Source organism: Ixodes scapularis, unplaced genomic scaffold (assembly GCF_016920785.2).
Source record: "Ixodes scapularis isolate PalLabHiFi unplaced genomic scaffold, ASM1692078v2 PGA_scaffold5__190_contigs__length_132052651, whole genome shotgun sequence".
NCBI classification, from domain to species: domain Eukaryota; kingdom Metazoa; phylum Arthropoda; class Arachnida; order Ixodida; family Ixodidae; genus Ixodes; species Ixodes scapularis.
In genome coordinates, this window is record NW_024609880.1 from 35,776,658 (window position 1) to 35,845,033 (window position 68,376).

The window sequence follows — 68,376 nt, forward strand, 5'->3', positions numbered from 1 at the left end:
CTTGCTTTGCAGTCAAGGTTGGTAATGTCATTTTAAAAATAATTTTAAAAGAAGGGGTCCTAAAATACTTCCTTGCGGTACGCCGGCATTTAGGTTTCTAGACTGAGAGTGCTGTCCTCCTATTACGACACTTTAAGAACGGAACTCTAGTTATCTCTCAAAAATGTTTTGAGCTTTTCGCCTTCTACCCTATTGCTGTAGTTTAAGTAATACCATTTTATAATTAGTAATTAGTAATATAATCAAAAGCCTCTGAGAAGTAAACAAATATTCCTTATGTAAGGAGCTTACTCTCAATGTTATTTAGAATTCTCTCTTTTTGGTTTAGTAACGCTAACTCAGTTCAGCATCCGTTCCGAAACCCGTACTGATGGGGAGCAAGCGCAGGGTGTTTTTCGCAGAAGCTGTAGAGTCATTTGTGGGTCATTTTTTCTAATCATTTTAAATATATCACCAAAATAGTAACCGGTCTATAGTTGCCGAGGTCATTTCTATCTCCCACCTTATAAATTACCGAAACCTTGGCTCTTGCATTTTGCGTGGGAAAACTCCAGTTTTAGGGGATACGTTAAAGCTATGAGTTAAAATAAAAACAATCGCCTCTTTGACATGTTTAACCGGTTTCATCTGATTGTCATTGATATCACAACTTCTACTATGTTTTAAGCACTTGAAAATTGAAATAACTTCCACCTCGTCGGTAGGTTCAAAGAAATATGGTGTCAGAAATACCTTTCCCATATCTTAAGACTTCAGCTGTGTGAACATTATGCAGTAAATCTAAAAAAAATAGCCATTAAATGCGTTTGCAGGAGCTTTACTATTTTTAATTTCAACATTAATTTGGAGTTCAGTTATTTGTTCAAATTCACGGCCTTAGTGCCAGTATAGGGTTTATCTCTCTTTCTCTGTTCTTTTAGCTCCTTATCATGCTGAGCCGTCTGGCTTATCACCGTATCCTACTTGTCCGACAGATCTTGAATAAAATGCTCGATCCCATCCACTTTTTTTTTTTAAATCTAGCAGAGTGTCGAATTTTTTGTTCATGGTCGCGAGTCATGACTAAGGAGGAATCCAGGTCGGAATCCTTTTTTTGTTTACTGCTCTGTCCGCTTCGCTGCGAGGATAATCTAAGTGGCAATGCAGGCGAGTTGGTTCATCGTTACAAAATGGAATCAGCGCGCAAACAACGAAGACACAAGGAAGAGAAAGTGACAGGACAAGCGCTGGACTTCAACTGAACGTTTATTGAAAAAGAAACTAACGAGGAAAACAAACAAACCACCAAATCATCACCCCATCAAAACGTGCTCAAAAAAGCTACCTCTCTCTTAAGTAAAAAAATCGATGTTTGGCTGACGCATTGGTCACCTTCCTTTCCCATCTCAAAAGCTTCGAGCAGCTCGCGTGCTGTCTTATCGGCCCCTCTTCCCAAAATCGAGATGCGATCAAATATCGGCTCGCACGAGCAAGTGCTGCAGTGTAAAGGCAAGTGACCGCCCGAGGTTGATCGCAGCGAAAGCGCGTGTTCACGTGCTCGGTCATTAACACATCGGCCAGTCTGGCCGATGTATGTATACTAGTTTATAGGATCCCGTTAAGCTGTGGTCGAGTATACATCGGCCAGACTGGCCGATGTGTTAATGACCGAGCACGTGAACATGCGCTTTCGCTGCGATCAACCTCGGGCGGTCACTTGCCTTTACACTGCAGCACTTGCTCGTGCGAGCCGATATTTGATCGCATCTCGATTTTGGGAAGAGGGGCCGATAAGACAGCACGCGAGCTGCTCGAAGCTTTTGAGATAGGAAAGGAAGGTGACCAATGCGTCAGCCAAACATCGATTTTTTTACTTAAGAGAGAGGTAGCTTTTTTGAGCACGTTTTGATGGGGTGATGATTTGGTGGTTTGTTTGTTTTCCTCGTTAGTTTCTTTTTCAATAAACGTTCAGTTGAAGTCCAGCGCTTGTCCTGTCACTTTCTCTTCCTTGTGTCTTCGTTGTTTGCGCGCTGATTCCATTTTGTAGAGGATAATCTCCAGGTATGACAACACAATGCCTTGAGCCAGCTGTCTCTTTTAGACTTAAAAGTGGATTCAGCAATTCCAGAGCATTCGCCCAAGTGACACGAAAACTCGCCGTCGGAACACTTCATAGTGCCGCGCGCAGCTGGCCAAGTAGGCAGCGCGCGCGTGGCCTAACGATTATTGTGCCTGACTTCCACGCGGAAAGCCAAGGTTCGGTTCCTGAGAGCGACGCATCTTTTGTTTATTCCTGCAATTTAGTGTTATATTAAATTCGAGAATCTTGGTGCGTGTTCGAGATCCGAATGTTGTACGCGTCGGACCCTCTACGCCGATCATTCCAGAAGCCCACGCGTGTACATAAGGGGCTTCGCGTGATGAGCCAGTCAGGTTCGCCTCAGCGTTCGATCCTGCTGCTACGCCGCCTTCGACGCCCGCAGCGCTCTGTTGTTATCTTTTTTATTTATCTATATAGATATATATACATATATATATATATATATTTTTTTTTTTGGGGGGGGGGGGGGGGCACAAATTTGCCTTATTTGCCCCATTAAACGTTTCAGTTCCCCCAGTTATTTTTTGTTTCACCTTGTCATTCGTGACATTCTGGTGGAGGTGGTAGGTACGAACCGAAATTTTTATCGGTTCGGTTCGAATTTGGGTTTACGGCTTTCGGTTCGGTTCCGGTTCAGTTCTGGAGAGCAAAAAATAACGGTTCAAACCGGTTCGAACCGGTTTGAACTGCTAAATTGAGAATATATTTTCCGCGTTGTTCTGGCAATAGACACTATTTACGCCGTGAAGCGAAGCGATTCGTCGGCAAACAGCCGTACCGACATAATGTGGAAACATTTAGGTTCGCTGGTTAAAAGCGCTTCGGCATCAAATAATATCGAAACACTGCAGCATAGAGGTATAAAGTTAACCAATCAAGAGTTGGCCAATGTGTTCAATTAATATTTTGTAGACATAGGTGTTAGCGCTGGTGTTAACGCTGGTGTAGCTAATGCTTGTAAACATGTTTGTCCCTATAATTGCAGTTCCATCTTTTTGAAGCCAACTGATAGTTCGGAAATTCTTAATGTGATTACACTCGTAAAAAACAGCGGGAGCTGTGATGCCGACGGCCGAGCGCTAGCGAAAGAGCACGTCGTCGTCGGGAGAGTCTGAATGTGTCCGCAAAGCTGCGGTCAGCTCCTTATCTGCTACACTCGGTACATCGAATATACGACCTAGAATGTTTGGGAGTGAGATAGGGCGATACTGACTATACTTCTTGTCATTAGTTGTGTGCAGTACGGGCAATGGCAGTGCCAGGAGACAAAGGGTGAGCATTAGGAAAGCGGGACGGGAGAGGAGGGTACTGGAGGGAAGGAAAGGGCAAGCACTAGGAACTTGGGAGGCAAAACGGGAAAGGGTTTCTCTCCTCTTCCCCAGCCTTGGTAGTGCTTGTCCTTCCTCCCCTCGCGTGGCATTGCCTTCGCATGTACTGCACGCAGCTAGTGACCGAAGTATAGGCGAAGTCATCCTGGTCTCCTTATCTTTTGCACTAAGAGTAAAAATAAACACGAATCTTCTAGATGTACAATGAAGCGTTCCTTCTCGGACATGCATGCAGCAATATAATCATGACTTAGTACTCCCTCCCTTTCATTGCTTATTCTGCTATGCGCTGCACAGTACTCTACGTTACTTTGGCCTGCGGGTAATGCTTTTTACATCAAACCAGCCCATATATATATTATATGGTCAAATATGAGCCTCTTACGATAAGGGATCGCAGCAGCAGTGCAGAAATTAACTTGATAGTTTACGAACAAACTTATTAATGCAAAAACATTAGCTATCCCATGGAGCAGAGTCGACGCCATCTGTAACCGCAAAAAGTGTGAAAGAAATGCCTATTTTCCCATTAGCTAAGCAAAACGGCTCCTGGATAGCCATTGGCGGTCACTTCACGAGACCGCGCGCTCGGCTGCCACTCTTATGTCAGGCATTGCCAGAAAAGGGGGGGGGGGGGGGGGGGGGAGGGGGCTGCGGCCGCTTCACGAAAGCATGCGCTCGGCCGCTGCCCTTGTGTCGGGCGTTGCCGCAGGGGAGGGGGGGGGGGGGGGCTTTCGGCTGCTTCTGAGGCGGCTTGCTAGAGCAGCATCTCAGCTGAGACTCGGTGAAAGAAGGCACTGCAGAGGTGCAAAGGTTGGGGCGCGGAAGCGTCTTGTGACGCAGCCAGGGTCCCGCTCAGCTCGTGCGCTGGCTTTGGCATCGCATTCTTTCCCCCCAGTCTCAGCTGAGACGCTGTTTCTAGCCAAGTCGGCCCTGCTCCTCTTGGCGCCGAGAAACATGGTGCCGCCTGAGGCATCTACATCGTCGGCGGCAGCAACCTCGGCAGTAGCAAAACATGGCCCTCCACGCCAGTACACCACAGATGAACTAAGGGAGCAGAAGAACGACATTCATACTTTCGCATTCATAACTCATAAAAAGTGCTTAGATGTCCTCCGAACTTTTTTTTTTTTGCCTTTTTGTTGTAGACTTGGGTGCCGGGTGGTCTAGTGCTGAAGTGAGTGCCAACGAGCTAAGGGGAAAGCTTGAGGCCAGTGGTGGCTTCTAGGTCGGGACCACCGTGAACTTGAAAGGTGCCCCGAAGCACTCACACCAGTCTTGACCGAGAATGCCGGCTCGGCTGGAGCTGGTCACACCAGGAGGAAGTCTTGAAAAGCAAAACTCTGTGAGCCGATGCCCTTTCACTTGTGAGTCCTGCTGCCTCCGGCGTGGCCCTGCATTCCAAATGCTTCTAAGGTCATCTCTTCACTCATTTCTTTGCACTCACGGGCCCAGTTCTTGAAAAGTGCTGGCACGTGAACATCCCATTACGTCTTTTACCCCAAAAGGAACCCCATCAGATGTTTAATGCCTATGTTACTACTTTTTTCCCTCTGTATGCATGTTTTATTATCTACCTAACAGCAACTTAATGCTTCTATCAGAGAGTGAGGAGTAACAATGAGAAGAACATTGAATAGTAATTGTGTGAACACCTTGTTATACCGTGTTTTCCATGGTGGTCCCGAATTATAATGAAAAAATGTATACTCGTGAAGTTCCTTTCACACACTTGCAACCGAGTAGGACCGACTGAGATAAAACGGGTTCTAAAGCCTCTTGCGATGGCTTAGGACCAGCTCTGCAGTAGTGCATCCAGTCCTAAGCCGTCACAAGTGGCTTAAAAACCGGTTTTGTCTCAGTCGGTCCTATACTCGGTTGCAAATGTGTGAATGGGTCTTGAGAGTATAACGTCACTTACCTGTTCAAGATGATTGGCTGTGTAGCCTAACATCTGTAAACTGTGTAAACATATCATAAGTAAAGGGACACTTTGTTGACATGACATCCCAGGGGGTATTTGATCTTGTAATGACGAACAGTTGATTTAGAAAACTGTAATTTCCTTACAGCAATAAATTGTCTCGGCAAATATAAGCACAGTGCCTGGTCGGACACAGGGAGCGTTAGATTAAAATTTCTCAACAAAGGCATGCATGATCAGTATGCACGGGTCGATTATATTTCAGTTTGTGTCTCAGTAGCAATTTACAACTCGAAACTGACGTGACTTAAAAAAAAAACAAAAAAACCTTATGGGTACGTAGATTTTATTTGAGGCGTAAGGTAATTCTACGTTCGTCGTGCCTCCAAGGGTTGTCCGTTCGACTTACGACCTTTACACGGACTAAAATAAAACGTATTGCGAATTCATCGGAATTTGAACTTACCCCGGAGCGTAGACGACGGGGCTGATCGGCAAACGATAGCGGTTCGTAATGCACAAGTCCCACTAGAGCGACGAACAAAAACAACCGACAACTTACAGCATGCACGCGAAGGTACGGAGCAACCTGGGGAGAAGTTACCGTTCCTCCCCCAAAGAATTACCGGAACAAGAACATTACATACGTGTGGCAAGCTTGCACTATCTTGGTGCTCGTGAAGTAAGCACGAGTGATTGCAAGGCAGTCAGAGAGAGACTAGTGCGTAAGAATGGAAACCCACATACGACAATGGTCGTCGGGGAGGACACTTACCTCTTTACCTAGCCTTATTCCTGTCATGAGCGATCCGTCGTGTCCTCATGGTTTCCGAAATTGCGTTAAAGGAGTGAGACGATATTGTCTCACGGATCGTCACCGCCCGGCATATCCAACTATAGTCACTGCAACGGCCACCTCCAAAACAGTGGCGTTTCGAGCGACGGCAGGCGAGTCGTGGTGAGTGAGGGAAGTACTGCTCGTGGAAGCAGTGTCTATGAGCAGTTCCGTAAATGAGGGAATCTAATAACGTTATTAGTATGGAAGCTGTACACCTCATCCACCATGGGTTACAAGTAGGGCTGGGGAATCGATCGGTTAACCTTCCAATTAATCGGTTATTCGGTTTTTTAATTGGTACTCAAAAGAAGTCCGTTCCCTGCCAGGTGCTATATGAGCAAGGTTCAATTTTCGCGCTCGCGAAGCGTCACGTGTTTGAGGATATACATTACAGTTTTGCCGAGACCAGATGAACAAGCCGGGCCCGCAATTGATCCCCGCGTGACCGCGAAACTTCATATGTTGAGGATCTATTACAAATCCTGCCCACGCAAGACAAACAAGTAGAAAAGCAAGCTGGGAAACTAACAACGCCATGGTTACTTGTTCCAGTATTCGGCACGTAAAAATGGACGAGTTCACGAGTATGAAAGGCAATCTCGCTGGAAAGTTTGGGTTTAAACTCCAGCGGTGAAGTTTTTAACTCGAAGGAAGTCCACTGCATCATCTGCAGAAAGCCGTTTTGGTACAGTGGAAGCGTAAGTTCGCTTCAGTATCGCCTACAGGTGGAGGACACATCTGCAGCAAGGACCATCCGCCAAAACGCAGACTACAATCAACGCCTTCTCATCGAGGTTCATTTGTCTTAAAAAAGAAGAAAACATCGCCCAAGCTCTGACTTCTTGTCTTCCTGTCGGAGAATGTGGACAAACATCTGTCTTAGGAGCTGGAGCAAAAATATGTGTCTTTGAATCGTTGAACTATATGTATCCTCAATTCTAAATGTCCTTTGCGCCATGTTACAGAGAATAAAACAAGTCTTGAAAGGCAAGACAACCGATTAATCGAATAATTAATCGATTAAAGGGTGGCGATTAATCGGGTTAAAATTTTTAATCGACACCCAGCCCTAGTTACAAGAAGTTCGATGGTGTGAAATGAATCTTAAACAAACTCACGCCAGCAAACGAACAAAACAAAAGGCACTGAATACTGCGCTTTTACACTGACTGCTTGACTTGCAAGTTATACAACATGTGATGTCAGCCCACAGGAGAATGCGGGAACATTTGAATTCTGGTTTTGGTGCAACCGTCATTTGCAGTTCTCTCAATAGAATATTTAAATGTATAAATAACAGCTGATCGGCCAGAGTAAAACGTGTGTATTTCAAAAAATTTGTTCAGTTGTGGCAGCTGACGGAACCGCCCTGAATCCATAACCCAGACAACTGAATTCTGCACCTCGCAAATATAACTGACTAATTTAAGCCGTGATTAGACAAATGCCCGAACTAGAAAGAGCGACCAAGTTCTTATCCGGAAGTGTCGTCAGCCTCCACTTGCCCGGTGCCGCGGTGCCCGGGACTCTACGGGTAGCGAGTCATGGCGCGCCGATCCGGCACCGGCACGTTATCCAAGGGTTACGCGCCGCACTCTGCTCCTTTATCAGACGCGGAGCTCTTTCTTCTTCTTAGTGTCCGTAGGGCGGACTTCAGACAACTTTATGGGTTCTCTGAATCGCGCGAAGGAGAGTCTAGCTATGCCTCCCTCAAATATCCGGCGAGCTAACATATCACCCCGAATAATTCCAGCCTGTAAACCGCCCCCTCCACGTTCACGTGACGTCATCACACTTGGATGGTGACGTCATCACACTTGGACGCTCAATGTCCTTCGACCGTTGTTCGGGCGAAGGTTGCTAGCCGAACGTTGCCGCATCACTCGTGTCGAGTCTGTGACTGCGCTCGTTCTCCCTAAGATGACGTCGAAATGCTAGTGCAGGGGCTTTGATGAATCTGGGTGGTGTTGGCCAAGCCCGATAGACACGCAGAGAAGGCGATACCTTTGTACAGACACCATCAGCTTTTACTGAAGGGGAGGAAATAAGAGCGAAAGAAACGTTATCATGAAGCCCTCTCTCCGCTGCCTAGGCCTGTGTCCGGCGACTCGTGGAGACTGCCAATTGACCATTCCACATTTGTTACATTCTATACTCTCGCTGATGAACATCCGTTTCCTTCATTTCTGCGCACATTAAACGCACGAGTGACAAAATAAATCGGAAAAAGTTAATAAACACTGTCGGTACGTGTTTCGAGCGGACAGAGGATGAAGGAGCGCCGACTGAATCATTACGAACATAGCCCGAAAAAAAAAAAAAAAAAGCACAATAGACAATTTAAGCTGCTTGGCGCAAAAGTTATACGTTCGAGGCGCCACGCGCGTTTCAGGCTGAAGTCGGCTGATGATCTCAGTCCGGGGAAAGATGGACGAGCGGGTCTTTTAAGCACCGGATGTTGCTTGGCGGCAACCCAAGAAGCGCACACACAGACGTCCGCAACGATCGTACGGGTCTTGACCTCACAACGCCTCTTTCTGACCTCCTCCTCGTCGGTACGCTTCCTTCTTCAAGACTCAGTGGTACGCGGCTCTTTGACGCAGAAGAGGTTGCATTCGAGAAAAGCGCTGCCGTGGACGAGAGTTCCTAAAAATGGTAAGAGCTACCGACATTCTGTAATGTCCACTGTACAGTTTCTCTGGCAAGTTGTGTAGAGCGTTCTGCGCGCTGCCTTCTTTGTATGGTGGACTGGGCCACGTCTACTGGGCATGAACGGTAGCTCTTTTCTGCGGAGTATACCAAACTCCGCTTACGCGTCCACACTTTAGTGGCTCAGCATTTTTCGTCCTAAGTGATAAGCGCTGGAAAGGTATGCCGGGGATTTACAGGCGAAAGAGCGAAACTAATTGCTATCGCGCAGTTCTCCAGCTCGGTGACCGGGGAAATCTATGGTTTGCAGGAATGTCTTCATGGACGACATAAATACATGAAATGGAAAGTCTACGATGATTATCGTAACCTCCTTGACTTCGTGGCGGTTTTAGTTTGCTTGACAGAAGGGCTCACCGCGAGTTTTTGTGTCTTTACGCTTGCGTCGATGTGTTTTTACGCTTGCGTCGATATGACCGAACGATTCTTCTTTGTTTAACATTTTCTAACGAGTTATTGTGAAAAGTTATGTTGGTTCAAAACGGACCATCTACCTTGTTGTTTTTATGTTAGTTTCCTGCGTTTGTATGTAAAATCTTGCTCGGATAAATGAAAAAAAAAAAATAGTGATCCGCTCGCATCGCGAAGAAAACATTCTGAGAAAAAAGATATCGAGCGCTAAAAGTTGTTGGGGCTGCCCCTATGATGTACAGTTCCCAACAGCATGAAGAACCCCCTCGTCAAGGCAGGCCGCTGGATGGAGAGCGGAAGAAAGGATTGAGGGGCCGTGGTTTCGGATGAGAATGAGCACGAACCTTTGTTTCACTTTTTTTTATGCCTCCTGTAGTGTAGCTGGCCTGTGTAGTTGTAACGCGTTGTTGGCCTGAGTGTGTAAGGCCAACGTGTACTTAGCACCGTACAATAAAAGGCCTCTGTGAAAGGTTTTTTTTTTATATCTTGGGAGACTGTACATATGCCTATTCGTGTTTCAACAAATCCCTCGTATGTTTAGGTGTACTACGTAAACCTCTACCATAAAACAAAAAAAAATTTTTTTTTTTGCTGCTTAATGCGACGAAGATATATTTGTTCTTAACGGCTTATTCCCTCGATACTGTGCAAAACCCCTAATTGCTAGCAGCGTTTGCTTCACTTGAGCGTCACCAGCAAGTGATAAACAAACTCTTGTATGAGAAGAGAGTAACGTTAAAAATTGCACGAATTCTAAAAGAAATGTCCCGATACGTTGACATCCTGCGTTGGCCGGTGGCGCGTTAGGTTGCTTTAAAATGAATTCGTTTCGAGACTCTCTGTCCTAAAACACCGCTTTGCACACTACTGGCCGTGCATTAGAAGTAAATGTTTTAATCTAAGGTTCTAATTATTTAGTAATTCTTGTAATTCTTTCTTCACTTTTCTTTTCGAGCGAGAGAATGAGAAACTTAATTCATTTTTATGCATCAATACTACTAGTCACCGTTAAAGTGGAGCCCGTCAATCTAGATTCTAGATCAAACTTTTCCGCCACCGTTAGCCATAAATTGAATGCCTGCCCTCCCACCGGTTTCGCACGTGGCACAGTGTCCTCGAATCATAAGGCACCCCATCGGAGTGTCGACCGGGCGCGGAGAAAAAGAATCCTCTCGGATTTCCCATTCTCCAATCTGTGCTCCGTTTAAGGTTCGGGTCTACTCAAGGATCCGGGAAATGTATGCGCATGCAGCAATACACTGCCCTTCAAACGCGGCCTGTTCGTTCTTTATGATTTAATTTAATTTAAGTAAATTTAAGTAAACCTCAGAAGTAGCCGAGTAACCTTTCTGTGGTCGGTTGACTGGTATAGAAATCACTTTTTGAGTGATTCCGTGAATTTCTTGGATAAGTGAATACATAAGAGAAATCCCAAAAGTCTCGCGTTGACCCCTATATTCTTATATTTTAATAAATATTCTTTATTTCTTAGTGAGACTGATTTTGATTTAATTAAAGCACATATTTAAATTAGAATAGCGAGTTAGGATAATTGTGTGATTTAAGAACTCGAGAGCGCCGTCCCTCTTGCTCCCACTGAGTACAGTGCAGAAAATCTTTCCCGCTGTTTGTCGGGAAGGAACGTCATATACACCTTCCGGAAGTGACCACCAGATGGTGACATATTACATACCTGTCGGCCGCCGCTATCTTTCAGTTATCAGTTATTGTACCACACAGACCGTTTGTCCTCTTCGTGTTATCTTAATTGTTATTCATAAAAATATTGGCAGCGAGCATTATCTCCAAGGTTCTACAATGCATGGAAGGCATTATACATCGAGCGATCATTTAAATTTATTTGGAATGCATTCAACAAACATTTCGGGGGAGTGATTTGAACGACAAATTGTTCCTTATTTGCCATCGCCGTCCTCCACAACAAGCACATGCACTAAGGAAAGCTTTGGAGTGTGGATACTGTAGTAAGAGCTAGACGTACTGCGTATTTACATTAGCCGAAGAAAAGTTAGATCATCGGGCTGCGAGCCAAGAGGTTCTGGATGTGATTCCTGGTAAGGGATTAGTATACATCTTAGTTTGTTTCTGAGTTATTTCATACATATTCGGGTCAATTTTATATGGTAAGCAAACCAGTTGTGCTGACAAGCCCTGCTAAGAGGATGCGAAGGAACGTTTAGACGTACGGACAAGGTTCTCGAAGTAGTAAATTCTTCTATGAAGCCGCGTTCCATGCTTTAATACTAGCGCAAATGTTTTCGTGCAGAAAGCCTGTCGAGTTTCCAGCAGCGTACTTCTGGGCGCCCTCCTCGTGCATGCCACCATCTGGGTTGTGTCCGCAGACACCTCCGGACCGCTTCCCTCGGCCATCGAGAGGGCAGAGAAGCACGTCAACGAGCTCTCCAAGATCCTGGTGGACTTGAAAAGTGCGAGCAAGTCTCTCATCGGGCGCGCCCGCTTGAGTTCGCGCGTGTACGTGCAAAGGCCAGCATTATATTCGTACTCCTATTCTCTATACTTGTAGACACCCGAAGCAAAACGCTACCTTCAACAAAAACACAAAGAAATAACTTAGATATTAAATAAGGAGACGTCGTGTGTGCCTTTAATCAGCCACCAGTGATTCGCCGGATTTGGTGTGATATAGTTTTTAATAGCCCGTGTAAGTAACTGTACTCTCGTTGTGAATGGAAACCCGGTTCTGCATGCTAAAAGAAACACAGCGTAAATAGAGTCACAGCTACTGGGCTGCATGATACCTTAAGCAGTATTTATACATGTTTGCCGTCTCAGGGACTCTGAAGTCGGCCTGCAGATCTCGGTCGAGGGTTTGCATGTCGGCCAAGATGTTCGGAATTTCATGGAGGCCTAAGGCGATAGGAAGTACGGTGTAACTAAGGAGCAGATGATATTTTCAATATCAAGATGGGGAGCTCCAGATGCCCTTCTTTGGACTCACACATAACCCCCGCCAAAACTGTCACCTATATGTCTTATGCGACCAATTTACTGCAGCATTTCCAATTTTAACACACACACACACAAAAACGGAATTGTTATGGCGAACTTAAATATTTCTCTGTGGCTTGCTGTTTGTAAGGTATGTCATCTTGTTGATTTTACGACTGTCTAGCAAAATCGAACAATTAGTCGCCAAATAGACAACCGCTTTCTGCTTAATACCTTTAATTTACATGATAGTTTCTCAAGCAATGCATTGTGTGGTCGACTGGAACATTACCCGAACGACTTTCAACGCTGTCCTGTCTTCAGAAAGCGTTCGTCCTCAAGACTGCAGCGATCTTCAAAGGGCCGGCCAGATTAACAGCGGCGTGTACGTCATCTTCCCAACTACTGACTCTTTTGGAGTCGCTGTGTACTGTGACATGGCGACTGAAGGCGGCGGGTGGACAGTGAGTGATTGCCCTTTCACAATCATTGAGCCCTCTACAGCGATTGCGGTTTATTTTCTTGGTTTTTTTTATGCTTCGAAACCGGCAATCAGAGGCACAAACAAGCAACATTGCTTGCCAAAGTCACAGAGTCACCTCTTTGGTGATTTTGTCGCCATACAATGTCATACAAATCTCACGCTACCTAAACATCTAACGCTTAACCTGCTTGCTCTGCTCTCTTCAACAATGCTGTCATTTGCTCACCAATATGTTGTTCTCTCGCCCGTTGATGAGTCCCTCCAATAAGTAACCTGTTTTAATTTGAGACCGTGCTTTAATGTCCGTGAACAGCGTTTCATGAATGTTCGACTTCTGAAACTAGTCAATCGGGTTCTAACATTCTGAATGTCGTAACTCTGAAGCCACTGGATAACAGGTCGAAGGCGAACATAGTGCTGAATACTCACATTATTTACAGAGTTTTCTTGTCTATCATTTTTTCTTAATTTTACGGAGGGTGTTTTGCGCATGTACGCCTGCGTGAGTAGCGCATTAGATTTTGTTTTGAACTTTGTAAAGCAAAGAGAAAGTACACAGACAAAAAAAAAAAAAGAATAGGCCATGGAAAAGTCGCACCGCAAAGCCGTATTGCATTCTCAGAACTCTGCGGTTACTTGGGATGGAGTGAACCCACACGTGCATAATAAATAAAAGCAGAAACAAACATGGCTCGCAGGCGCATGTAGGAATTCGAAGGATTCTTAGAGAAACAAGCGTAACTTTGAAAAATCATTTGACGTTTACGGTCTGCATTTCGGTGTGAAGAACTGCGTGGCTTGCAAGCTGCACTTAAGTACCTATATACTATACAACTGTACACTTCATGCGCGGGAAAATAAGCAATGCAGTAATAGCGAAATTGTAATGTCGTTAACTCCACCGTTCTGATTTTGTTAACAGGTTTTCTGTGGTGTTCTTTAAGTGTTCTAAAAACCTAGGGAATTTTATTTAAATAATGAAAAGGTCATTAATAACGGTCCGGGACATTTCATTTTAGCTTCATCGTGAGTCCCCACGTTTTTTTTTTTTTTTTCTAAACGTTAATAGTTTTAGAAATACCTCATACCATGATCATATGACCGTAAGCGATTGTAAAGCTTGCTTGGCCTCTTTGTGTAAGTGTACACTGGAAGGGTAAGTTAAGAGCAGACTTGAGAAGTAATTTGTCACAAGTAACTAATTACTTGTAATCGGTTACTTTCTATAGTAATTTTGTAATTGCCGCGTTACTTTTTGGCGGCAGTATTTTCTAATATAATTTCGGTACAAATAATGGTAACAATTTACTAATTGCTCGTTACTTTTTTTTAAATATGAACATACTACAGAAGGTGGAGCAACATGAGTGTGCGACTACCCGCTCGACAAAAGCCCAAAAACGAGCGCTCACACCCATGCATTTTTCAGCACTTCATGCAACTACACTCCGTTCATGCATAAGCTGACGGTGTGTCAAAGTAGTAAGCATGAGACTTCGTCTATGAGGCATTGCGCTCACCCTTGAAAGGCCCATTCCAGAAGGGAGCTTTCGTAGATTGGTTCATTACATCCGAATCACCTCGCGGAGGTAGGCACTGTTACTGAGCATGCTCACCGCTAGATTTTCTGCAGAATTCCTGGGTTACTTCCGGTCGTCAAAACCTGGCGGGGTGGCGGGTGTGGTTGCAACTTTCGCTGCTCTGTCAGCTTACAGGTGGACGAAGTGCACCTACATTATTTCTTTTAAATACAATATTTGATTTTAACAAGGACTGCGGCGTATGAGAAATGGCAATTAGGTTTACAGAACATTTGTTTTTAAATATCAATATTGTATCTAATGTTTTCTTGATAAGTGTACGGGAAAAATAACGTGATAGTAATTCGTAACGTAACGAGTGAAGTAGCCACTTATGGTACTTTTCAAAAAAGAAATAAAATTTTAATGGTAATTCATTACATTTGAAGCTCGGTTTTTTGTAATTGTAATCTATTACATATTTCAAGTAACGGGCACAAGTTTAAAGATTATATTACTGCAGCCAATACCAAAATATACTTAGGAATAAGACTTATTTACTATAACAATATCGAAATTGTACGTTTTGCGTGTGATATTTCTCGGGATTATTACAATTCATGGTGATATAACGTTTCTTATAGATGGCGGTCATTTGTCTACAAATGACCTACAGTCAATGTGAGCACTCTTTAGTTTCTAGGAATCAATATATTGGTCAGAAATTCAAGATTTTCCAAAAGTTGTCTTTGTACGTCCCCATGGAAAGAAATATGTGGGGCACGGGAATAAAAAAGTTCCTGAGTCTGATAACTACTAATTGAGAATGTGTAATTACCGTCTAGAATTCTTCCATGGAATGCTACAATTCATAAAATTGTTCGAATGAAAGGAAAAAAAAATTTGTGTGTTTTGCTGATAACTTTTGAAAGAGGGGACAAGTGGTAATATCCCTAGGCTAGATGGCGCATGCAGCCGTCCTATTGAAAGGGCTCAGCCCCAATGATTTTTACATCCATCCTGATCGTTCAGGATGAGGGGATAGATTATATGTAGGGTGGACAAGCGGATCTGACGCTGTACAACGAGCCGGAAAAATCGGCACCTCTACATAGAAATCTTAGACTTTCACTAAATGTGCCCAGAACAGGTAGGTTTTACCATGTGAAGTTTCAAGGCGTTGTTATCTTCCCGTAAAAATGAGAGCAACAAACCTGCCGAAGTCAACGTGAGGTGAGTTAGCAGACGGCCGAGTTACCGGCAACATAATAAAACCGGAGACACGGAAACAAAAAGGACGTACACACCACCGCCTCAGACACAACTAAAAGTTTGATTCACACAACCCACAGTCATTAAAAACACACGTGGTCACTACCTGTTTCATTTGTTCCCGGAAGTGCCTACAATGTCACACTCTCCAACAAAAGGCAGGACAAGTTTTCAAGCATGTTGAATTAACCTGAGACTGAGGTACAGAAGAAACATAAAAACGTAGAAGGGACAGTACATTCTTGAGACGTCGTCCTGTCTATTTTCGGTCCCTTCTACGTTTTATGTTTCTTCTCTATTCCAGTCTCAGGTTAATTCAACATGGTTAATATTCACCAGCTCGCCTGCACCCTTACGATTTTTTCTATGTTCTCAAGCTACATAATGGAGTTTAAGAACGTGTCCTTTCCTTTGTTGGAGAGTGTGACCTTGTAGGATGAAAGTGGGTGCAGAGGATTGGGTTCATTGTCACTTCCGGAAACAGATAAAACAGATAGTGACCGCGTGTGTTTTTTTATAAGAGGGGAAGGGGGGGGGGAGGGGGGTTATCAAACTTTTAGTTGTGTTTCAGACGGTTTTCAGTATGTCCTTTCATCTTCCGGGTCTCTTGTATTAATATGTTGCCAAATATTAACCAGCCCACCTGCGCCGTCAATCTATTTCAGTCTTCGAGTTACCGGTGCTATTAACTTGTGGTGCCATCTCATGATTGGCGCAGCGAGCAGATAACAGAGTGCGCCTATCAGGAGATGGCGCCACAAGTTAATTGCGTCGCTTACTCGGTCGTCTGCGAACGCTCTCGACGTCGACTTCAGCAAGTTTTTGCTTGTACGTTTCAGAAGAAAGAAAACTACGTTTCGACAATTCACACGGTAAAACTCACCTGCTCAGTGCACATTAGGTGAAAGTTTGAGTTTCCTATATGCAAGCTCCAATTTGGGAAATTTGTTTTACAGCGTCATTTCCGCTTTTGTAACCCTACACACAAAGCGGCTATGATGTACCGCCTAATAAAACGTTCACTGACTGACTGTTGAGGATGATACGACATGATTATTGACTATCTAGAAACTAGAAAGTAGCCCGAGTTATAAGCGTACAAATGAAGCCGGTGTGAAGGAGAAGACGATAGTCACGAAGCGTTTGTTCTTTAACAATCCACCAGACGATTCAGAAGAGGGGCCAGTTCGGCAACAGCGTCTACTATTTCTACCGCAATTGGACGGAGTACACTCAGGGATTTGGTGATCCGAACAAGGAATACTGGATTGGTAAGGGCACGGGCATTCCATCACAGTATGTTTTCTTTCATCTGCTTACAGAATCACGGCCCCCCCTCCCCCTTTCTAAAAAAAGAAAAAATTAAAGTTTTCTTTTTTTCTTGTTTCTTGCAAAATTAAACCATTCATCGCCGAAAGCTCACTTTTCCCCCGACTGTGGTAGTAGCGGTTTAGGCCAGATGCCAATCTTTTGGAACTTGCCGTTATCTTATTGAAAAATTACAAGCGATTTTCCGAAATTTTCAGGGGGAAAATGGTGGCCGACTAACCGCACGAATACATAAAGATTAACTACTTCAGCTAACGAGAACGGGCCCTATTTTTCTTTTTGAACGTTTACTAGCAACACTAAATTTAGCGTAAATTCAAGAGCAATTTGGTTGTCATGAGCGTGATGTCTTAACGTTTTTTTGTTTTTGTTTTTTTTTTCTGGTAAAGGAAACAACGTACTTCACGACTTGACTTCTCAAGAGAGGAAATACGTGCTCAGGATTGAACTGAAAAATCACACTGGTGAAACCATCGTCGTGGTCTATCCAACATTCAAGGTTGCCAACGAGGCTGAAGAGTACAAGCTCTCTCTCGCGGGTTTTACTGGGCCATCAGGTAAGGGCGTAAGGCTGATGTCTTTATGCTACGGGCAAAGACTTAAAACTTCAAGATACTTAGTTTATATTTCTGTTCCGAAAGCATTGTATATGAGGTGGCCTTGGTCTACTCTAGTTATACGCATTTTCATTTTTTTTTTGTCAAACAATTAACATCTGATCAGGGAATGCAAAAACAAAAACAGGCTGAACTGAATTTCGGATTTCGCAAAAATAAGACCGCAGAAGCGTTGAACGGGACACTACGAGCTCCAAAACATCACTCGTTATTCGATACCTCAAGGGGGGGCGGCGGAGAAAAGCTCACCGGAGAAAAGCTCACCGGAGAAAAGCTCACCGGAGAAAAGCTCACCGCAAAACCGGCAGATGCGGAGAAAAGCTCACCGGCCTTTCAGCAGATGCGGAGAAAAGCTCACCGTTATTTTTTTAGCTTAGCTTGATTCTGCGTCAAACTTGGCAGTTTAACACGGTTCGCATTCGTCACTTCATTAAAAATATGTCCTCGTTTTTGTAATAATCTTGAGGTTCATTGGGAATATTTACTAATTCCTCAGAAATTAGAAATCACCCATTCTGTAAATTAATGAAGCCGCAAGTATAAAATCAGAACATCGTACACCGGTAAAATAAGGCAACAATTTATTGACAGCTGAGGGTGCGCCGTCGGTAGCTCTGTCAGATAAAGAGGTTTGTTTTTTGCGAGCTAATATGAATAGCGGTGTGTGAATCGCTTGAGGTCGAAATATTGTGTGGTGCCTAATAGATAAGTAGATGTCTGTTAATGCAATCAGTGTCGGCTACGCTGTTTTCTTCTGTTAATTTCACTAACAAAACTTTAGTTGCGAGAACAGCTTCGTCGTGTCGTGTTCGTTGTCTTCACTCAGTCGTCGTCGTTTGAGCGGTTTTCATCATGTATATCGTTTACCAACTCGCCCAATTCGCTACCTACCTTACAAAAGACTAGTTCTTATATTGCTCACGAGTAACAACGGTGCCAGTGTGCACCTCTAAAGGTCATGGGTGGCTCACCGTAGAAGGCACTATCACACAAAGGGAACGCGTGGAAACACCAGCTCGAACGGCTAGAAAGCGTGCATGTCCGTGGAAGAAGCCTCGATATCCTATTGACTGTTTTATCCTGTTTTCAAATGTTAACAAACGCTTCAAAGAGAATTTCAGGCCCCGCGTTGTTGCGCAAGCACTTTTGAATTTTTGGCATTTACACCTCTGATTTTTAGGTTTTAGGCAGTCATCATTACGTTCTTTTTTTTAAATTTTTCCTGTTCTTCAAGTTCATAAAGATATTAGTTAGGCCTTTGTTGCCTAGAGAGTAAGCCACAAAAAACACTCGCCCGCAATTATTAATTTGGGAGCAATATACCCAATAAGCCTAACAAATATTACAAAAGAGGACATTTTATTTTTTACAAAGCTGACGAATTTTAATGATAATAAATTGATATATGTTACGCACGATCCAACAACCTCCATATAAAAAGAAGAAAAAATATCAGTGAGCTTTTCTCCGCATACGCTCAATGGCCGGTGAGCTTTTCTCCGCATCCGACGGTTTTGCGGTGAGCTTTTCTCCGGTGAGCTTATCTCCGGTGAGCTTTTCTCCGGTGAGCTTTTCTCCGGTGAGCTTTTCTCCGGGATTCCTCAAGGGGATGGCCTTATGTTTGGAAAAGAAGGGCGCGCGATCAAGCGAGGAATGTACCGTCACGACTCTCTTCCAACAGTTGAGAATAAAGGTAAGCAGCCTTCTCTCAACTCTTCGCTTTGGTTCACCTGCTCGAGGGTACGAAGCGAAGAGGAGAGGGAACGAAAATCGTGAAGTCACATATGTCTCGTGGGCCTCGTCGGCCGTGTTCTATTGCGCACTTCTTTTTCCAAGTAAATTGCCATCCGTTAGAAATATCGCTGCATAAGTGATGTTTTGGGGTTTCGCAGCGTCCCACCTATCGCTCTAACCTTGTTTTGTGAGCTTGAAAAATTTCGGTTAAGCACCCCTTTAAGATGTACGCGTTCTTGAAGAATGGAATCTCTGAATGTTGCGGTCGCAAATTCTCTACTTCGTAAACTCTCTGTATCACGCATATTACAGTTTGGTTTAGACACTGTTTGGTCGCCACCAAGTGCGTTACGCAGTTTTTATGCAGCCTTCTCCTACTACATGATGACGAGAGAACATCCTGCCACGCTGGCGCCATATTCGAGGACGCCCTTGAAATGCATATAACTGGAGTGAAGGTTTCGCGCTATTTACGGAATCAAATGTACATACTCTCTATGAGAAATGGGCGTTTATAACATTGTAAAAATATTTTTCTTTCAATCTCACAGTGGAAAAAAAATGATGGGCAAACAAATTAGGAAATTTATAGAAATCGCAAGTGTTCAGAAGATAGAACCCATTGTTGTTGTTTTCTCGTCGTATGCGATTACAAGGAAGCACAAGGCTGCACAACATGCTCGGCAGCAATCAAAGGTTAAGGGTGTACACCAGCCTTAACAGTCTTAAAAAAATACTGCAAAAGGAAGCAGACGAACTTGCTGTCCGTATAGTCAAAAAAAAAAAAAAAAGAAGAAGAATACGATACTCAGGCGAACGCTTGGATTCCCATACTCCGTTTCGCTTGAAATCCGACCTCAACGGACATTACGATTAGATAGAGCCAATCAAGCAGCGTCAAAAACGCATCGTCACGGCGCTCATCACCTTTGCGCGTCTGCTTTTCAGTGACTCAACCAATCACTCACAATGAATTCGACGCGATCCCCCGCATTTTCTTGTGCGCGATTGGTTTAGCCAATCCCACAAAAAACAATTGCCGTGACGATGCTCTTTATGTGCCGCATGATTTGACTCCAGGAGCCCTAAACTCGTCAGATACAAAGTTGTAGCCGAAAGTTCGCGGAGCTCGTTGATTGGGTGTCGACGAGAAAAACGCGAAGTCATTGTCGTGATTGTCCAATCGGCGCGCTCCGTCAACTTTGCCTCCAACTTTGTATTTGGCGAGTTTAGGGCCCCAGGGACCCTCAACTCGTCAAACACAAAGTTGGAGCCAAAAGTTCGCAAAGCGCCCCGATTGGACGTCGCCGAAAAAAGCGCGAAGTCATCGTCGTGTTGGGCCAATCGCTGCGCTCCCTCAACTTCGGCCCCAACTTTGTGTTCGACGAGTTTAGAGACCCAGGGCCCCTAAACTCGTGAAACACAAAGTTGGGGCCGAAGTTGACGGAGCGCACCGATTGGTCTATCACGACGATGACTTTGCGCTTTTTTCGCCAACGTCCAATCAGCGCGCTCTGCAAACTTTCGGCTCCAACTTTGGGTTTGACGAGTTTAGGGCCCCAGGAGTGCATATGAACCGCGACGATGCCTTTACGGCGCTGCTTTGATTGGCTCCAGGAGTAAATATGAACCCCGTGAAACCCGGGATATCTAAGCACTAAACCCCCATCTGTCCATCCGCAGGTTCGGACGCGCTCAGTTACGCGGACGGCGCGAGTTTCAGCACTTTCGACCGGGACCACGACGTGGACGCTCGAAACTGCGCCCAAGAGTACCGCGGGGGCTGGTGGTACGTCGGGTGCCACCAGAGCAACCTGAACGGCCTCAACTTGAACGGAGCCCACTCCAGCTATGGCGACGGCATCGAGTGGTCTGCTCTCCGGGAGGACCAGCAGCGATACTCTTACCCGGAGGTCACGATGAAGATCCGGGAAATCGACTTCCTTCCGGATATATATTTTTTTGCCCGGTCAGGGAGGACTTCCACCTCGGGGTAGTGCGATTCGTAATGCGGAGCCCAATTCCTCTGAAGTTTGACCAGCCCTACTGTGTGAAAGACCTTAGAAGTCGTTGCTTTTGCTGGGACGCAGCAACAGCTCGGATTGACGCTGCCTGTTGTCAATGCGGGCCACGTCTATGCACTCGAAGCCCCAATCGCACCGCTCGCACATTCTACAAAAGACAAGATGTTCCCTGCATACATGATGAGAGGATTATCTGCGAACGCTTCAAGATATCTTTGAAGCATGTTTGGTTCATACAGATGTACGCTTTGAACATGTTTGTAGTCGGTTCTTGTATGACCAATGTTAAAGAACTGTCATACAAGGGAACAAGAAGACACGTTGCAGGCAATAGAGAGTTTTAGGGAACCGTTTTTGTCATCCCATACGGTACGGGGAGGTCTCCGGTACGAACTGGCCATGCGCGCGTCTTCTGCGGACGCACATGCGCAGTTCTTACCGATGGACCCATTGTACCGTATTGGACGTAGAGAAACGGTTTCCTAAAACTTTCTTCTGTCTGCAGACTATCTTTTGTATGATGATTTAGCGAATGTAACCGCGGCTTAAGCGTCGTAGTGGTGAATACAACGTATTTTTTTAATTGTGTTTAAAAAAAAAGTGGGACAACCGTTTTTTTTTTAGTATTTTCGTAAAGTCACAAAGTAAGAATGTGGTATTGCCAGAAAATTGGAGTGACGATGTCATTCACATTTCATGCATTAAAAGCTCTGTTTCGAGCGAAACGATATTCTACACGTCTTACTCGTTGATGCGTTTTATGTCAATGAGTAAGTCGGTATTTTTTGTGTGCTCAATTTATTTAGCTAAAATTTGAGACGATGACTATGAATAAATTAAAAATAAGTATACTTACCTGCCGCTGAAAGAATAAAACGCATGTTTGGGGCAGACGACCAATCTTTCGTCTCGCAACAACATAAATGATTCCAAAGACATTCTTTGCAGTCCGAGCCGTCGGTAAAAAAGAGAAAGAGGGAGATAAAAAGACAAAGGGACGTGGGAAGAGAAAGTGAAGTAACTAAAACGCGTTTAAAAGTATAAGAAAGAAAAAAGGAGCGATTTGCCATAAAAACCAGGTTATCACGTGGAAGTGGAGAATGAACATGCAACTAAGTCAGTTCTGGCGCCAGAACTCACCTAGCTGGATATTCGTTCTTCACCGCCATCTTGCAACGCAGTTTTTACTGCAAATGATTCCTTCTTTTTTTCTTATAGTTATAAACACGTTTTATTTACTTTACCCTCCCTGTTCCTGCGTCCCTTTCTCCCTTTTTTTTTCTATCTTTCTTTCTTTTTCTTTTTTTTTTTGCTACCGACGGTTTGGATTGCAAAGAATGCTTTTGTAATCATTTACGTTGTTGCGAGATGAAATACTGGTTGTCCGTTTCAAATTTGTTTTATTCTTTCAGCGTCATTTATCATTAAACCAACACGCTCCTCAGTTCCCTTTGCAAATTAACTTCATGAGGCACTCATTCTTTAGCGTTTCCCGGTGTCCACAAAGAAGGGCGAACGGACGCGCAAGAGGTGAGTTCGGTAGCAATCACGGATTCGAACCTTTTTCGTATGTAGGTCTTTAACCGCAGTCGAGAAAGAAGCCAAAGGGGCATGGATGGAAACTTTCTTGCATCACCGTTCGCAGCAGTGCTGTGTGTCAAACAACTGAAGCAACAAAAGATACGACGAACCCTTCAATAAATCTCGATATGTTGACACATGAGACAACACAAGCTCATCGGTACACGTGCTTTTGTCACGGCTTGACGGCACTGAAAGGTCGAAACCGTCAACAGCTGTGGGGACATTCTACTACGTCATACCTCAGGTATTCAGTCACTACAACTCCTCGCGAAACTGCTGTTAAAAAATTTCCTTTGAGCGTAAACAACACGCATCAACCAATGAATTGTGCGGAACTGACGGAAGTGTTTGAAAGAGAGAGAGGGGGGGGGGGTGCCAAAGGAAATGCATCGCTCCCCCCCCCCTTTCCCCCGCTCCCCGCATTGTTTACTAGAAATATCTCAAATATGTCCGGGGTAGCGATCACTCCCCCCTCGCCTTCCCGCTCTCCCCTTTCCCTTCTCCCACAGGTTTGACGTCGGCTTCGCCATCTTGCTGCTGGGGTATGTGTAGGTTGTCTAATAGTTAAGCCTCGCTAAGGCGTGCCCACAGTTGCCAGCCTGGTGCCCCAGCAAAGCTTGTTACGCCAACGGTGCAGACTGCAACGTGGCCGCTTGCACACCTGTATGCACACTCGTGCAATGTCTCGTCGTTCTTAGAGTTTCAGGTGCCATGTATGCCGAAATCGAGAAACAGAACTAACGATTGAAAAGTAAAAAGGTGTCCCTTACAGGTAAGAACGGCAAGTAGTGTTCTAAGAATTCGAGGTTGATGCTTGGTGAAATGGATTGAAGTTATGAAATGCGGAAAATGTCTGAGTAGGAAATCGAAATATATAAATCTGCTAATAATACAAAGGAAGCGAGCTTGCATGTTTAGGGTTCTGTCGTGTCATTATGCCATTTTAGGGCGCAGCTCTTAGGCGCCCGTTTCCGGCTTGAGCGGCGTCGCCGTCGCCGTCGCCGTCGGCGTAACTTAGGTCACCCCAAGGTCACGTCCCTTAGCGAAAACTAATACGTTTGAAATATACCACATTCTAATTTGAGTGTACTTGAAATACAGTTCATAATTTTAAGTACACGAAAAGTAGACCGAAAATATAAACTTCTTTTTTTTCTACTTAGTACTAAAATATACTTCTAAAATCATTTTAAAATACCTTTACTTAAACTACATTTGAAGTTCCCTTCATGCGTTTTGAAATATGTAAATACTAAATTAATAGGCACAAAATACCCTTCACGTATATTTCTTGAAATATTTATTTAATTCATGCAAAATATACTCCAACCCTAAAAAAAATGGAGCAATTAAAAATACGTGCAGAATACTCTTAAAATACCTGAAAATCGTAAATACTGTTGTGTTATACTCGAAGTACCTTTTGACTTCAATACTTTGGTAGTTTGACTTAAACTACCAAAATATTGAAAAGCTCTCCTTCTAGAAGTTCACTTCAAGTAGATATGGAGTACACTGAAGCGCCTAAATACAACATTTGATTAGTTTGTCAACTGAATTGCGGAGCATCGCACTGATAAATCAGCCCAGTTTATGTTATTGTTTCCTTTTTTCTATCAAGGACACACCTGATCAGTTCCTTGCACACCAATCACAAACGGGGTTCGGGGACTGCAACTACAATATTTGCTGATGCTGGAAAGCTTCAGCAGGTGCTGTGACCAGATACGTTTGGAGTGGTTTTGTTAGCACAATGTTAGTTCACTGAACGTGTATACTCACCATTGTACGTGATGTGAATAGTGACTTTAATATAGTGATATTAACTACCATATTAAATAGTCAACTACTAAAATGGAAATGCAAAACAACTACTGTAAAATATTTATTTTTCGCGGGCTCAATATTTCGCGATTTAGGTCAAAGTTGGAGTTTTTTAATAATTCGCAAATTCTAATTTTCGCGACGCGCTGGGATCGCAATATAGATTTTAATGTCTTTACATTTTGCCGGAATTGTTCACGGGACCTATTTTTCGGAATTGTAGGCGATTCGCGAACTTTGCGAGAGTTATGTCCTCACGAAAATAAAGTCGTTTACAGTATTTTAAAATGAAGAAACTGCCTTGATTCGCTTCGTCCTGAGTGGTGCTACGCAGAGAAGCAATAACATGTATTTTATGAGCCGTTTGTGTGGATATTGTTTTAGGGACTGCGCCGAATTGTTATTTGTTGTACCAATGCTTTTTAGTAAGAGATATCGTCAACGACCTTCAAAACACTGTTTCCCCTTTGACAGACTCCCGAGGAGAAAATCGAATACTTGGAACCTTAGTAAGCGCAGAAATGGTCACCGAAAATATGATTACCTTCAATATGTAGGCTATATAAGGCTCTAGAGCAGTCAACGGGACTGTGAATGGGCTGTTCAGTGCGTCATGGTGTTTGTGTTTGTGTTTGTTTCTAATGTACCTTTGTGAGATGTACCTAGTAGTGCCTTCAAATACCACAGGGACACCATTTGCTGACAAAATCGAAAATAAAAAAAAAATTGTGTAACCGGTTTTTAATGCACAAATGGCATCTTGAGTGTGAAGCGATAATATTTTTGGTATATCTAAAATATTTTTTAATTCATATTTATAATGTATTTTGAATACGTTACGCGCGTATTTCGGATGCGGCCAAAATAATACAGAATAAATGCAAAATGAATATTCGTACTAAATATATTTCAACTACGTTTGAAGTACGGCCTCTCTTTGCTAAGGGGTGGTCCCCCAAGGTCACGTGACCCCCAAAGGTCACGTGACCCCTCCCAAGATCACGTGACCACCCCCAGGTCACGTGACCCCCGAGGTCACGTGACCCCCCTTAGCAAAGAGAGGCCGTACTTCAAACGTAGTTGAAATATATTTAGTACGAATATTCATTTTGCATTTATTCTGTATTATTTTGGCCGCATCCGAAATACGCGCGTAACGTATTCAAAATACATTATAAATATGAATTAAAAAATATTTTAGATATACCAAAAATATTATCGCTTCACACTCAAGATGCCATTTGTGCATTAAAAACCGGTTACACAATTTTTTTTTTATTTTCGATTTTGTCAGCAAATGGTGTCCCTGTGGTATTTGAAGGCACTACTAGGTACATCTCACAAAGGTACATTAGAAACAAACACAAACACAAACACCATGACGCACTGAACAGCCCATTCACAGTCCCGTTGACTGCTCTAGAGCCTTATATAGCCTACATATTGAAGGTAATCATATTTTCGGTGACCATTTCTGCGCTTACTAAGGTTCCAAGTATTCGATTTTCTCCTCGGGAGTCTGTCAAAGGGGAAACAGTGTTTTGAAGGTCGTTGACGATATCTCTTACTAAAAAGCATTGGTACAACAAATAACAATTCGGCGCAGTCCCTAAAACAATATCCACACAAACGGCTCATAAAATACATGTTATTGCTTCTCTGCGTAGCACCACTCAGGACGAAGCGAATCAAGGCAGTTTCTTCATTTTAAAATACTGTAAACGACTTTATTTTCGTGAGGACATAACTCTCGCAAAGTTCGCGAATCGCCTACAATTCCGAAAAATAGGTCCCGTGAACAATTCCGGCAAAATGTAAAGACATTAAAATCTATATTGCGATCCCAGCGCGTCGCGAAAATTAGAATTTGCGAATTATTAAAAAACTCCAACTTTGACCTAAATCGCGAAATATTGAGCCCGCGAAAAATAAATATTTTACAGTAGTTGTTTTGCATTTCCATTTTAGTAGTTGACTATTTAATATGGTAGTTAATATCACTATATTAAAGTCACTATTCACATCACGTACAATGGTGAGTATACACGTTCAGTGAACTAACATTGTGCTAACAAAACCACTCCAAACGTATCTGGTCACAGCACCTGCTGAAGCTTTCCAGCATCAGCAAATATTGTAGTTGCAGTCCCCGAACCCCGTTTGTGATTGGTGTGCAAGGAACTGATCAGGTGTGTCCTTGATAGAAAAAAGGAAACAATAACATAAACTGGGCTGATTTATCAGTGCGATGCTCCGCAATTCAGTTGACAAACTAATCAAATGTTGTATTTAGGCGCTTCAGTGTACTCCATATCTACTTGAAGTGAACTTCTAGAAGGAGAGCTTTTCAATATTTTGGTAGTTTAAGTCAAACTACCAAAGTATTGAAGTCAAAAGGTACTTCGAGTATAACACAACAGTATTTACGATTTTCAGGTATTTTAAGAGTATTCTGCACGTATTTTTAATTGCTCCATTTTTTTTAGGGTTGGAGTATATTTTGCATGAATTAAATAAATATTTCAAGAAATATACGTGAAGGGTATTTTGTGCCTATTAATTTAGTATTTACATATTTCAAAACGCATGAAGGGAACTTCAAATGTAGTTTAAGTAAAGGTATTTTAAAATGATTTTAGAAGTATATTTTAGTACTAAGTAGAAAAAAAAGAAGTTTATATTTTCGGTCTACTTTTCGTGTACTTAAAATTATGAACTGTATTTCAAGTACACTCAAATTAGAATGTGGTATATTTCAAACGTATTAGTTTTCGCTAAGGGCCCCCAAAATAACGTGACCCTCCGAGGTCACCTCAAGGTCACGTGACCCCCAAGATGACCCCCAAGGTCACGTGACCCCCTCCCCGAGGTCACGTGACCCCCCTCCCCCCCCCTGAAGTCACGCGACACCCCCCCCCCCCCCCCCCCCCCCGCCGAGGTCGGGTGACCCCCCCGGAGCATATTAAAGAATGAGGGGAGGAGTAGGGGTTTACCCTGCCCTTAGTACCCTTCCCTCCTCCTCCTCAAGAGCTGCGCTCCAATTCGGCGTTACAGAGAGTTGTAAACGGCTTTCACTTTTTTTCTTCTTATCGCGCGCATATGCTTGGGTCGCGGGACGAGGCAGGAGTGAAGAGGAGATAGCAGTTGACCAGAAGTGGCGATGTATTAAGAGCAAAGTTTGGCAATGTGCAGAGAAGCAAGGTAGGCCCATTCTGCTGCGACAAAGATAATGTGAAAGAAACGAGAAGCTGACAAATAAACGTGCGTAGTTACCCTCTGCAGGGATTGCCGCAATTTAATCAGCGGAATATAGTGTCTATAAAAGACAAGCAACGTTTGCTCATTTCGATGCACTCTGCAGCAAAGTACCGCGGAAACAGAGCCCCGTTTTATTGTACGAAATGTCCCAGAACGTCTGTATACATATAACAGCATTTTCAATATTTTTCATCGGAGCCAATGACGAGAATCACACATTGCAACCAGAGTTTCGTAAATACAAGAAGTATGCGGTGCCTCGAAACGCTGTACCGGTCGTCTTTCGGGCCCGGCATTTGACTGGTTGACTAGCTTTAGTTCCGGTTGTACTTAAGGTCGGCAGCTTACGAGTTTCTAGTGTAAATGCACGGTCATTCCTGTTGAGGGGGCGTTTCTAAAACTTACAATTATAAACAGGAAATAATAGGAACGCATTAATATAGCAAACTGCAAAACTATACGTTTTATGTTTTTACAATGACAAAATAATTGCAGCTTGTCTTTGTTACGTTAAATTTTATGTTAACGCTGGGTGTACTTGTCTATATCTGCCTAGGCTATACTTATCCGTGAGTGTTTTTTTAATATTGTAAAGTCCTGCATGCTACTGCAGCAAATAAAAATCCTGCGTTACGAATTCATCTTTACATATACGACCCATTCACATAGTTTTGTTAATGGACATCCTTTCATTTGGCACTTGCATCTTAAGGAGAGATGGCAGAGTTGGCAACGCACGTGGTTACCACGCTGGAGAACGGTGATTGAACTCTCCTTGGCCCGGTCCTTTTGTTTGTTAATGTTTTGCTATTCTGAAAAGTTCCAGGCCATTCTCAGCTGTCATCGTGTGTTTGGCGCACAACATTTTAGACCGCACTGTCTGTATACAAGTAGCAGTAAAGCACTAACTCAGAACAGTCTCCCTTACGTCGAGTACGCAAGGAATTTCTCTTTAAGTTTGTAGGCACAGATTCGCCTTATTAAACTTTTATTTTGAGCTTCACATTCATCTCCTATTCGTATTCGTGACAATATTCATCGTATGCTTTCATAAAATAACATAAAAGACCATCGATTTTGTGTTAAAAAAGTGTACGCTTTAATATGTATAAATATTCACTGAACACATTTAAAACTTTTTATAGAAAAAGAATGAACATAGATCCCTAATTTAAAATAAAATACGAAAACGCACAATCCTCACAGCATCCACTGTGTCCATGATTATCATAAAATTTGCGTACCAGGAAATATTTTGCAAAGCTAAATTTGTAGAGTCTAAAACAAAATTGATTATCATCTCGAACTTGAATGAAAAGAATGTGTCACCTTTTAGAACATAAAAATGTATACCTTATTTTGAGATATAACTTCACCTAACTTAGAGATAGAAACCATTTCACTTATAAAATATTATATTCATCCTTTCAGGGATAAATTTTAAGTTGACGTTGTAGTATGACAACAAAGACCAAAGTAAATCTATCCTGGTGCTTTATAAATTAATATTACGCATAACGCTATCAACATTATTGCTACTGCTGAAAGAGCCCAAAATTAAGCCAGCGTCAGATATACGAAAGAAAGTTGATTATAGTGTTTATTCTTTAATATTTTACTCTGATAATAAATGACATAATATCACTTATCGTGGACATAAGTCTATACGGTAGCCTGTTTTACTTAAGTTAACATTCCGTTTACATCACCCAATGGTAAATTTCTTATACATGAGGAGTATAGCATATTTGAGTTCAGCTGATGGAGCAGCTAGCTTTCCCTTTATATAGAACATTTCTTTAGCTAAATATGCAAAATTATCCGCAAAATGAAGGGGTCTGCGGTTGTCATGGTCACTCTGTACTAAAATATAATTTGTCTGAAGAGCGTACAACATACTGTAAGGCAAGTGAAACTAATCCAAGCAATTAAGAAAGTATTTTTTTTACTATACTTGGAACGTTTCTTCGGCTCGAGAACGCATTGTATCCTAGTGCTCTAGACAGCATGCTTTCCTGAAACAAAATAGGTTCAGCAACCATGACTGTATTTGTTGACATATATATAGGTAATAGCGCACTCGAAACGGGAAGGAATTGAATGTGAGTCAGGTCAATCACTTATACACACTCTAAGAAATTCCTGCGCGTGTACTTACCCGCAAAATACTCAAAGTGCCAGTCATCGCGATCTAAGAAATCAGATCAGCGAGTGATGAGCTGGAACAACTCTTTAGACCTTCATATTAAGTCTGCGCTGTGGCATTATGCGATACAAGCATGACGTTTGTATTGCGTAATGCCACAGCGCAGACTTTATTCGTAGGTCTAAACGGATGTTCCGTCTCATCAATCACTGAGCTGATTTCCTAGATGGCAATGATCGGTTTTTGGAGAGATTTGCGGCTAAGCAGACGCGCAGGCATTTCTTAGACTGCAGTATTCCCATATGTATTTTAATCATGAATGGCAGTATTTTAAATACTAGTATTTCAAATACACATTTAAAATATATTTAGTAATTTGGATGTATCTGCGTTTTACGGAATGTATTTGTGCATCACATTTACATATAAATCATTTTGTATTTTGAATACAGCTGTCAATAAGTGCGGTTTCAAATACAATCGCAATAAGAAAATAAATAAGACGTCTTTATATGTTTAAATAGCCAGAGACCGATCTGAGATATGGCAACACTAGTTATTATTGCCCATTCGCAAAGTGCCCTCTGGTTTTCAACGAACGTCGGAGAGTAATAATTACAAGATTACATGTAATAATTTCAAGGTGCGATGGTCATTCGTAGCAAAACTTGTAGGAGCTCGGATTGCTAAGTTCAGCAGCTTCTGTTTCGTTAGACGTGCTCTGCGCTGTTGTACACAAATTCTAGCTAACACAATCGCCCATCGATTCTGGTTTAATGGTGTGAGTCGTATATCAGGAGATTGGCTCTTAGCCATTCTGTCTAAGAGCCAATCAAAAAATGTAAAAAAAAAATAGAAGAGCAGCATAGAATGCGTGAGCATATTTTAAGTGTCGGATTTTTCTTTTGCGTTGCATTTTTTTTTTCGCATCAAACTGCTTCGAGACATGCCGGTGAGCAAGCTTCGAGATCTTTGAATCACTTGTTTTTTTTCTCACGTAGCTACCTGTCAAACGCAAATGAGTGATGGAAAGCCACGTGGCGTTCTCGCCTTTTGAAAACTTTCTTTTTATAGTTGAGTGTACTTCACGAAATGTTTAATACCTTACACGAACGGTTATCTTCTGCACAAGGTTCATTCGGCCGGATGTATTAGACTACGTCAAATACAATACATCTTACTGTTAGATATACGTGATACAAACAAAGCAGCGCAAATGCAAGGACGAAGTAGAAGGAACCGCAGGACACAGCGCTGACTTTCAACTGAAGATTTATTCGTGTAGGCGTCTGTTATAAATAGCAAACATGCCACCTAAGAAAAAAAATCAAGGAAAAAGTACAAAAGATATATAACATGTCACGTTTTCAATACGACACTGTCACTGCTTTGCCCTCATCGTTCTAAGAACTGCCGCTTTTTATCCGAAAGCACAAGTGACGGGGCACTAACGCAATCAGGATCAAGACACGCAATATCACGTGCTTCTATGATTTCCCGCCACACTCTGTCCTTATTTTAAAAAAAAACACTTGGCATCCCTCGGAGGCAGGAATGTACCCGCAATCTCTGCAGTGCACGCTTAAGTGCCCTGACACGACTTTAAAAACGTTGTATCGATGTTCTCTGAGTCGATCGTTTAAGCATCTTCCCGTTTGTCCTATATAACGACGGCGGCAAGATAAAGGAATGGAATACACCACTCCTCGCACACAAGAAACGAACTGATTTTGGTGTCTTTTAGTGCACACGATCTTGTTGTCAACATCTGAATTTACTTTTCTGCAAAGATCTGCCAACTTATTAGGTGCCGAAAACACCCACCTCAACACCTACTCTACTTCCCACTTTCTTCAGGTTATGTGAGATACCATGAAGATACGGTACAACGGTGACGTTTTTGTTCACTTGTCTAACTCTTCAGGGTGGAGTTACTACGCCTTTTCTTTAGTAAGGTTTCAGCCACTGCAGTTAATAGGTACAGCGGATAGCCAGCAGCCTTTCTACTTCTTCTGTCTCTGCGCTGCTTTGTTTGTATCATGTCTACTCACCAACTAGCCCAAACGTCTACGTTAATCAATTAGATATACGCCTTTTATTTATACACTTCACAGTCGAGGCTTATAGACTACTATGCATTCCGGCGTGGGTTTTTTGATCAAGGAATACTTTTCAGGCACAGATATCAAGCTACGATCCAAATGTATTCGAAAAAATACTGGATAAAGGATTGATTACTTCCCGTTGTATTTGGCTTGTGTCCTTAAGAACTTTATTTCCAGAAATGTAATCGCATTTGTAATTAAATGCACTTTTCTCGAAGTGTTTTATATGTGTAGTTCGATACATTTTTGCTACTATTTGCCCCTTCCTGATTTCACCAAACCAGCCATTAAATTTAAGGGTTAAGTCTACTTTGTCGCAAAGCTGGCACTGTATAAATAGGGTTCGGAGTTTTCGGTTTAAACCGATAAAAACCGATAAACGTTTGCCAAATCCATTTTCGAAAATTCGGTTTTAACCGAAAAAGGTAAGTTTTTTAGGGCCGCGTCGAGGTAGGTGGGGGAGGGGGGGGGGGCAGAAAAGAGAGGGCTTTGCAAGGTTTGACACCGTGGGACGTCTTCGTGATTGCCCTCTTCCAAGTTTAACATAAAACAAAAGAGATCTTAGATTTGCCTTCACGGGACATATGTGTCTTTCCTGTGGCCTTGCTGAGTGTGTCAAGTTCCCGGTCCTAACAAAAAAGTTGGGATGTGGGCTAGTATAAGGTTTTTCGTTTCATGCACTTCAGAGGACATTAAGAAAAGCCATTAATACCTTTCTTAACGCCCTCTTAAACTTCCCTGTGGTTAAAAACATAACTACTATGGTTGTTTTTTTGTTTTGTTTTTTTGCCATTTCGCTGGGTCCTGTACGGTCATCACCTCGGACGGTCACGTCGTCAGAATGGGAATGAAAAAGAAGCGCGCTGAAAATTACGCCCGCGAATTCTACGATTTTCAGGTGTGTCCTGACGGAAGTTGCAGCGAAGACCACGTGTGTATATGTGCCGCTATTCTTTGAGTGATCACAAATATTACAGCTACAAGGATCATCAGATCCGGTGTCCGGTAATGTTTCATATTCAGCGAAAAAGAAAAACGTAAACTTTTTGGGAATAAATATACATAAAAAAAACGAAAATTGAATTTTAGTATAAACACCAAAAAAAGTACGCCGAAGTTTGAAAAAATAAAAACCGAAATCGCGAAACCCTATGTATAAACAATTAACTTAAAATTTGCCAAATATCTTTACTTTGATTACATTTTTACCTTGGTTAAGCAAGAACCAACAACACCACCAACAGCACCGACAACAAGGACGTGTGCCAAAATCAAATTACGACACGCCGATCACACTTTTTTTTTTTTTTTTGTCGAGATGCCTTGCATTACTTTTGTTTTGTTTATGGTATAGGTGAGCTTGTTACCTGTTTGTGCGTTAAGAGTTTTACACTATATATGGATTTAGTTGCGGTGGAGACAAGCAGACATATGTGTTTATTTTTTTACCAAAGTTGCTGCCTTGTGATAAAGTGTTTTTCAAGAAGCTGCTACTTCTCTGTCTTTTCTTTTTTTAGCGTACTTTATCTTCTTTAGAGCAGTGAGTATCACTGTATCCGTTTAGCTGACAAGACTTACTACGAAGAAACGATTTCTTCACTTGCACCATATGTAAAAACACCGTACTGATAGGGGCAGCCCTGTTGTCAGCACACGCAGACAGCACTTGGCAGGTAGACAATTTGCATCGCTCAGACAGGAAACCCCCCGCAGCGTGTCGCGTTTCCGACGTTGAAGACCTGAACGGCTTAGCCCCGAGGTTCACTCTTCCTAGGAAAGCGACGTTGGGTGTTTGTGAGGGGATAGACGTTGCCGCTGAACAACCTGGGAGAGGATGCGCAGGTGAGCCTGTATATTTAGTCATTTTATTTAGATATCGGCGGTTACCTTTTTTTGTTACGCATATCTTTGTCGGTCTACAAGTTTTCTTCATTCCCTGGAAGACACAACGGATCTAAATTAGAAAATACTAATTGCATTCAAAGGATTGGGGCCATGTGTTTGTTTGCGTCAGTTCCTATGCTATTCTGGCGTTGCGTGCAATCGAGCGATTTTATTCGAAAACATATTTTTAGTTCCTATTCATACAAAGCGGATATAGAAAAGCGATGGGAATTATATCTGATGTTAAATAAAACTGACGCTCGTCATGCGAACTGTTTCTTGGGCTGAGGGAAGAAGGCCGGTTATTTGGTCAACTTTTTTTTTTTTCTCATACATCGTGGTTCTGTTCAGGATTAAAAGAATAGTAATAATGCGCCAACGAACGAAGTTTAAACTTTACAGAAAGGTGCTTTCAGGAGGTGTATTTATCGTACACTCATATTTCATAGGTGTAGGTTCCTATAAAAGAAAGAATTCTTCAAACACAGACCAGCGTAGTTGTATACCTCTATGCACAGGGAGGAAGACGGAAACAACCTGTCTGGTTGACGCTCCTACTCAAAAGTGAAACCAGGTAGGACAAAAACTCGGAAAGTTTCTTCGACATGAACACGCGAAAGAAGACCCAGTGGTATCAAGCGTGTGTGGTGCCCTCTGAGCAACAGCACCAACCAGACGGGTTTTTTTTTTTCATTTTTGTTCTTGTGCACAGAAACGACGCGTTTTTCTTTAATTTACTTTTTTTTATGAAAACTTTCTTGCACGAAATCTGAGTATAACAAATGTATTACCTAAAGACACTTTTGTGAAAGACTTCATAACACACCTCCCTTCATTGGTTTATTTAGACTTTTTTTTTCTCGTTTACATCTAAACAGCGCTAGAAAGTACACCCTGCATATATAATTGTCGCAAACTCGTTTTCAAAATTTTGCAGCGAGCTTTATACTTTAAGCCCTACGATGCATGAAATGCGCTATTTAAGAAGAAGTTGCTCAAAATTGTTTAGAAGACAATAAACCGTATTTTAAGAAATGTGAGGAACCTTTATTTTCATCAATTTTCCAGCCATATAAGCGGGGAATTTATGTGTATAGGTCCCGACACGCCAATGTTCCGGCTACATTTAGCGAGGAAACTTACTTGGTCTATAGGTCACGTGACATCAATTTTCCCGCCAAATCTAGCGTGGAGACTAACTTGTTGTATGGGTCACGTGAGATCAGGTCACGTGACGTCAATTTTGCCGCTAAATTTGGCGGGATAACCAAATTAACGTATAGCTCTCGTGACGTCAAGTCACGTGACATTCAATTTCTCCGCTAGACTTAGGGGGAAACTGAATTGGTGTGTAGTTCACGTGGCATCAGTTGACGTAACGTGACTCGAACACCATTTCAATTTCCCCCTCTAAATTTAGCGGGAGATGCACGGAAGCTCAGACAGGCGAAATTTGGGGATTTCGCGTTGAAAATCAGTTTGAGTTAAAAAAAGAAAAAAGTTGTGACTAGTATTTGAGTACTCCCGAATGTTTGTAATACATGAGGGGTGCGTTGTATTCCTTCCAAGTATTCACGAGTATTTCAGAGTCGCGTTGTAACGGTTGTATGCTGTTGACCTAAGAGTGCGTGCAGGACGAACAACACGGGTGGAGCTCACTGACGGGACAAACGGCGGATAACATGCGCTTTCGGGCGTGAACTCCAAAAAACTCAGAGTCGTGTGTTGCGCCTCCACAAAGTTTGACGTGTTAGTGACTGAATTTTGGGGTTTTGTTTCGCTTCGGAGGCACAGATCGTGACAGCGTGTAAACGTGCTGTGGCTCGTCACACAAGGGCGGAAACCCCCGTTGACGTCATGCGGGGTACAGGTAGACTGCAATTGCGAAAGTGCGCTTTAGAACAAAACAGGAGATAGTAAACATAGACGTCACAAAAGGGGGAAATCAGAAGAAAAAAAATAAAATCTTTCAACGATTTCGGGGTGAGGTCGAACGCCGCTACAATTACTTCGTTTGTAGATGACCGATAATATTAAATTCACTTCGGCAAGAAGTCTTCTAAAGACCGTTAAATGTGAAGCACGACTTGGAGAAAACTGTTTTAGTTTTAAATGACAGCATACCTGCTAGACAAAGAGAATGCTGGCCTCGTTTGATCTCGCTGTTGGAAGGTTTTGCCCGTTAAAGTTCAAGCGCACATTCCTACACGTTGTTGTGCAGCGGCGAGGCAAGGTGATGACGTCCGCTACATTCTTGCTCTTTTTTTAATTTTCGGTACTTGCATATTGCGACTAGCCTTTGCACCATAACATGTAAAAACGTAACGTGACGTAACGTAAACTGCATGATTATTCTCGCCTCCAGTTGCAAGCACGCATGCTTAGCCAGTAGCTCACTGTTCTTACGGCTTCCAACATTCGTTTATACTAGGGCTGGGCATTTGGTCGATTAACCTACCGATTAATCGATTAATGCTTTTATCGCGATTAATTTTCTAACCGGTTAATCGGTAATATTTTAACGAACCAAAATAAACTAAAAAGTAAACGCTTTCACCACGCAGACGTCGACGAGAACACCTCTATGAAGGGCAAACTTTAGGTCAGAATTTAGCCTAAAGTAAACTGTAGGGTGAATATTTGTAACTCGTGACAAGGCGCAGAAGGTTACACGTCTCCCGGCCACTTCAATAGCGTTTGGGTGTCCGTTTAGCGCAGCAGAGAGAGACTATAGTGTGAACAATCAAAGGAGCTCGCACTTGCCGGATAATATCACAGAACCTTTTACCTCATGCAGCTGAAGCAGTGTTGGAGGTAACGCGTTACTAGTAACGACGTTACTGGTAACGCGTTACATTTTTCGCTAACGCAGTAACGTACTCGTTAGTATTCTGAATGACTAACGAGTAAAGTATTTTCGTTACTTTTTTACGGTATCGGCTGTCAAATTTCGTTACTCGTTACTTTTGACCAAAACTGGTGAAATCCTGCACGAGCTTGTCTCAAAATCCTGCACCAGCTTATCGCTGCACGGAACGAGCATCCGTCACAGTAAAGTAAAAAAAAAAACAAAAAAAAAACTCACTTCTCGAAAGCGAAAAAAACCTTCAGCTACCAGCCAATTCCGTTCATCCTCCTTTTTCTTTTTTTCATTGTGTCACCACCCACAAGGGTTGAACGAACGACTGCGTTACAGCCTCCTTCCCTCCCTCCTCTCCCCCCCCCCCCCTGCTTTGTGCAGCAGAAGTGGACAGCGGGGGGGGGGGGCGTGGAGAGACATCCGTTTACAACACTGGACAACAAGTGGCGAAGCGATTTGCTCATTTCTCTAGTTTAAAAAAAAAAACCCTTTGTGGAATATTTTTACCCTTGCTCTCCCCCTCGCTGCCTGAAAGTTCCTGACCCACTTTTGTACACAGAAGAATCTTTAGCTTGATTAGTCTTTAATTCCCTAAGGTCAGGATAAAAAAATAAAAAAAGTTTTAAACCTGGAAAGAAAACTTACAAACATGAAACCTTTTTTTTTCACAGAAACATTAAGAGCTACTGCTGGTAAGAGGCAGCAAGTGATTATAGCCAGTGTGCTGGTAACCGGTGTCCTGTTCCAGATAGTGAAGTAAACCAATATCTGGTAATGGTATGAACCGGACTGTTACTAAAACCCGCGTATAGATGAGGGGTGTTGGTCGGTTGGTTGTGTTCCAGAAGTCCTCGTTCGCCTGCTGTAGTTTATAAAAGCCGATTGACTAACATCTTCGACTCATTCTGCGCGTGAGATGGGCATGAATAACGAAAGTCCGTCGCCATGGCCAGCAGGTCTGAATGAAATGTATCAACTAAAGGAGACAGAATCAGGTAATTTGCAGTTTCAATGCCTAATCTGCATGCCAAAAATTAAGCTGCTTCGCGCATCAAAACACTATGAAATCACTCTGTAAATTTTTATCTTTATCCGAGCTTGTTAAGGAGGCTTATCATACATCTCTGCCAAACATATGTACTGGAACAGAAAAGTAACGTAAAACGTAAGAGTAATGTTCGTTATTTTTGAAAAGTAACGGTAACGGTATATCGTTACCTTTGTAACAGAGTAACGTAGCTCGATAACGCGTTACTTTTTACCAAATAACGAGTAACGCTATTTTGTTACTTTTTTTCGGTAACGGGCACAACACTGAGCTGAAGTAATAATGTGCCAGCGCCTTCGAACTGTTCTTAACTACACATCAAGGTTGATTCATAATAAAACTTGTGTATTAGGCCCTTTACCTCATGTTTAGCAAAGGCAAAAACAGAAAACAAATATTAATTTTGACTTTTTAAAAATATGCATGGAAATTAACGAGACCAATTAATCGATTACTTAATCGATTAAACGATAACGATTAATCCGGTTAAAACTTTTAATCGACGCCCAGCCCTAGTTTATACTGAGGAGTCTCGCATACAGCCGTTCATTTGCAGAAGGAGATATCGGCTTTCTTTTCCGCCTTGCTTCCAACCTCCTCCTATAGGAACACTCCAATCGCGTGATGTTTTCGCTCCGTCTCTCCGTCTGTCCGTCTCTCCGTCTCTCCGTCTCTCCGTCTTTCCGTCTCTCCGTCTCTCCGTCTTTCCGTCTCTCCGTCTTTCCGTCTCTCCGTCTTTCCGTCTTTCCGTCTCTCCGTCTCTCCGTCTTGCCGTCTTTCCGTCTCTCCGTCTTTCCGTCTCTCCGTCTCTCCGTCTCTCCGTCTTTCCGTCTCTCCGTCTCTCCGTCTCTCCGTCTTTCCGTCTCTCCGTCTCTCCGTCTTTCCGTCTTTCCGTCTCTCCGTCTCTCCGTCTCTCCGTCTCTCCGTCTTTCTGTCTCTCCGTCTCTCCGTCTTTCCGTCTTTCCGTCTTTCTGTCTCTCCGTCTCTCCGTCTTTCCGTCTTTCCGTCTCTCCGTCTTTCCGTCTCTCCGTCTCTCCGTCTCTCCGTCTCTCCGTCTCTCCGTCTTTCCGTCTCTCCGTCTCTCCGTCTCTCCGTCTTTCCGTCTCTCCGTCTCTCCGTCTCTCCGTCTTTCCGTCTCTCCGTCTCTCCGTCTTTCCGTCTTTCCGTCTCTCCGTCTCTCCGTCTCTCCGTCTCTCCGTCTCTCCGTCTTTCTGTCTCTCCGTCTCTCCGTCTTTCCGTCTTTCCGTCTTTCTGTCTCTCCGTCTCTCCGTCTTTCCGTCTTTCCGTCTTTCTGTCTCTCCGTCTCTCCGTCTCTCCGTCTTTCCGTCTTTCCGTCTTTCCGTCTCGCCGTCTCTCCGTCTCTCCGTCTTTCCGTCTCTCCGTCTCTCCGTCTCTCCGTCTTTTCGTCTCTCCGTCTCTCCGTCTTTCCGTCTTTCCGTCTCTCCGTCTCTCCGTCTCTCCGTCTCTCCGTCTCTCCGTCTCTCCGTCTTTCTGTCTCTCCGTCTCTCCGTCTCTCCGTCTCTCCGTCTTTCTGTCTCTCCGTCTCTCCGTCTTTCCGTCTCTCCGTATTTCCGTCTCTCCGTCTTTCCGTCTTTCCGTCTTTCCGTCTCTCCGTCTCTCCGTCTCTCCGTCTTTCCGTCTCTCCGTCTCTCCGTCTTTCCGTCTTTCCGTCTCTCCGTCTCTCCGTCTCTCCGTCTCTCCGTCTCTCCGTCTCTCCGTCTTTCTGTCTCTCCGTCTCTCCGTCTCTCCGTCTCTCCGTCTTTCCGTCTTTCCGTCTCTCCGTCTTTCCGTCTCTCCGTCTTTCCGTCTCTCCGTCTTTCCGTCTTTCCGTCTTTCCGTCTCTCCGTCTCTCCGTCTCTCCGTCTCTCCGTCTCTCCGTCTTTCCGTCTCTGCGTCTCTCCGTCTTTCCGTCTCTCCGTCTCTCCGTCTCTCCGTCTCTCCGTCTTTCCGTCTCTCCGTCTCTCCGTCTCTCCGTCTTTCCGTCTTTCTGTCTCTCCGTCTCTCCGTCTTTCCGTCTTTCCGTCTTTCCGTCTCTCCGTCTTTCCGTCTCTCCGTCTCTCCGTCTCTCCGTCTTTCCGTCTCTCCGTCTTTCCGTCTCTCCGTCTCTCCGTCTCTCCGTCTCTCCGTCTCTCCGTCTTTCCGTCCCTCCGTCTTTCCGTCTCTCCGTCTCTCCGTCTCTCCGTCCCTCCGTCTCTCCGTCTCTCCGTCTTTCCGTCTCTCCGTCTTTCCGTCTCTCCGTCTCTCCGTCTCTCCGTCTCTCCGTCTCTCCGTCTCTCCGTCTTTCCGTCTCTCCGTCTTTCCGTCTTTCCGTCTCTCCGTCTCTCCGTCTTTCCGTCTCTCCGTCTTTCCGTCTCTCCGTCTCTCCGTCTCTCCGTCTTTCCGTCTTTCTGTCTCTCCGTCTCTCCGTCTTTCCGTCTTTCCGTCTTTCCGTCTCTCCGTCTTTCCGTCTCTCCGTCTTTCCGTCTCTCCGTCTTTCCGTCTCTCCGTCTTTCCGTCTCTCCGTCTTTCCGTCTCTCCGTCTCTCCGTCTCTCCGTCTCTCCGTCTCTCCGTCTTTCTGTCTCTCCGTCTCTCCGTCTTTCCGTCTTTCCGTCCTTCCGTCTCTCCGTCTTTCCGTCTCTCCGTCTCTCCGTCTTTCCGTCTTTCCGTCTCTCCGTCTCTCCGTCTCTCCGTCTCTCCGTCTCTCCGTCTCTCCGTCTCTCCGTCTTTCCGTCTTTCCGTCTCTCCGTCTTTCCGTCTTTCCGTCTTTCCGTCTCTCCGTCTTTCCGTCTCTCCGTCTTTACGTCTTTCCGTCTTTCCGTCTCTCCGTCTCTCCGTCTCTCCGTCTCTCCGTCTCTCCGTCTCTCCGTCTCTCCGTCTTTCTGTCTCTCCGTCTCTCCGTCTTTCCGTCTTTCCGTCTCTCCGTCTTTCCGTCTCTCCGTCTTTCCGTCTTTCCGTCTCTCCGTCTTTTCGTCTTTCCGTCTCTCCGTCTCTCCATCTTTCCGTCTCTCCGTCTCTCCGTCTCTCCGTCTCTCCGTCTCTCCGTCTTTCCGTCTCTCCGTCTTTCCGTCTCTCCGTCTCTCCGTCTTTCCGTCTTTCCGTCTCTCCGTCTCTCCGTCTTTCCGTCTCTCCGTCTTTCCGTCTCTCCGTCTCTCCGTCTCTCCGTCTTTTTGTCTCTCCGTCTCTCCGTCTCTCCGTCTTTCCGTCTCTCCGTCTCTCCGTCTCTCCGTCTCTCCGTCTCTCCGTCTTTCCGTCTCTCCGTCTCTCCGTCTCTCCGTCTTTCCGTCTCTCCGTCTCTCCGTCTCTCCGTCTTTCCGTCTCTCCGTCTCTCCGTCTCTCCGTCTCTCCGTCTCTCCGTCTCTCCGTCTTTCCGTCTCTCCGTCTTTCCGTCTCTCCGTCTCTCCGTCTCTCCGTCTCTCCGTCTTTCCGTCTCTCCGTCTCTCCGTCTTTCCGTCTTTCCGTCTCTCCGTCTTTCCGTCTTTCCGTCTCTCCGTCTTTCCGTCTTTCCGTCTTTCCGTCTCTCCGTCTTTCCGTCTCTCCGTCTCTCCGTCTTTCCGTCTTTCCGTCTCTCCGTCTCTCCGTCTCTCCGTCTCTCCGTCTTTCTGTCTCTCCGTCTTTCCGTCTTTCCGTCTTTCCGTCTCTCCGTCTCTCCGTCTCTCCGTCTTTCTGTCTCTCCGTCTCTCCGTCTTTCCGTCTTTCCGTCTCTCCGTCTCTCCGTCTCTCCGTCTCTCCGTCTTTCTGTCTCTCCGTCTCTCCGTCTTTCCGTCTTTCCGTCTTTCCGTCTCTCCGTCTTTCCGTCTCTCCGTCTCTCCGTCTTTCCGTCTTTCCGTCTCTCCGTCTCTCCGTCTCTCCGTCTCTCCGTCTCTCCGTCTTTCTGTCTCTCCGTCTCTCCGTCTTTCCGTCTTTCCGTCTTTCTGTCTCTCCGTCTCTCCGTCTTTCCGTCTTTCCGTCTCTCCGTCTTTCCGTCTCTCCGTCTCTCCGTCTCTCCGTCTCTCCGTCTCTCCGTCTTTCCGTCTCTCCGTCTCTCCGTCTCTCCGTCTTTCCGTCTCTCCGTCTCTCCGTCTCTCCGTCTTTCCGTCTCTCCGTCTCTCCGTCTTTCCGTCTTTCCGTCTCTCCGTCTCTCCGTCTCTCCGTCTCTCCGTCTCTCCGTCTTTCTGTCTCTCCGTCTCTCCGTCTTTCCGTCTTTCCGTCTTTCTGTCTCTCCGTCTCTCCGTCTTTCCGTCTTTCCGTCTTTCCGTCTCTCCGTCTCTCCGTCTTTCCGTCTTTCCGTCTTTCCGTCTCTCCGTCTCTCCGTCTCTCCGTCTTTCCGTCTCTCCGTCTCTCCGTCTCTCCGTCTTTCCGTCTCTCCGTCTCTCCGTCTTTCCGTCTTTCCGTCTCTCCGTCTCTCCGTCTCTCCGTCTCTCCGTCTCTCCGTCTCTCCGTCTTTCTGTCTCTCCGTCTCTCCGTCTCTCCGTCTCTCCGTCTTTCTGTCTCTCCGTCTCTCCGTCTTTCCGTCTCTCCGTATTTCCGTCTCTCCGTCTTTCCGTCTTTCCGTCTTTCCGTCTCTCCGTCTCTCCGTCTCTCCGTCTTTCCGTCTCTCCGTCTCTCCGTCTTTCCGTCTTTCCGTCTCTCCGTCTCTCCGTCTCTCCGTCTCTCCGTCTCTCCGTCTCTCCGTCTTTCTGTCTCTCCGTCTCTCCGTCTCTCCGTCTCTCCGTCTTTCCGTCTTTCCGTCTCTCCGTCTTTCCGTCTCTCCGTCTTTCCGTCTCTCCGTCTTTCCGTCTTTCCGTCTTTCCGTCTCTCCGTCTCTCCGTCTCTCCGTCTCTCCGTCTCTCCGTCTTTCCGTCTCTGCGTCTCTCCGTCTTTCCGTCTCTCCGTCTCTCCGTCTCTCCGTCTCTCCGTCTTTCCGTCTCTCCGTCTCTCCGTCTCTCCGTCTTTCCGTCTTTCTGTCTCTCCGTCTCTCCGTCTTTCCGTCTTTCCGTCTTTCCGTCTCTCCGTCTTTCCGTCTCTCCGTCTCTCCGTCTTTCCGTCTTTCCGTCTCTCCGTCTTTCCGTCTCTCCGTCTCTCCGTCTCTCCGTCTCTCCGTCTCTCCGTCTTTCCGTCCCTCCGTCTTTCCGTCTCTCCGTCTCTCCGTCTCTCCGTCCCTCCGTCTCTCCGTCTCTCCGTCTTTCCGTCTCTCCGTCTTTCCGTCTCTCCGTCTCTCCGTCTCTCCGTCTCTCCGTCTCTCCGTCTCTCCGTCTTTCCGTCTCTCCGTCTTTCCGTCTCTCCGTCTCTCCGTCTCTCCGTCTTTCCGTCTCTCCGTCTTTCCGTCTCTCCGTCTCTCCGTCTCTCCGTCTTTCCGTCTTTCTGTCTCTCCGTCTCTCCGTCTTTCCGTCTTTCCGTCTTTCCGTCTCTCCGTCTTTCCGTCTCTCCGTCTTTCCGTCTCTCCGTCTTTCCGTCTCTCCGTCTTTCCGTCTCTCCGTCTTTCCGTCTCTCCGTCTCTCCGTCTCTCCGTCTCTCCGTCTCTCCGTCTTTCTGTCTCTCCGTCTCTCCGTCTTTCCGTCTTTCCGTCCTTCCGTCTCTCCGTCTTTCCGTCTCTCCGTCTCTCCGTCTTTCCGTCTTTCCGTCTCTCCGTCTCTCCGTCTCTCCGTCTCTCCGTCTCTCCGTCTTTCCGTCTTTCCGTCTCTCCGTCTTTCCGTCTTTCCGTCTTTCCGTCTCTCCGTCTTTCCGTCTCTCCGTCTTTACGTCTTTCCGTCTTTCCGTCTCTCCGTCTCTCCGTCTCTCCGTCTCTCCGTCTCTCCGTCTCTCCGTCTCTCCGTCTCTCCGTCTTTCTGTCTCTCCGTCTCTCCGTCTTTCCGTCTTTCCGTCTCTCCGTCTTTCCGTCTCTCCGTCTTTCCGTCTTTCCGTCTCTCCGTCTTTTCGTCTTTCCGTCTCTCCGTCTCTCCATCTTTCCGTCTCTCCGTCTCTCCGTCTCTCCGTCTCTCCGTCTCTCCGTCTTTCCGTCTCTCCGTCTTTCCGTCTCTCCGTCTCTCCGTCTTTCCGTCTTTCCGTCTCTCCGTCTCTCCGTCTTTCCGTCTCTCCGTCTTTCCGTCTCTCCGTCTCTCCGTCTCTCCGTCTCTCCGTCTTTTTGTCTCTCCGTCTCTCCGTCTCTCCGTCTTTCCGTCTCTCCGTCTCTCCGTCTCTCCGTCTCTCCGTCTCTCCGTCTTTCCGTCTCTCCGTCTCTCCGTCTCTCCGTCTCTCCGTCTTTCCGTCTCTCCGTCTCTCCGTCTCTCCGTCTTTCCGTCTCTCCGTCTCTCCGTCTCTCCGTCTCTCCGTCTCTCCGTCTCTCCGTCTTTCCGTCTCTCCGTCTTTCCGTCTCTCCGTCTCTCCGTCTCTCCGTCTCTCCGTCTTTCCGTCTCTCCGTCTCTCCGTCTTTCCGTCTTTCCGTCTCTCCGTCTTTCCGTCTTTCCGTCTCTCCGTCTTTCCGTCTTTCCGTCTTTCCGTCTCTCCGTCTTTCCGTCTCTCCGTCTCTCCGTCTTTCCGTCTTTCCGTCTCTCCGTCTCTCCGTCTCTCCGTCTCTCCGTCTTTCTGTCTCTCCGTCTTTCCGTCTTTCCGTCTTTCCGTCTCTCCGTCTCTCCGTCTCTCCGTCTTTCTGTCTCTCCGTCTCTCCGTCTTTCCGTCTTTCCGTCTCTCCGTCTCTCCGTCTCTCCGTCTCTCCGTCTTTCTGTCTCTCCGTCTCTCCGTCTTTCCGTCTTTCCGTCTCTCCGTCTCTCCGTCTCTCCGTCTTTCTGTCTCTCCGTCTCTCCGTCTCTCCGTCTTTCCGTCTTTCCGTCTTTCCGTCTTTTCGTCTCTCCATCTTTCCGTCTCTCCGTCTCTCCGTCTTTCCGTCTTTCCGTCTCTCCGTCTCTCCGTCTCTCCGTCTTTTTGTCTCTCCGTCTTTCCGTCTCTCCGTCTCTCCGTCTTTCCGTCTTTCCGTCTTTCCGTCTCTCCGTCTCTCCGTCTCTCCGTCTCTCCGTCTTTCTGTCTCTCCGTCTCTCCGTCTTTCCGTCTTTCCGTCTTTCCGTCTCTCCGTCTCTCCGTCTCTCCGTCTTTCTGTCTCTCCGTCTCTCCGTCTCTCCGTCTTTCCGTCTTTCCGTCTTTCCGTCTTTCCGTCTCTCCATCTTTCCGTCTCTCCGTCTCTCCGTCTTTCCGTCTTTCCGTCACTCCGTCTCTCCGTCTCTCCGTCTTTCTGTCTCTCCGTCTCTCCGTCTCTCCGTCTTTCCGTCTTTCCGTCTCTTCGCCTCTCCGTCTCTCCGTCTTTCTGTCTCTCCGTCTCTCCGTCTCTCCGTCTTTCCGTCTTTCCGTCTCTCCGTCTCTCCGTCTCTCCGTCTTTCTGTCTCTCCGTCTCTCCGTCTTTCCGTCTTTCCGTCTCTCCGTCTCTCCGTCTCTCCGTCTTTCTGTCTCTCCGTCTCTCCGTCTTTCCGTCTTTCCGTCTCTCCGTCTCTCCGTCTTTCCGTCTTTCCGTCTTTCCGTCTCTCCGTCTCTCCGTCTCTCCGTCTCTCCGTCTTTCTGTCTCTCCGTCTCTCCGTCTTTCCGTCTTTCCGTCTTTCCGTCTCTCCGTCTCTCCGTCTTTCTGTCTCTCCGTCTCTCCGTCTCTCCGTCTTTCCGTCTTTCCGTCTTTTTGTCTTTCCGTCTCTCCATCTTTCCGTCTCTGCGTCTCTCCGTCTTTCCGTCTTTCCGTCTCTCCGTCTCTCCGTCTCTCCGTCTTTTTGTCTCTCCGTCTTTCCGTCTCTCCGTCTCTCCGTCTTTCCGTCTTTCCGTCTTTCCGTCTCTCCGTCTCTCCGTCTCTCCGTCTTTCCGTCTCTCCGTCTCTCCGTCTCTCCGTCTTTCTGTCTCTCCGTCTCTCCGTCTTTCCGTCTTTCCGTCTCTCCGTCTCTCCGTCTCTCCGTCTCTCCGTCTTTCTGTCTCTCCGTCTCTCCGTCTTTCCGTCTTTCCGTCTCTCCGTCTCTCCGTCTCTCCGTCTTTCTGTCTCTCCGTCTCTCCGTCTCTCCGTCTTTCCGTCTTTCCGTCTTTCCGTCTTTTCGTCTCTCCATCTTTCCGTCTCTCCGTCTCTCCGTCTTTCCGTCTTTCCGTCTCTCCGTCTCTCCGTCTCTCCGTCTTTTTGTCTCTCCGTCTTTCCGTCTCTCCGTCTCTCCGTCTTTCCGTCTTTCCGTCTTTCCGTCTCTCCGTCTCTCCGTCTCTCCGTCTCTCCGTCTTTCTGTCTCTCCGTCTCTCCGTCTTTCCGTCTTTCCGTCTTTCCGTCTCTCCGTCTCTCCGTCTCTCCGTCTTTCTGTCTCTCCGTCTCTCCGTCTCTCCGTCTTTCCGTCTTTCCGTCTTTCCGTCTTTCCGTCTCTCCATCTTTCCGTCTCTCCGTCTCTCCGTCTTTCCGTCTTTCCGTCACTCCGTCTCTCCGTCTCTCCGTCTTTCTGTCTCTCCGTCTCTCCGTCTCTCCGTCTTTCCGTCTTTCCGTCTCTTCGCCTCTCCGTCTCTCCGTCTTTCTGTCTCTCCGTCTCTCCGTCTCTCCGTCTTTCCGTCTTTCCGTCTCTCCGTCTCTCCGTCTCTCCGTCTTTCTGTCTCTCCGTCTCTCCGTCTTTCCGTCTTTCCGTCTCTCCGTCTCTCCGTCTCTCCGTCTTTCTGTCTCTCCGTCTCTCCGTCTTTCCGTCTTTCCGTCTCTCCGTCTCTCCGTCTTTCCGTCTTTCCGTCTTTCCGTCTCTCCGTCTCTCCGTCTCTCCGTCTCTCCGTCTTTCTGTCTCTCCGTCTCTCCGTCTTTCCGTCTTTCCGTCTTTCCGTCTCTCCGTCTCTCCGTCTTTCTGTCTCTCCGTCTCTCCGTCTCTCCGTCTTTCCGTCTTTCCGTCTTTTTGTCTTTCCGTCTCTCCATCTTTCCGTCTCTGCGTCTCTCCGTCTTTCCGTCTTTCCGTCTCTCCGTCTCTCCGTCTCTCCGTCTTTTTGTCTCTCCGTCTTTCCGTCTCTCCGTCTCTCCGTCTTTCCGTCTTTCCGTCTTTCCGTCTCTCCGTCTCTCCGTCTCTCCGTCTTTCCGTCTCTCCGTCTCTCCGTCTCTCCGTCTTTCCGTCTTTCTGTCTCTCCGTCTCTCCGTCTTTCCGTCTTTCCGTCTTACCGTCTCTCCATCTTTCCGTCTCTCCGTCTCTCCGTCTTTCCGTCTTTCCGTCTCTCCGTCTCTCCGTCTCTCCGTCTTTTTGTCTCTCCGTCTTTTCGTCTCTCCGTCTCTCCGTCTTTCCGTCTTTCCGTCTTTCCGTCTCTCCGTCTTTCTGTCTCTCCCTCTCTCCGTCTCTCCGTCTTTCCGTCTTTCCGTCTTTCCGTCTCTCCGTCTCTCCGTCTCTCCGTCTTTCTGTCTCTCCGTCTCTCCGTCTCTCCGTCTTTCCGTCTTTCCGTCTTTCCGTCTTTCGTCTCTCCATCTTTCCGTCTCTCCGTCTCTCCGTCTTTCCGTCTTTCCGTCTCTCCGTCTCTCCGTCTCTCCGTCTTTTTGTCTCTCCGTCTCTCCGTCTCTTCGTCTCTACGTCTTTCCGTCTTTCCGTCTTTCCGTCTCTCCGTCTCTCCGTCTCTCCGTCTTTCTGTCTCTCCGTCTCTCCGTCTCTCCGTCTCTCCGTCTTTCCGTCTCTCCGTCTTTCCGTCTCTCCGTCTCTCCGTCTTTCCGTCTCTCCGTCTTTCCGTCTCTCCGTCTCTCCGTCTCTCCGTCTTTCCGTCTCTCCGTCTCTCCGTCTTTCCGTCTTTCCGTCTCTCCGTCTCTCCGTCTTTCCGTCTTTCCGTCTCTCCGTCTCTCCGTCTCTCCGTCTCTCCGTCTTTCTGTCTCTCCGTCTCTCCGTCTTTCCGTCTTTCCGTCTTTCCGTCTCTCCGTCTTTCCGTCTCTCCGTCTTTCCGTCTTTCCGTCTTTCCGTCTCTCCGTCTCTCCGTCTCTCCGTCTCTCCGTCTCTCCGTCTCTCCGTCTTTCTGTCTCTCCGTCTTTCCGTCTTTCCGTCTCTCCGTCTCTCCGTCTCTCCGTCTTTCCGTCTCTCCGTCTTTCCGTCTTTCCGTCTCTCCGTCTTTCCGTCTTTCCGTCTCTCCGTCTCTCCGTCTCTCCGTCTTTCCGTCTCTCCGTCTCTCCGTCTCTCCGTCTCTCCGTCTCTCCGTCTCTCCGTCTTTCCGTCTCTCCGTCTTTCCGTCTCTCCGTCTCTCCGTCTCTCCGTCTTTCCGTCTCTCCGTCTCTCCGTCTCTCCGTCTCTCCGTCTCTCCGTCTCTCCTTCTTTCTGTCTCTCCGTCTCTCCGTCTTTCCGTCTTTCTGTCTCTCCGTCTTTCCGTCTTTCCGTCTCTCCGTCTCTCCGTCTTTCCGTCTTTCCGTCTCTCCGTCTTTCTGTCTCTCCGTCTCTCCATCTTTCCGTCTTTCCGTCTCTCCGTCTCTCCGTCTCTCCGTCTCTCCGTCTTTCTGTCTCTCCGTCTCTCCGTCTTTCCGTCTTTCCGTCTTTCCGTCTCTCCGTCTTTTCGTCTCTCCGTCTTTCCGTCTTTCCGTCTTTCCGTCTCTCCGTCTCTCCGTCTCTCCGTCTCTCCGTCTCTCCGTCTTTCCGTCTCTCCGTCTTTCCGTCTCTCCGTCTTTCTGTCTCTCCGTCTCTCCGTCTCTCCGTCTCTCCGTCTCTCCGTCTTTCCGTCTTTCCGTCTCTCCGTCTTTCCGTCTTTCCGTCTTTCCGTCTTTCCGTCTCTCCGTCTTTCCGTCTCTCCGTCTCTCCGTCTTTCCGTCTTTCCGTCATTCCGTCTCTCCGTCTCTCCGTCTCTCCATCTCTCCGTCTCTCCGTCTCTCCGTCTTTCCGTCTCTCCGTCTTTCTGTCTCTCCGTCTCTCCGTCTCTCCGTCTTTCCGTCTCTCCGTCTTTCCGTCTTTCCGTCTCTCCGTCTTTCCGTCTTTCCGTCTTTCCGTCTTTCCGTCTTTCCGTCTCTCCGTCTTTCCGTCTCTCCGTCTCTCCGTCTTTCCGTCTTTCCGTCTTTCCGTCTCTCCGTCTCTCCGTCTCTCCGTCTCTCCGTCTCTCCGTCTTTCCGTCTCTCCGTCTTTCCGCCTCTCCGTCTCTCCGTCTTTCCGTCTCTCCGTCTCTCCGTCTCTCCGTCTCTCCGTCTCTCCGTCTCTCCGTCTCTCCGTCTTTCCGTCTCTCCGTCTTTCTGTCTCTCCGTCTCTCCGTCTCTCCGTCTCTCCGTCTCTCCGTCTCTCCGTCTTTCTGTCTCTCCGTCTCTCCGTCTTTCCGTCTTTCCGTCTTTCCGTCTCTCCGTCTTTCCGTCTCTCCGTCTCTCCGTCTTTCCGTCTTTCCGTCTCTCCGTCTCTCCGTCTCTCCGTCTCTCCGTCTCTCCGTCTTTCCGTCTCTCCGTCTTTCCGTCTCTTCGTCTCTCCGTCTTTCCGTCTCTCCGTCTCTCCGTCTCTCCGTCTCTCCGTCTCTCCGTCTCTCCGTCTCTCCGTCTCTCCGTCTTTCCGTCTCTCCGTCTTTCTGTCTCTCCGTCTCTCCGTCTCTCCGTCTCTCCGTCTCTCCGTCTCTCCGTCTTTCTGTCTCTCCGTCTCTCCGTCTTTCCGTCTTTCCGTCTCTCCGTCTCTCCGTCTCTCCGTCTCTCCGTCTCTCCGTCTCTCTGTCTCTCCGTCTTTCCGTCTCTCCGTCTTTCCGTCTTTCCGTCTCTCCGTCTTTCCGTCTTTCCGTCTCTCCGTCTTTCCGTCTCTCCGTCTCTCCGTCTCTCCGTCTCTCCGTCTTTCCGTCTTTCCGTCTCTTCGTCTCTCCGTCTTTCCGTCTCTCCGTCTCTCCGTCTCTCCGTCTCTCCGTCTCTCCGTCTCTTCGTCTTTCCATCTCTCCGTCTTTCTGTCTCTCCGTCTCTCCGTCTCTCCGTCTCTCCGTCTTTCTGTCTCTCCGTCTCTCCGTCTCTCCGTCTTTCCGTCTTTCTGTCTCTCCGTCTTTCCGTCTCTCCGTCTCCCCGTCTCTCCGTCTTTCTGTCTCTCCGTCTCTCCGTCTCTCCGTCTTTCCGTCTTTCCGTCTTTCCGTCTCTCCGTCTCTCCGTCTCTCCGTCTCTCCGTCTCTCCGTCTTTCCGTCTCTCCGTCTCTCCGTCTTTCCGTCTCTCCGTCTCTCCGTCTCTCCGTCTTTCCGTCTCTCCGTCTCTCCGTCTGTCCGTCTCTCCGTCTCTCCGTCTCTCCGTCTCTCCGTCTTTTTGTCTCTCCGTCTTTCCGTCTCTCCGTCTCTCCGTCTTTCCGTCTTTCCGTCTTTCCGTCTCTCCGTCTCTCCGTCTCTCCGTCTCTCCGTCTTTCTGTCTCTCCGTCTCTCCGTCTTTCCGTCTTTCCGTCTTTCCGTCTCTCCGTCTCTCCGTCTCTCCGTCTTTCTGTCTCTCCGTCTCTCCGTCTCTCCGTCTTTCCGTCTTTCCGTCTTTCCGTCTTTCCGTCTCTCCATCTTTCCGTCTCTCCGTCTCTCCGTCTTTCCGTCTTTCCGTCACTCCGTCTCTCCGTCTCTCCGTCTTTCTGTCTCTCCGTCTCTCCGTCTCTCCGTCTTTCCGTCTTTCCGTCTCTCCGCCTCTCCGTCTCTCCGTCTTTCTGTCTCTCCGTCTCTCCGTCTCTCCGTCTTTCCGTCTTTCCGTCTCTCCGTCTCTCCGTCTCTCCGTCTTTCTGTCTCTCCGTCTCTCCGTCTTTCCGTCTTTCCGTCTTTCCGTCTTTCCGTCTCTCCGTCTCTCCGTCTCTCCGTCTTTCTGTCTCTCCGTCTCTCCGTCTTTCCGTCTTTTCCGTCTCTCCGTCTCTCCGTCTTTCCGTCTTTCCGTCTTTCCGTCTCTCCGTCTCTCCGTCTCTCCGTCTCTCCGTCTTTCTGTCTCTCCGTCTCTCCGTCTTTCCGTCTTTCCGTCTTTCCGTCTCTCCGTCTCTCCGTCTTTCTGTCTCTCCGTCTCTCCGTCTCTCCGTCTTTCCGTCTTTCCGTCTTTTTGTCTTTCCGTCTCTCCATCTTTCCGTCTCTGCGTCTCTCCGTCTTTCCGTCTTTCCGTCTCTCCGTCTCTCCGTCTCTCCGTCTTTTTGTCTCTCCGTCTTTCCGTCTCTCCGTCTCTCCGTCTTTCCGTCTTTCCGTCTTTCCGTCTCTCCGTCTCTCCGTCTCTCCGTCTTTCCGTCTCTCCGTCTCTCCGTCTCTCCGTCTTTCCGTCTTTCTGTCTCTCCGTCTCTCCGTCTTTCCGTCTTTCCGTCTTTCCGTCTTGCCGTCTCTCCATCTTTCCGTCTCTCCGTCTCTCCGTCTTTCCGTCTTTCCGTCTCTCCGTCTCTCCGTCTCTCCGTCTTTTTGTCTCTCCGTCTTTTCGTCTCTCCGTCTCTCCGTCTTTCCGTCTTTCCGTCTTTCCGTCTCTCCGTCTTTCTGTCTCTCCGTCTCTCCGTCTCTCCGTCTTTCCGTCTTTCCGTCTTTCCGTCTCTCCGTCTCTCCGTCTCTCCGTCTTTCTGTCTCTCCGTCTCTCCGTCTCTCCGTCTTTCCGTCTTTCCGTCTTTCCGTCTTTCGTCTCTCCATCTTTCCGTCTCTCCGTCTCTCCGTCTTTCCGTCTTTCCGTCTCTCCGTCTCTCCGTCTCTCCGTCTTTTTGTCTCTCCGTCTCTCCGTCTCTTCGTCTCTCCGTCTTTCCGTCTTTCCGTCTTTCCGTCTCTCCGTCTCTCCGTCTCTCCGTCTTTCTGTCTCTCCGTCTCTCCGTCTCTCCGTCTCTCCGTCTTTCCGTCTCTCCGTCTTTCCGTCTCTCCGTCTCTCCGTCTTTCCGTCTCTCCGTCTTTCCGTCTCTCCGTCTCTCCGTCTCTCCGTCTTTCCGTCTCTCCGTCTCTCCGTCTTTCCGTCTTTCCGTCTCTCCGACTCTCCGTCTTTCCGTCTTTCCGTCTTTCCGTCTCTCCGTCTCTCCGTCTCTCCGTCTCTCCGTCTTTCTGTCTCTCCGTCTCTCCGTCTTTCCGTCTTTCCGTCTTTCCGTCTCTCCGTCTTTCCGTCTCTCCGTCTTTCCGTCTTTCCGTCTTTCCGTCTCTCCGTCTCTCCGTCTCTCCGTCTCTCCGTCTTTCTGTCTCTCCGTCTTTCCGTCTTTCCGTCTCTCCGTCTCTCCGTCTCTCCGTCTCTCCGTCTTTCCGTCTCTCCGTCTTTCCGTCTTTCCGTCTCTCCGTCTTTCCGTCTTTCCGTCTCTCCGTCTCTCCGTCTCTCCGTCTTTCCGTCTCTCCGTCTCTCCGTCTCTCCGTCTCTCCGTCTCTCCGTCTCTCCGTCTTTCCGTCTCTCCGTCTTTCCGTCTCTCCGTCTCTCCGTCTCTCCGTCTCTCCGTCTTTCCGTCTCTCCGTCTCTCCGTCTCTCCGTCTCTCCGTCTCTCCGTCTTTCTGTCTCTCCGTCTCTCCGTCTTTCCGTCTTTCCGTCTCTCCGTCTTTCCGTCTTTCCGTCTCTCTGTCTCTCCGTCTTTCCGTCTTTCCGTCTCTCCGTCTTTCTGTCTCTCCGTCTCTCCGTCTTTCCGTCTTTCCGTCTCTCCGTCTCTCCGTCTCTCCGTCTTTCTGTCTCTCCGTCTCTCCGTCTTTCCGTCTTTCCGTCTTTCCGTCTCTCCGTCTTTTCGTCTCTCCGTCTTTCCGTCTTTCCGTCTTTCCGTCTCTCCGTCTCTCCGTCTCTCCGTCTCTCCGTCTCTCCGTCTTTCCGTCTCTCCGTCTTTCTGTCTCTCCGTCTCTCCGTCTCTCCGTCTCTCCGTCTCTCCGTCTTTCCGTCTTTCCGTCTCTCCGTCTTTCCGTCTTTCCGTCTTTCCGTCTTTCCGTCTCTCCGTCTTTCCGTCTCTCCGTCTCTCCGTCTTTCCGTCTTTCCGTCTTTCCGTCTCTCCGTCTCTCCGTCTCTCCATCTCTCCGTCTCTCCGTCTCTCCGTCTTTCCGTCTCTCCGTCTTTCTGTCTCTCCGTCTCTCCGTCTCTCCGTCTTTCCGTCTCTCCGTCTTTCCGTCTTTCCGTCTCTCCGTCTTTCCGTTTTTCCGTCTTTCCGTCTTTCCGTCTCTCCGTCTTTCCGTCTCTCCGTCTCTCCGTCTTTCCGTCTTTCCGTCTTTCCGTCTCTCCGTCTCTCCGTCTCTCCGTCTCTCCGTCTCTCCGTCTCTCCGTCTTTCCGTCTCTCCGTCTTTCCGTCTCTCCGTCTCTCCGTCTTTCCGTCTCTCCGTCTCTCCGTCTCTCCGTCTCTCCGTCTCTCCGTCTCTCCGTCTCTCCGTCTCTCCGTCTTTCCGTCTCTCCGTCTTTCTGTCTCTCCGTCTCTCCGTCTCTCCGTCTCTCCGTCTCTCCGTCTCTCCGTCTCTCCGTCTCTCCGTCTCTCCGTCTTTCCGTCTCTCCGTCTTTCCGTCTCTCCGTCTTTCCGTCTTTCCGTCTTTCCGTCTCTCCGTCTCTCCGTCTCTCCGTCTTTCCGTCTCTCCGTCTCTCCGTCTCTCCGTCTCTCCGTCTCTCCGTCTCTCCGTCTTTCCGTCTCTCCGTCTTTCCGTCTCTCCGTCTCTCCGTCTCTCCGTCTTTCCGTCTTTCCGTCTCTCCGTCTCTCCGTCTCTCCGTCTCTCCGTCTCTCCGTCTTTCCGTCTCTCCGTCTCTCCGTCTTTCCGTCTCTCCGTCTCTCCGTCTTTCCGTCTCTCCGTCTCTCCGTCTGTCCGTCTCTCCGTCTTTCTATCTCTCCGTCTCTCCGTCTCTCCGTCTTTCCGTCTCTCCGTCTTTCCGTCTTTCCGTCTCTCCGTCTTTCCGTCTTTCCGTCTCTCCGTCTCTCCGTCTCTCCGTCTCTCCGTCTCTCCGTCTCTCCGTCTTTCCGTCTCTCCGTCTCTCCGTCTCTCCGTCTTTCCGTCTCTCCGTCTTTCCGTCTCTCCGTCTTTCCGTCTTTCCGTCTTTCCGTCTCTCCGTCTCTCCGTCTCTCCGTCTCTCCGTCTTTCCGTCTCTCCGTCTCTCCGTCTTTCCGTCTCTCCGTCTCTCCGTCTTTCCGTCTCTCCGTCTTTCTGTCTCTCCGTCTCTCCGTCTCTCCGTCTCTCCGTCTTTCTGTCTCTCCGTCTCTCCGTCTCTCCGTCTTTCCGTCTCTCCGTCTTTCTGTCTCTCCGTCTCTCCGTCTCTCCGTCTTTCCGTCTCTCCGTCTCTCCGTCTCTCCGTCTTTCCGTCTCTCCGTCTCTCCGTCTCTCCGTCTTTCCGTCTCTCCGTCTCTCCGTCTTTCCGTCTTTCCGTCTCTCCGTCTCTCCGTCTCTCCGTCTCTCCGTCTCTCCGTCTCTCCGTCTCTCCGTCTTTCTGTCTCTCCGTCTCTCCGTCTTTCCGTCTCTCCGTCTCTCCGTCTCTCCGTCTTTCCGTCTCTCCGTCTCTCCGTCTCTCCGTCTTTCCGTCTCTCCGTCTCTCCGTCTCTCCGTCTCTCCGTCTCTCCGTCTTTCCGTCTCTCCGTCTCTCCGTCTTTCCGTCTTTCTGTCTCTCCGTCTCTCCGTCTTTTCGTCTCTCCGTCTCTCCGTCTCTCCGTCTCTCCGTCTTTCCGTCTCTCCGTCTCTCCGTCTTTCCGTCTCTCCGTCTCTCCGTCTCTCCGTCTTTCCGTCTCTCCGTCTTTCCGTCTTTCCGTCTTTCCGTCTTTCCGTCTCTCCGTCTCTCCGTCTCTCCGTCTCTCCGTCTCTCCGTCTCTCCGTCTTTCCGTCTCTCCGTCTCTACGTCTCTCCGTCTTTCCGTCTCTCCGTCTCTCCGTCTTTCCGTCTCTCCGTCTTTCCGTCTTTCCGTCTTTCCGTCTTTCCGTCTCTCCGTCTCTCCGTCTCTCCGTCTCTCCGTCTCTCCGTCTTTCCGTCTCTCCGTCTTTCCGTCTCTCCGTCTTTCCGTCTTTCCGTCTCTCCGTCTTTTTGTCTTTCCGTCTTTCCGTCTCTCCGTCTTCCCGTCTCTCCGTCTTTCCGTCTTTCCGTCTCTCCGTCTTTCCGTCTTTCCGTCTCTCCGTCTTTCCGTCTCTCCGTCTTTCCGTCTTTCCGTCTCTCCGTCTTTCCGTCTCTCCGTCTCTCCGTCTTTCCGTCTCTCCGTCTTTCCGTCTCTCCGTCTCTCCGTCTTTCCGTCTCTCCGTCTCTCCGTCTCTCCGTCTTTCCGTCTCTCCGTCTCTCCGTCTTTCCGTCTCTCCGTCTCTCCGTCTCTCCGTCTTTCCGTCTCTCCGTCTTTCCGTCTCTCCGTCTCTCCGTCTCTCCGTCTTTCCGTCTCTCCGTCTCTCCGTCTCTCCGTCTTTCCGTCTCTCCGTCTCTACGTCTCTCCGTCTTTCCGTCTCTCCGTCTCTCCGTCTCTCCGTCTCTCCGTCTCTCCGTCTCTCCGTCTCTCCGTCTCTCCGTCTTTCCGTCTCTCCGTCTCTCCGTCTTTCCGTCTCTCCGTCTCTCCGTCTTTCCGTCTCTCCGTCTCTACGTCTCTCCGTCTTTCCGTCTCTCCGTCTCTACGTCTCTCCGTCTTTCCGTCTCTCCGTCTCTCCGTCTCTCCGTCTCTCCGTCTCTCCGTCTCTCCGTCTCTCCGTCTTTCCGTCTCTCCGTCTCTACGTCTCTCCGTCTTTCCGTCTCTCCGTCTCTCCGTCTTTCCGTCTCTCCGTCTCTACGTCTCTCCGTCTTTCCGTCTCTCCGTCTCTCCGTCTTTCCGTCTCTCCGTCTTTCCGTCTCTCCGTCTCTCCGTCTTTCCGTCTCTCCGTCTCTCCGTCTCTCCGTCTTTCCGTCTCTCCGTCTCTCCGTCTTTCCGTCTCTCCGTCTCTCCGTCTCTCCGTCTTTCCGTCTTTCCGTCTCTCCGTCTCTCCGTCTTTCCGTCTCTCCGTCTCTCCGTCTCTCCGTCTCTCCGTCTCTCCGTCTTTCCGTCTCTCCGTCTCTCCGTCTCTCCGTCTTTCCGTCTTTCCGTCTCTCCGTCTCTCCGTCTTTCCGTCTTTCCGTCTCTCCGTCTCTCCGTCTCTCCGTCTTTCCGTCTCTCCGTCTCTCCGTCTCTCCGTCTTTCCGTCTCTCCGTCTCTCCGTCTTTCCGTCTCTCCGTCTCTCCGTCTCTCCGTCTTTCCGTCTTTCCGTCTCTCCGTCTTTCCGTCTCTCCGTCTCTCCGTCTCTCCGTCTTTCCGTCTCTCCGTCTCTCCGTCTCTCCGTCTTTCCGTCTCTCCGTCTCTACGTCTCTCCGTCTTTCCGTCTCTCCGTCTCTCCGTCTCTCCGTCTCTCCGTCTCTCCGTCTCTCCGTCTTTCCGTCTCTCCGTCTCTCCGTCTTTCCGTCTCTCCGTCTCTCCGTCTTTCCGTCTCTCCGTCTCTCCGTCTCTCCGTCTTTCCGTCTCTCCGTCTCTACGTCTCTCCGTCTTTCCGTCTCTCCGTCTCTCCGTCTCTCCGTCTCTCCGTCTCTCCGTCTCTCCGTCTTTCCGTCTCTCCGTCTCTACGTCTCTCCGTCTTTCCGTCTCTCCGTCTCTCCGTCTTTCCGTCTCTCCGTCTCTACGTCTCTCCGTCTTTCCGTCTCTCCGTCCCTCCGTCTTTCCGTCTTTCCGTCTCTCCGTCTCTCCGTCTCTCCGTCTCTCCGTCTCTCCGTCTCTCCGTCTTTCCGTCTCTCCGTCTCTACGTCTCTCCGTCTTTCCGTCTCTCCGTCTCTCCGTCTTTCCGTCTCTCCGTCTCTCCGTCTCTCCGTCTTTCCGTCTTTCCGTCTCTCCGTCTTTCCGTCTCTCCGTCTTTCCGTCTCTCCGTCTCTCCGTCTTTCCGTCTCTCCGTCTCTCCGTCTCTCCGTCTTTCCGTCTCTCCGTCTCTCCGTCTTTCCGTCTCTCCGTCTCTCCGTCTCTCCGTCTTTCCGTCTTTCCGTCTCTCCGTCTTTCCGTCTCTCCGTCTCTCCGTCTCTCCGTCTTTCCGTCTCTCCGTCTCTCCGTCTTTCCGTCTCTCCGTCTTTCCGTCTTTCCGTCTCTCCGTCTTTCCGTCTCTCCGTCTCTCCGTCTTTCCGTCTCTCCGTCTCTCCGTCTCTCCGTCTTTCCGTCTCTCCGTCTCTCCGTCTCTCCGTCTCTCCGTCTTTCCGTCTTTCCGTCTCTCCGTCTTTCCGTCTTTCCGTCTCTCCGTCTTTCCGTCTCTCCGTCTTTCCGTCTCTCCGTCTCTCCGTCTTTCCGTCTCTCCGTCTTTCCGTCTCTCCGTCTCTCCGTCTCTCCGTCTCTCCGTTTTCCGTCTCTCCGTCTCTCCGTCTTTCCGTCTCTCCGTCTTTCCGTCTTTCCGTCTCTCCGTCTTTCCGTCTCTCCGTCTTTCCGTCTCTCCGTCTCTCCGTCTTTCCGTCTCTCCGTCTTTCCGTCTTTCCGTCTCTCCGTCTCTCCGTCTCTCCGTCTCTCCGTCTCTCCGTCTCTCCGTCTTTCCGTCTCTCCGTCTTTCCGTCTCTCCGTCTCTCCGTCTTTCCGTCTCTCAGTCTTTCCGTCTTTCCGTCTCTCCGTCTCTCCGTCTCTCCGTCTTTCCGTCTCTCCGTCTCTCCGTCTTTCCGTCTCTCCGTCTTTCCGTCTCTCCGTCTCTCCGTCTTTCCGTCTCTCCGTCTCTCCGTCTTTCCGTCTCTCCGTCTCTCCGTCTCTCCGTCTCTCCGTCTTTCCGTCTCTCCGTCTCTCCGTCTCTCCGTCTCTCCGTCTCTCCGTCTCTCCGTCTCTCCGTCTTTCTGTCTCTCCGTCTCTCCGTCTCTCCGTCTCTCCGTCTCTCCGTCTCTCCGTCTTTCCGTCTCTCCGTCTTTCCGTCTCTCCGTCTTTCCGTCTTTCCGTCTCTCCGTCTCTCCGTCTTTCCGTCTCTCCGTCTTTCTGTCTCTCCGTCTCTCCGTCTCTCCGTCTCTCCGTCTCTCCGTCTCTCCGTCTTTCTGTCTCCGTCTCTCCGTCTCTCCGTCTTTCCGTCTCTCCGTCTTTCTGTCTCTCCGTCTTTCCGTCTCTCCGTCTCTCCGTCTTTCCGTCTCTCCGTCTCTCCGTCTCTCCGTCTCTCTGTCTTTCCGTCTCTCCGTCTTTCCGTCTTTCCGTCTCTCCGTCTCTCCGTCTCTCCGTCTCTCCGTCTCTCCGTCTCTCCGTCTTTCCGTCTCTCCGTCTTTCCGTCTCTCCGTCTCTCCGTCTTTCCGTCTCTCCGTCTTTCCGTCTTTCCGTCTCTCCGTCTCTCCGTCTCTCCGTCTTTCCGTCTCTCCGTCTCTCCGTCTTTCCGTCTCTCCGTCTTTGCGTCTCTCCGTCTCTCCGTCTTTCCGTCTCTCCGTCTCTCCGTCTTTCCGTCTCTCCGTCTCTCCGTCTTTCCGTCTCTCCGTCTCTCCGTCTTTCCGTCTCTCCGTCTTTCTGTCTCTCCGTCTCTCCGTCTCTCCGTCTCTCCGTCTTTCCGTCTTTCCGTCTTTCCGTCTCTCCGTCTTTCCGTCTCTCCGTCTCTCCGTCTTTCCGTCTTTCCGTCTCTCCGTCTTTCCGTCTTTCCGTCTCTCCGTCTCTCCGTCTCTCCGTCTTTCCGTCTTTCCGTCTCTCCGTCTTTCTGTCTCTCCGTCTCTCCGTCTCTCCGTCTCTCCGTCTTTCCGTCTTTCCGTCTTTCCGTCTCTCCGTCTTTCCGTCTTTCCGTCTTTCCGTCTCTCCGTCTCTCCGTCTTTCCGTCTCTCCGTCTCTCCGTCTTTCCGTCTCTCCGTCTCTCCGTCTTTCCGTCTCTCCGTCTCTCCGTCTTTTCGTCTCTCCGTCTCTCCGTCTCTCCGTCTCTCCGTCTTTCCGTCTTTCCGTCTCTCCGTCTCTCCGTCTTTCCGTCTTTCCGTCTCTCCGTCTTTCCGTCTTTCCGTCTCTCCGTCTCTCCGTCTCTCCGTCTTTCCGTCTTTCCGTCTCTCCGTCTCTCCATCTTTCCGTCTTTCCGTCTCTCCGTCTTTCCGTCTCTCCGTCTCTCCGTCTCTCCGTCTCTCCGTCTCTCCCTCTTTCCGTCTCTCCGTCTATCCGTCTTCCCGTCTCTCCGTCTCTCCGTCTCTCCGTCTCTCCGTCTCTCCGTCTCTCCGTCTCTCCGTCTTTCCGTCTTTCCGTCTCTCCGTCTCTCAGTCTTTCCGTCTCTCCGTCTTTCCGTCTCTCCGTCTTTCCGTCTTTCCGTCTCTCCGTCTCTCCGTCTCTCCGTCTCTCCGTCTCTCCGTCTCTCCGTCTTTCCGTCTTTCCGTCTCTCCGTCTTTCCGTCTTTCCGTCTCTCCGTCTCTCCGTCTTTCCGTCTCTCCGTCTCTCCGTCTTTCCGTCTCTCCGTCTCTCCGTCTTTCCGTCTCTCCGTCTCTCCGTCTTTCCGTCTCTCCGTCTCTCCGTCTTTCCGTCTCTCCGTCTCTCCGTCTCTCCGTCTCTCCGTCTTTCCGTCTTTCCGTCTCTCCGTCTCTCCGTCTCTCCGTCTCTCCGTCTCTCCGTCTTTCCGTCTCTCCGTCTCTCCGTCTTTCCGTCTCTCCGTCTCTCCGTCTCTCCGTCTCTCCGTCTTTCCGTCTTTCCGTCTCTCCGTCTCTCGATCCGTCTCTCCGTCTCTCCGTCTCTCCGTCTCTCCGTCTCTCCGTCTTTCCGTCTTTCCGTCTCTCCGTCTTTCCGTCTTTCCGTCTCTCCGTCTTTCCGTCTTTCCGTCTCTCCGTCTCTCCGTCTTTCCGTCTCTCCGTCTCTCCGTCTTTCCGTCTCTCCGTCTTTCCGTCTCTCCGTCTCTCCGTCTTTCCGTCTTTCCGTCTCTCCGTCTTTCCGTCTTTCCGTCTTTCCGTCTCTCCGTCTCTCCGTCTTTCCGTCTCTCCGTCTCTCCGTCTTTCCGTCTTTCCGTCTCTCCGTCTTTCCGTCTTTCCGTCTTTCCGTCTCTCCGTCTCTCCGTCTTTCCGTCTTTCCCTCTCTCCGTCTTTCCGTCTTTCCGTCTTTCCGTCTCTCCGTCTCTCCGTCTCTCCGTCTCTCCGTCTCTCCGTCTTTCCGTCTCTCCGTCTTTCCGTCTCTCCGTCTATCCGTCTCTCCGTCTCTCCGTCTCTCCGTCTTTCCGTCTTTCCGTCTCTCCGTCTCTCCGTCTCTCCGTCTCTCCGTCTTTCCGTCTCTCCGTCTCTCCGTCTTTCCGTCTCTCCGTCTTTCCGTCTTTCCGTCTCTCCGTCTCTCCGTCTTTCCGTCTCTCCGTCTTTCCGTCTCTCCGTCTCTCCGTCTCTCCGTCTCTCCGTCTCTCCGTCTTTTAGTCTCTCCGTCTCTCCGTCTCTCCGTCTTTCCGTCTCTCCGTCTCTCCGTCTCTCCGTCTTTCCGTCTTTTCGTCTCTCCGTCTTTCCGTCTCTCCGTCTTTCCGTCTTTCCGTCTCTCCGTCTCTCCGTCTCGCCGTCTCTCCGTCTTTCCGTCTCTCCGTCTCTCCGTCTCTCCGTCTTTCCGTCTCTCCGTCTCTCCGTCTCTCCGTCTCTCCGTCTTTCCGTCTTTCCGTCTCTCCGTCTCTCCGTCTCTCCGTCTTTCCGTCTCTCCGTCTCTCCGTCTCTCCGTCTCTCCGTCTTTCCGTCTCTCCGTCTCTCCGTCTTTCCGTCTCTCCGTCTTTCCGTCTTTCCGTCTCTCCGTCTCTCCGTCTTTCCGTCTCTCCGTCTCTCCGTCTCTCCGTCTTTTAGTCTCTCCGTCTCTCCGTCTCTCCGTCTTTCCGTCTCTCCGTCTCTCCGTCTCTCCGTCTTTCCGTCTTTTCGTCTCTCCGTCTTTCCGTCTCTCCGTCTTTCCGTCTTTCCGTCTCTCCGTCTCTCCGTCTCGCCGTCTCTCCGTCTTTCCGTCTCTCCGTCTCTCCGTCTCTCCGTCTTTCCGTCTCTCCGTCTCTCCGTCTCTCCGTCTCTCCGTCTTTCCGTCTTTCCGTCTCTCCGTCTCTCCGTCTCTCCGTCTTTCCGTCTTTCCGTCTCTCCGTCTCTCCGTCTCTCCGTCTCTCCGTCTTTCCGTCTCTCCGTCTCTCCGTCTTTCCGTCTCTCCGTCTTTCCGTCTTTCCGTCTCTCCGTCTCTCCGTCTTTCCGTCTCTCCGTCTTTCCGTCTCTCCGTCTCTCCGTCTCTCCGTCTCTCCGTCTCTCCGTCTTTTAGTCTCTCCGTCTCTCCGTCTTTCCGTCTCTCCGTCTCTCCGTCTTTCCGTCTCTCCGTCTTTCCGTCTCTCCGTCTCTCCGTCTCTCCGTCTCTCCGTCTCTCCGTCTTTTAGTCTCTCCGTCTCTCCGTCTCTCCGTCTTTCCGTCTCTCCGTCTCTCCGTCTCTCCGTTTTTCCGTCTTTTCGTCTCTCCGTCTTTCCGTCTCTCCGTCTTTCCGTCTTTCCGTCTCTCCGTCTCTCCGTCTCGCCGTCTCTCCGTCTTTCCGTCTCTCCGTCTCTCCGTCTTTCCGTCTCTCCGTCTCTCCGTCTCTCCGTCTCTCCGTCTTTCCGTCTTTCCGTCTCTCCGTCTCTCCGTCTCTCCGTCTTTCCGTCTCTCCGTCTCTCCGTCTCTCCGTCTCTCCGTCTTTCCGTCTCTCCGTCTCTCCTTCTCTCCGTCTCTCCGTCTCTCCGTCTTTCCGTCTCTCCGCCTTTCCGTCTTTCCGTCTCTCCGTCTCTCCGTCTCTCCGTCTCTCCGTCTTTTCGTCTCTCCGTCTCTCCGTTTTTCCGTCTCTCCGTCTCTCCGTCTTTCCGTCTCTCCGTCTCTCCGTCTCTCCGTCTCTCCGTCTCTCCGTCTCTCCGTCTTTCCGTCTTTCCGTCTTCCCGTCTTTCCGTCTCTCCGTCTCTCCGTCTCTCCGTCTCTCCGTCTCTCTGTCTTTCCGTCTCTCCGTCTCTCCGTCTCTCCGTCTTTCCGTCTCTCCGTCTCTCCGTCTCTCCGTCTCTCCGTCTCTCCGTCTCTCCGTCTTTCCGTGTTTCCGTTTCTCCGTCTTTCCGTCTTTCCGTCTCTCCGTCTCTCCGTCTCTCCGTCTCTCCGTCTTTCCGTCTTTCTGTCTCTCCGTCTCTCCGTCTCTCCGTCTCTCCGTCTTTCCGTCTCTCCGTCTTTCCGTCTCTCCGTCCTTCCGTCTCTCCGTCTCTCCGTCTCTCCGTCTTTCCGTCTTTCCGTCTTTCCGTCTCTCCGTCTCTCCGTCTTTCCGTCTCTCCGTGTCTCCGTCTCTCCGTCTCTCCGTCTCCCCGTCTCTCCGTCTCTCCATCTTTCCGTCTCTCCGTCTTTCCGTCTTTCCGTCTCTCCGTCTCCGTCTCTCCGTCTTTCCGTCTTTCCGTCTCTCCGTCTTTCCGTCTTTCCGTCTCTCCGTCTCTGCGTCTCTCCGTCTTTCCGTCTTTCCGTCTCCCCGTCTTTCCGTCTCTCCGTCTCTCCGTCTTTCCGTCTTTCCGTCTCTCCGTCTCTCCGTCTCTCCGTCTTTCCGTCTTTCCGTCTCTCCGTCTTTCCGTCTCTCCGTCTCTCCGTCTTTCCGTCTTTCCGTCTCTCCGTCTCTCCGTCTCTCCGTCTTTCCGTCTCTCCGTCTCTCCGTCTTTCCGTCTCTCCGTCTCCGTCTCTCCGTCTCTCCGTCTTTCCGTCTCTCCGTCTTTTCGTCTCTCCGTCTCTCCGTCTTTCCGTCTTTCCGTCTCTCCGTCTCTCCGTCTTTCCGTCTCTCCGTCTCTCCGTCTCTCCGTCTTTCCGTCTTTCCGTCTCTCCGTCTCTCCGTCTCTCCGTCTCTCCGTCCTTCCGTCTCTCCGTCTCTCCGTCTCTCCGTCTTTGCGTCTCTCCGTCTTTCCGTCCTTCCGTCTCTCCGTCTCTCCGTCTCTCCGTCTCTCCGTCTTTCCGTCTCTCCGTCTTTCCGTCTCTCCGTCTCTCCGTCTCTCCGTCTCTCCGTCTCTCCGTCTCTCCGTCTTTCTGTCTCTCCGTCTCTCCGTCTTTCCGTCTCTCCGTCTCTCCGTCTCTCCGTCTCTCCGTCTTTCCGTCTCTCCGTCTCTCCGTCTCTCCGTCTCTCCCTGTCTCTCCGTCTCTCCGTCTCTCCGTCTCTCCGTCTCTCCGTCTTTCCGTCTCTCCGTCTCTCCGTCTTTCCGTCTCTCCGTCTCTCCGTCTCTCCGTCTCTCCGTCTCTCCGTCTCTCCGTCTTTCCGTCTCTCCGTCTCTCCGTCTCTCCGTCTCTCCGTCTCTCCGTCTTTCCGTCTCTCCGTCTCTCCGTCTCTCCGTCTCTCCGTCTTTCCGTCTTTCCGTCTCTCCGTCTTTCCGTCTCTCCGTCTCTCCGTCTTTCCGTCTTTCCGTCTCTCCGTCTCTCCGTCTTTCCGTCTTTCCGTCTCTCCGTCTCTCCGTCTCTCCGTCTTTCCGTCTTTCCGTCTCTCCGTCTCTCCGTCTCTCCGTCTCTCCGTCTCTCCGTCTTTCCGTCTTTCCGTCTCTCCGTCTCTCCGTCTCTCCGTCTCTCCGTCTCTCCGTCTTTCCGTCTTTCCGTCTCTCCGTCTTTCCGTCTCTCCGTCTCTCCGTCTCTCCGTCTTTCCGTCTTTCCGTCTCTCCGTCTCTCCGTCTCTCCGTCTCTCCGTCTTTCCGTCTTTCCGTCTCTCCGTCTCTCCGTCTCTCCGTCTCTCCGTCTTTCCGTCTTTCCGTCTCTCCGTCTTTCCGTCTCTCCGTCTCTCCGTCTCTCCGTCTTTCCGTCTTTCCGTCTCTCCGTCTCTCCGTCTCTCCGTCTTTCCGTCTCTCCGTCTCTCCGTCTTTCCGTCTTTCCGTCTCTCCGTCTCTCCGTCTCTCCGTCTCTCCGTCTTTCCGTCTCTCCGTCTCTCCGTCTCTCCGTCTCTCCGTCTCTCCGTCTCTCCGTCTTTCCGTCTTTCCGTCTTTCCGTCTTTCCGTCTCTCCGTCTCTCCGTCTCTCCGTCTTTCCGTCTCTCCGTCTTTCCGTCTCTTCGTCTCTCCGTCTCTCCGTCTCTCTGTCTCTCCGTCTCTCCGTCTTTCCGTCTTTCCGTCTCTCCGTCTTTCCGTCTTTCCGTCTCTCCGTCTTTCCGTCTTTCCGTCTCTCCGTCTCTCCGTCTTTCCGTCTCTCCGTCTCTCCGTCTTTCCGTCTCTCCGTCTTTCCGTCTCTCCGTCTCTCCGTCTTTCCGTCTTTCCGTCTTTCCGTCTTTCCGTCTTTCCGTCTTTCCGTCTCTCCGTCTCTCCGTCTTTCCGTCTCTCCGTCTCTCCGTCTTTCCGTCTTTCCGTCTCTCCGTCTTTCCGTCTTTCCGTCTTTCCGTCTCTCCGTCTCTCCGTCTTTCCGTCTTTCCGTCTCTCCGTCTTTCCGTCTTTCCGTCTTTCCGTCTCTCCGTCTCTCCGTCTCTCCGTCTATCCGTCTCTCCGTCTCTCCGTCTCTCCGTCTTTTCGTCTTTCCGTCTCTCCGTCTCTCCGTCTCTCCGTCTCTCCGTCTTTCCGTCTCTCCGTCTCTCCGTCTTTCCGTCTCTCCGTCTTTCCGTCTTTCCGTCTCTCCGTCTCTCCGTCTTTCCGTCTCTCCGTCTTTCCGTCTTTCCGTCTCTCCGTCTCTCCGTCTCTCCGTCTCTCCGTCTTTTAGTCTCTCCGTCTCTCCGTCTCTCCGTCTTTCCGTCTCTCCGTCTCTCCGTCTCTCCGTCTCTCCGTCTTTCCGTCTCTCCGTCTCTCCGTCTCTCCGTCTCTCCGTCTCTCCGTCTCTCCGTCTTTCCGTCTTTCCGTCTTTCCGTCTTTCCGTCTCTCCGTCTCTCCGTCTCTCCGTCTTTCCGTCTCTCCGTCTTTCCGTCTCTTCGTCTCTCCGTCTCTCCGTCTCTCCGTCTCTCCGTCTCTCCGTCTCTCCGTCTCTCCGTCTTTCCGTCTTTCCGTCTTTCCGTCTTTCCGTCTCTCCGTCTCTCCGTCTCTCCGTCTTTCCGTCTTTCCGTCTCTCCGTCTCTCCGTCTCACCGTCTCTCCGTCTCTCCGTCTCTCCGTCTTTCCGTCTCTCCGTCTCTCCGTCTCTCCGTCTCTCCGTCTTTCCGTCTTTCCGTCTCTCCGTCTCTCCGTCTCTCCGTCTTTCCGTCTTTCCGTCTCTCCGTCTCTCCGTCTCTCCGTCTCTCCGTCTTTCCGTCTCTCCGTCTCTCCGTCTCTCCGTCTCTCCGTCTTTTCGTCTCTCCGTCTCTCCGTCTCTCCGTCTTTCCGTCTCTCCGTCTCTCCGTCTCTCCGTCTCTCCGTCTCTCCGTCTTTCCGTCTCTCCGCCTTTCCGTCTTTCCGTCTCTCCGTCTCTCCGTCTCTCCGTCTCTCCCTCTTTTCGTCTCTCCGTCTCTCAGTTTTTCCGTCTCTCCGTCTCTCCGTCTTTCCGTCTCTCCGTCTCTCCGTCTCTCCGTCTCTCCGTCTCTCCGTCTTTCCGTCTTCCCGTCTTTCCGTCTCTCCGTCTCTCCGTCTCTCCGTCTCTCCGTCTCTCTGTCTTTCCGTCTCTCCGTCTCTCCGTCTCTCCGTCTTTCCGTCTCTCCGTCTCTCCGTCTCTCCGTCTCTCCGTCTCTCCGTCTCTCCGTCTCTCCGTCTTTCCGTGTTTCCGTTTCTCCGTCTTTCCGTCTTTCCGTCTCTCCGTCTCTCCGTCTCTCCGTCTCTCCGTCTCTCCGTCTTTCCGTCTTTCCGTCTTTCCGTCTCTCCGTCTCTCCGTCTCTCCGTCTCTCCGTCTTTCCGTCTCTCCGTCTTTCCGTCTCTCCGTCTTTTCGTCTCTCCGTCTCTCCGTCTCTCCGTCTTTCCGTCTCTCCGTCTTTCCGTCTCTCCGTCTCTCCGTCTTTCCGTCTCTCCATGTCTCCGTCTCTCCGTCTCTCCGTCTCTCCGTCTCTCCGTCTCTCCATATTTCCGTCTCTCCGTCTTTCCGTCTTTCCGTCTCTCCGTCTCCGTCTCTCCGTCTTTCCGTCTTTCCGTCTCTCCGTCTTTCCGTCTTTCCGTCTCTCCGTCTCTGCGTCTCTCCGTCTTTCCGTCTTTCCGTCTCTCCGTCTTTCCGTCTCTCCGTCTCTCCGTCTTTCCGTCTTTCCGTCTCTCCGTCTCTCCGTCTCTCCGTCTTTCCGTCTTTCCGTCTCTCCGTCTTTCCGTCTCTCCGTCTCTCCGTCTTTCCGTCTTTCCGTCTCTCCGTCTCTCCGTCTCTCCGTCTTTCCGTCTCTCCGTCTCTCCGTCTTTCCGTCTCTCCGTCTCTCCGTCTCTCCGTCTCTCCGTCTTTCCGTCTCTCCGTCTTTCCGTCTCTCCGTCTCTCCGTCTTTCCGTCTTTCCGTCTCTCCGTCTCTCCGTCTTTCCGTCTCTCCGTCTCTTCGTCTCTCCGTCTTTCCGTCTTTCCGTCTCTCCGTCTCTCCGTCTCTCCGTCTCTCCGTCCTTCCGTCTCTCCGTCTCTCCGTCTCTCCGTCTCTCCGTCTTTGCGTCTCTCCGTCTTTCCGTCTTTCCGTCTCTCCGTCTCTCCGTCTCTCCGTCTCTCCGTCTTTCCGTCTCTCCGTCTTTCCGTCTCTCCGTCTCTCCGTCTTTCCGTCTTTCCGTCTCTCCGTCTCTCCGTCTCTCCGTCTCTCCGTCTCTCCGTCTCTCCGTCTTTCCGTCTTTCCGTCTCTCCGTCTCTCCGTCTCTCCGTCTCTCCGTCTCTCCGTCTTTCCGTCTCTCCGTCTCTCCGTCTCTCCGTCTCTCCGTCTTTCCGTCTTTCCGTCTCTCCGTCTCTCCGTCTCTCCGTCTCTCCGTGTTTCCGTCTCTCCGTCTCTCCGTCTCTCCGTCTTTCCGTCTCTCCGTCTCTCCGTCTCTCCGTCTCTCCGTCTCTCCGTCTTTCCGTCTCTCCGTCTCTCCGTCTCTCCGTCTCTCCGTCTCTCCGTCTCTCCGTCTCTCCGTCTCTCCGTCTCTCCATCTCTCCGTCTCTCCGTCTCTCCGTCTTTCCGTCTTTCCGTCTCTCCGTCTTTCCGTCTCTCCGTCTCTCCGTCTTTCCGTCTTTCCGTCTCTCCGTCTCTCCGTCTTTCCGTCTTTCCGTCTCTCCGTCTCTCCGTCTCTCCGTCTCTCCGTCTTTCCGTCTTTCCGTCTCTCCGTCTCTCCGTCTCTCCGTCTCTCCGTCTCTCCGTCTCTCCGTCTTTCCGTCTTTCCGTCTCTCCGTCTCTCCGTCTCTCCGTCTCTCCGTCTCTCCGTCTTTCCGTCTTTCCGTCTCTCCGTCTTTCCGTCTCTCCGTCTCTCCGTCTTTCCGTCTTTCCGTCTCTCCGTCTCTCCGTCTCTCCGTCTCTCCGTCTTTCCGTCTTTCCGTCTCTCCGTCTCTCCGTCTCTCCGTCTTTCCGTCTTTCCGTCTCTCCGTCTTTCCGTCTCTCCGTCTCTCCGTCTCTCCGTCTTTCCGTCTTTCCGTCTCTCCGTCTCTCCGTCTCTCCGTCTCTCCGTCTTTCCGTCTTTCCGTCTTTCCGTCTTTCCGTCTCTCCGTCTCTCCGTCTCTCCGTCTTTCCGTCTCTCCGTCTTTCCGTCTCTTCGTCTCTCCGTCTCTCCGTCTCTCTGTCTCTCCGTCTCTCCGTCTTTCCGTCTTTCCGTCTCTCCGTCTTTCCGTCTTTCCGTCTCTCCGTCTTTCCGTCTTTCCGTCTCTCCGTCTCTCCGTCTTTCCGTCTCTCCGTCTCTCCGTCTTTCCGTCTCTCCGTCTTTCCGTCTCTCCGTCTCTCCGTCTTTCCGTCTTTCCGTCTTTCCGTCTCTCCGTCTCTCCGTCTTTCCGTCTTTCCGTCTCTCCGTCTCTCCGTCTCTCCGTCTCTCCGTCTCTCCGTCTCTCCGTCTTTCCGTCTTTCCGTCTCTCCGTCTCTCCGTCTCTCCGTCTCTCCGTCTCTCCGTCTTTCCGTCTTTCCGTCTCTCCGTCTTTCCGTCTCTCCGTCTCTCCGTCTTTCCGTCTTTCCGTCTCTCCGTCTCTCCGTCTCTCCGTCTCTCCGTCTTTCCGTCTTTCCGTCTCTCCGTCTCTCCGTCTCTCCGTCTTTCCGTCTTTCCGTCTCTCCGTCTTTCCGTCTCTCCGTCTCTCCGTCTCTCCGTCTTTCCGTCTTTCCGTCTCTCCGTCTCTCCGTCTCTCCGTCTCTCCGTCTTTCCGTCTTTCCGTCTTTCCGTCTTTCCGTCTCTCCGTCTCTCCGTCTCTCCGTCTTTCCGTCTCTCCGTCTTTCCGTCTCTTCGTCTCTCCGTCTCTCCGTCTCTCTGTCTCTCCGTCTCTCCGTCTTTCCGTCTTTCCGTCTCTCCGTCTTTCCGTCTTTCCGTCTCTCCGTCTTTCCGTCTTTCCGTCTCTCCGTCTCTCCGTCTTTCCGTCTCTCCGTCTCTCCGTCTTTCCGTCTCTCCGTCTTTCCGTCTCTCCGTCTCTCCGTCTTTCCGTCTTTCCGTCTTTCCGTCTTTCCGTCTTTCCGTCTTTCCGTCTCTCCGTCTCTCCGTCTTTCCGTCTCTCCGTCTCTCCGTCTTTCCGTCTTTCCGTCTCTCCGTCTTTCCGTCTTTCCGTCTTTCCGTCTCTCCGTCTCTCCGTCTTTCCGTCTTTCCGTCTCTCCGTCTTTCCGTCTTTCCGTCTTTCCGTCTCTCCGTCTCTCCGTCTCTCCGTCTATCCGTCTCTCCGTCTCTCCGTCTCTCCGTCTTTTCGTCTTTCCGTCTCTCCGTCTCTCCGTCTCTCCGTCTCTCCGTCTTTCCGTCTCTCCGTCTCTCCGTCTTTCCGTCTCTCCGTCTTTCCGTCTTTCCGTCTCTCCGTCTCTCCGTCTTTCCGTCTCTCCGTCTTTCCGTCTTTCCGTCTCTCCGTCTCTCCGTCTCTCCGTCTCTCCGTCTTTTAGTCTCTCCGTCTCTCCGTCTCTCCGTCTTTCCGTCTCTCCGTCTCTCCGTCTCTCCGT

The 68,376-nt window shown here is 49.0% G+C and overlaps 1 protein-coding gene and 1 pseudogene across 1 annotated transcript; both read left to right on the forward strand.

Moving 5' to 3' along the window:
- The first annotated feature begins 5,897 nt into the window (after positions 1 to 5,897).
- Positions 5,898 to 21,391, forward strand: LOC120836896 (techylectin-5A-like). The gene is made up of 6 exons (XM_040205994.3): positions 5,898 to 5,909; positions 11,578 to 11,737; positions 12,585 to 12,724; positions 16,702 to 16,807; positions 17,255 to 17,422; positions 20,900 to 21,391. The coding sequence occupies exons 1-6, from the start codon at positions 5,898 to 5,900 to the stop codon at positions 21,211 to 21,213; spliced, it is 900 nt and encodes a 299-aa protein (XP_040061928.3). The 3' UTR covers positions 21,214 to 21,391.
- Positions 21,392 to 33,933: 12,542 nt separating this feature from the next.
- The window catches only part of LOC120840001, a 207,431-nt pseudogene continuing 172,988 nt past the window's right edge, over positions 33,934 to 68,376 (forward strand).

Excerpts from the sequence above, each read along its gene's own strand:
- LOC120836896 (XM_040205994.3), top strand. Across the intron at positions 12,725-16,701 it reads CTGAAGGCGGCGGGTGGACA|ACGATTCAGAAGAGGGGCCA; the intron begins GTGAGTGATTGC and ends ACAATCCACCAG. Across the intron at positions 17,423-20,899 it reads GGGTTTTACTGGGCCATCAG|GTTCGGACGCGCTCAGTTAC; the intron begins GTAAGGGCGTAA and ends GTCCATCCGCAG.